We start from the raw sequence: 72089 nt of genomic DNA, 5'->3' as shown, positions 1-72089 counted from the left end.
TAAAAGTAGAATATAAAAATTACATTTAGATTAATTTATTCTTTTTCATTTTGGAGTTAGTTTTTTCTCTTATAAGCATGCATCCAGATTCTATATCTTGATGCATCCGAAAGATGCCTTCTTATGTAAGCAATGTATGACTAAAATTGAATTGCTTATCGTTGATTGATTCGAATGGATAGTATGTTAATATTATTTTAGAAGGAATCAAAATATGAAATACATGTTAAAAATCAGAATTAAAATTCTTTCATGAGTTTTTCGTTAATGCTTAGTTTCTATATGTGTCTACAGTCAGTTCTCATTTTATTAAAGGTAAGTTTGGTTTGATTAAAAATATTTAATCGTTTATAATATCTAAAATACATATATAAGAAAATAAAATAATTCGTTTAAATAAGAAACTGAGTATTTTAGTTTTTCATTTTTATTGTGAATTTAAACATTTGGATTTAAAATTTTGAAAACGTTGATAAGAGATTTTTAGTATGTACCATGGTGACTTAGATAAAATAATTACACATCTACTATTTGCATCTGAGATAATAACTTTAACGATTTAATATAGCACATGTATTTTTAAATTGCTAATTATACAATTAAAGTTATTTTTCACAAGAAATTTGGCAAAGACAATAAGTATAAATTCCTTGCTTAACTTTTATGTTACAATTGCCAAAATATTCAATATATGTTGAGTTTGCTGCTCCCTTCGTTTCAAATTAGATGAGGTACTTTCCTTTTTAGTCTATTCCAAAATAAATGACACATTTCTAAATTTGGAAATAATTTAACTTTAAGCTATTTATTTTACCCATTTTACCCTTAATAAGAAGATTTTATAACCACACAAATGTCATGGCCCCACAAGCTTTTACCCCTTAAACTTTTAAGACCACACATTTCAATAGTATTTTTTTCTCTTTAATTTTGTTTCGACTCAAACTACCTCATCTAAATTAAAATGGAGGGAGTACTTATTAGCACATTACGGTTATATATGAGATGAATATTGCTTATTACATCAGAACTCTGAGATGTGATTAAAAATTCTTTGTGATTGTTTGTTGTTGTCTAGTTGTTTTGGAGTTGTAGGAGGTTTACTTAACTGAGACGTGGGGAATGTCCAACTCTCAATCAATTTTATTTTTATTTCTCGAACATAATTTTTACTTGGTAATAAAATATCTGTAATAAAAAAAATATATACATAATCGTCCTAGAATAATTATAATATTTTCAAAATAATTTTCAATCTTATTAGGGATATATAATAAATACTATTCGATCCATTCCTATTCGAATTAAATTCGCCTATCAAAAAAATTATAGTGTCGACGCGGACAAGAAAACTTTAACAACTAAACTTTTAGTATCTCAAAATCCTAAATATTAACAAAATTATTAAATAACTATTTTTTTAGTTAGAATTAGGCAAACTCTTATTAATTACAAAAAATTTCCTAAACTTAAAAAGAAAAAAGGTAAATTTTAATAATGCAAAATATAAATGCAGTTGAAAGACAAACTTCCCTAGTTTAGGCAAAATTGTATTAACTACAAAAAGAAGTCTCCTAAACCTAATTAGAAGGATAATGGAGAAATTTAGTACTCCAAAGTATAAATGGAATTAGAAAGGCAAACTTTCCTCGCGTGTAGTGAGCGTTTAGGTAAAATTTTATTAACAATAAATGACTGTTCCTAAATTGTAGAAAAATTAATTAAAAACTTATACCTAAATAATAATGAAATACTCAAATTACTATATTGTCCAATGTGAACTACATGTTTTAAAGGGTAAAAACAAGGCTAACACCATTTAGCTAAAGGCCTTCGTGCTTTTAATATAGTATAGATATTTGATTTCTAAAATAAACTCATTATCTCATTTGACGCCTTACTTTATTCCAAATTATTATTATAGTTTATTGGGTTTAAATATATCTCTCGATCACTTTAATTGATATTTGATACGGATATAATGTACACGGTAGCATGTGGGCTTTGATGTGCGAAGGTGATTGATAATGTGGGCACGAGATGCCACACGTGTAAGATTCGAAATTTTGGCTTATGATAAGGTTATGAGGAGTGGTGCCTCGGGGAAATTCTTTTTGTAATTTGTGCATTGGGAACGATTTGGTTAATTGAGTTGTCATCTGTTTTCCTTATTTGAGTTCACTCATATCTCATATGTATTCTAACTATGTTATTGCCTTATTACCTTGTTACTTCTTGTTTCCATTTGTGCTTATATTATTTTTATTGTTAGTTATAAATTAGTGACCCTTCCACTATTAGTCTTACATTGATGTTCTTTCCATTGTTAGCTTTATGTTATATCCTACACGGGTTTCTATGTCTAGTAGATGTCTTGATCTGACCTCATCACTACTCTATCGAAGTTAGGCTTGATACTTACTGGATACGTTGTGGTGTACTCATGTTACGCTTTTGCATATTTTTGTGCAGACCCAGGTATTTTTGATAGCATTGTCTCGGGGAGTTGTGTCTATGCGGCTGGAGACTTCAAGGTATTCTTGCTTGTCATTCGCAGGCCTCGGAGTCACCTTCGGATATTATTATTACTGATGTTTATCTTTTTTTTAATAAAGTATTGTATATAGAAATTCTAGTGTTTGTCATTAGAGCTTATGAATCTGCACTACCGGTTCTGGGGATTGTATAGCATGTGTTCAGTTTTAGTTTCATTATCTCATTCATCCGATTGATTTTGATATAGTTAAGTTATTTATTTCGGTTATATTACTTCATGTGCTAGGCTTACCTAGTCTTAGAGACTAGGTGCCATCACAATTCCTAAGGTGAAATTTTGGGTCATGACAAGTTGGTATCGGAGTTCTAGGTTCATAGGTGCTACGAGTCATAAGGATATTTATTAGACTCTTACTGATTGGTACGGAGACATATGTACTTATCTTCGAGAGGCTACAAAACTATTAGGAAATTCCACTTCTTTCATTCCTTATCGTGTGATATTGATTCAGCTTGAAGCGTATATCTTATATTCCTTTGTATCCACTCATGTATGATATTGCGCACTCGGTATCAGCTATGCGCCGACTGTTCGTGATGCTGCAGATGGTCTACGAGGGGGCCATGGATGCTCAATCATTGTCTCGAGGTGTTGTCGAGACTGAGGATGCGGATATATTGAGAGATCATTCAATTGTTCATGTGGGGGTGGAACGAGTTTTGGCATCTGGTTTATAAGCACAAGCTTGGGAAGATTTAATTGGATGCCTAATCGTCACGATCGTGGTAGGGGCATGAAAGGGTGTTGTTTTGAGGATAGTTGGTAGTTCTAGAGACTGTGTTTTGTATGGGACTTCTATTCAGTGAAAGGCACATTTTTTCATTCAAGGCACTTAAGGAAATGGGCTTGACTGTCACGAGGATGGACATGCACTTAGTAGGTGATCTGAATTGTCTTACGATGGGAGTTATATGAGCTATGAAGGTTGATATTATGGATCATCGGATGTTATGTCCTATGGCTTCGTGCCAAGTGGGGGAGTCTACTATCGATAATTAGATTGCATGGTCATGTGATATATCAGTCTTGGTATGAGGTATATATGTGGTATTAAAGGATTTCCCGAAATTTGTGTATGGTTAAGGAATGAGATTTGCATGGGATAGTGCTGGGACTTGCGGTATTTCTGTATCATTAGTAATTCTACATTTCAGCACCAGAGAGGTTAGAGAAACAACTTTAGATTCACGGAAGGTCTCTTTAGAGTGGGTAACTCGGTTGCAGTATTATGGGGTGTTTCAGAGGAAATACAATGGTTTATGAGCTTTCAGGCTACATGGTTCGTGTTAGTATCTCCTGCAGTGAGTTTTGGTTTGTGGTCATTGCGTACCGGCAAGGAGAAGTGTTAACCTGAAGAAAAGTCGAAGAGGATTCGAAGAAATGGGTCAGCTCGGTGGTGTTGGGTTAGCATAACAATAAAGGTAATTGGTTCTTTTGGGGTGGTAATGCCTTACCAGTGTTTTATGCCAGTACTCTTGGATTTGACGGTCTGCATGACTCGGTTGACTTAGAGAAAATTCAGTTATGATGTCTTGGTTATGTGCGAACGGGTTTCAGAGGGTTCATTCCAACTGGAAACTATGGAAAGGAAGCTCCTATCAAACAATTGGAATATCAACCATCTCAAGTACTTCAACTTCTGAAAAACAAGAAATGCCTTGTAAGTCGTACTCTTTTTTACCTCACTTGAGTTTTGTTCCAATAGAGTTTTCTCAAGGAGGTTCTTAACGAGGCGACGAGGGGGACACTTCGAGTTGGAGTACACGAAAGCAGACATAATTTTATTTCCCGACTGCTCAAGAATCTCCAAGTCGAACAATGAAGGGACTAGATATACTGGGACTAGGACTGGAATGCCAGCCATTACTCGAAACTTGTAACTCTCTCCAAATGTTTCCTAATGGCGAAATGATGTAATCGAAGAAACAATGTCGAAATAATAAAGATGCACATATCTTGAAACTGCTCTCCAAAACGGTACCTTCGATCAACTCGAACAACACCTATTGGCCCATGGCCACAACTTAGTAAGAGGTAAGTTCGACCTACTCGAATAACTCCTATTGGCCACGGCTACAACTTAACAAAAACGATACATTCTATCTACTTGAACAAAACCTATCGGCACGGCCACAATTTAATAAAAGGTAAGTTCGACTAGTTCGAACTCCTATTGGCCCACGGCCACAACATAATAAAAATGATACGTTCGATCAATTCGAATAACACCTACCAGCCCTCGACCACGACTTAATCAAAGGAACGTTCGACAATTTCGAATAACACCTAACATCCCTCGGCCACGACTTAATCAAAGGCATGTGCGACTAGTTCGAACAACACCTATCGGCCCTCCGCTAATACTCGATGAAAGGAAATTCTGACCTAAGTCAACAGTACGTTCGATCAACCCGAACAACACATATTTGCCCCAACCTAAAATTGAATAGAAAATAACAATGAAGAAAACACAAGTACAAAAGCAATGCACAAAGACATAAAAGGAACGAAACCAAAACAAATTGTTGTATTTCATAAGAAAGTTTTACAAAGTCATTCTAAGAAGCTAACAAAATATACAATACATAAGTTGAGCAAAAAAGACAAACATTCAATGGTCGTTGCCACCCTGATCTCTGCCATCCTCTCCTTCCCCTCCTCAACCGTAAGCAGTATCATACCAAGCACTGTTCGCGAGCTGCTCCATACCTCCCTCATTGACTTCCTCGGAATCAAGCTGAAGTATATCAGGATCAAAGTTGCAGGCAAGCCGGGCCTCACAAGATTTGACTCGAGCTTCCTCAATAGCCGTCTCAAAATCGCAGTGCGTCTTTTTCAAATAACGAATCATGTCCAATCAGGCTTCAGTGAGGATCCAATCTTCATACCTCTCTCGGGGAATATCAGGAATTTCAGAGGCATGAGACGTAGAGGGCTGCTCGACCATCCGGGCATTCTCGAACTTAGCAATAGAAACCCGCTCGAGCAGTCGGGCATTCTCGGCCTCGACAATAGAAACTCGCTCGAGCAGCTCGGATTTTCCTTATCCAACTCTCCAATTCTCTCCTCAAGATTGTCCTTTTTATCCTTGGCCACGGATAAAGCATTATCCCACTCAGAACGGAGATTCTTGTTCGCCAACTCTAGAATATCAACCCTCCTTCGAGAATCCATACCGGAGGACTCCGCCAGCTTAAGCAGCAGCTGCTTCTCGGTTACCTCCCCCTTGAGAGCATCCATCTCAAATAGGTACCCGTAAACTGACTTTGCAATTGAACCAATTGACTCTGGAGGTCGCTACATTAGGCCTCCACGCCCTTGCTCAGTTCGAGCTCCTCCTCTTTCCTTTTCAATGCCCTCTTGAGAACGCTGAACCTATCCACGGCCGCTATCAACTCCTCATCTTTCTTCTTCAACTCCTCCCTTAAGCCTGGCATGGCGGCCTCCTCGCGAATCCGCCTCTGGGCATCCCCGAACTTCTCGCAGAATTCATGGTTCTTACCCTTCAGCTTCTGGTAAATCTCTTTCCGTTTCTTCTCTCTCTGCACGCTTTTAATTTCCAGAATGATAGTCTATAAATCAAAGAAAATCAAAATTTAAAACTTAGAAGCAAGTTAAAGCAAAGGAAAAGGAAGGAAAAAAATGAAGGACGACTACACTTACTCTAAGGGAAAGGACGGCAATGCTCTTCGACAGGGTGTCGTCAGTCAGTTCTTTGAGGGTCACACACTCGGCTTCGAAGTAGAGAGGACCGAGAGCATCCACGTCCTCGGTATTTTTTAGCAGATCACGATCCATTGGGATCGCGATGGTCCTTGAACCCCCTCTATCCTCACCTCAATCTGAGTGGTCCACTCATCAATCTCTTGAGATCCTCAGGGTCCATGTCAGAATCAGACTCGCTGCCCTCGTCAACGGTACCCTTTCCTTTGTCCCCTCAAAAGAAAAAGCATCCATATCCATCCTAAAAGAAGAGGCCTCCTCACGAGGCACAGAGCTGTCGCCAAGCACCCCCTCTGTGGCCATCTCTACCTCGGGGCGCGAAGACGCGGCCACGTTAATCTCTTCTAACTGAGGAACCTCAGAGGTCGCCCCAACGTCCTCCTCAACATATATCATCGTATTCTCTCGCACCATGAATTCATCCTCTGATAAGTCAACACCCGCGGGCATGTCTTCTCTGACATCCACGATGTTTCTCTTGTGGGGCCTCAGGTCCGCATCATGTGGAGAGACTTTATCATCCTCAGCAATGAGTGAAATCGAGGGAAGAGCGGGCGCAACAACTGAGTGGGGGAAGAGGCGGAAGGCGTAACGACCTTTCTCCTCCTGAACAAGGGCACACGAGCCTTGTTCCTTCTTGTCGCCCCCCTTACGGATCCTAGAGAAAACACAAAAAGCAAGCACAACGATGTAAACCAATACGAATATGATGACAATCAGAGAAAGGAAATCACTCATCGAAGGAGGGTCGGTTTGAACTTCTAAAAGAAGCTCGGTTAATCACGAATCCCCACCGTGCAGGGGAGAACTTGCCTAACCCAATCGGTGAGATGCGTCACCAACATAAGAGGTTGACCAGTGGCTGCAGAAAAAGAGGAGTTATTCGACGAGCATGAAATGAGCAAATATTTGAAAAGGTAAAAGCAAATGCACGAGTACTTACGAGTGTGGTTCCAAGCCTCAAGAAAGCCTGTAGCATCGGCTATAACGGACTCAGTCTTGACAAATAAATAGTCAAGCCAGAATTGTTGACTACCTTTATCATCCATCTTCACTACCAAATATGTCCCCCCACGATATCGAAGGTTCAGTATCGTTTCTCGATAAAAGCTGGGTGCGAATAGATGCACCAAGTGCCGCACCGTGACCTCGACCCTGGCCAGTTTGGCAAACTTTGAGAGCAACTTGAAGGATTTATAAACATACAGGTGAGATGAGTAGGGCAAACCTCATAGCGACGACAAAACTCCTCCACTAGCGGAAGGAAGGGGAAAGTAGCTGATGGCGAACGGGTAGGTATAAAGAGCACAATACCCAGGACAGTGATTGTAATGACCCAACCGGTCATTTTGACTTTTAAAACCCGGTTTCCCTAAACAAAACTCCATGTATATGCTTTTACTAATTTATAACTTGCGGGGATGGTTGGTTCGGGATTTGGAAGTGTTGGGGTTGAAATCAGAACACTTGGTTCCTTAGTTTGGCTTTAAAGGCCCAAGTTTGACTTCGGTCAACATTTTTGAGAAAACGACCCCCGGAATCGAGATTTGACAGTTCCAATAGGTTCATATGATGATTTTGGACTTGGGAGTATGTTCTAATTAGGTTTTGGACAACCCGGGAGCGTTTCGGCGCTTAATAGTGAAAATCAACTATTTAAAGGCTTAATGTTCTTTAAATTTGGTTTGGAGTAGGTTTTGGAGTAATTGAGGTCCGTTTGGAATTCCGAGCCTTAGAATAGATCTGTATGGTGATTTAAGACTTGCACTTAAGATTTTGTATTCCGAGTAGTATAAGTATATTTCGGCACATTCGAAGTAAGTTTGAAGAATTTGAAATTTCTAAGTTGAATCAATTTGGTTTGAGGTATGATTCTTAGTTTTGATGTTATTTTATACATTTCGAGGATTCGAGCGAGTTCGTTTTATGATTTCTAACTTGTTGGTATGTTCGGGCGGGTTCCCGGGGGACTCAGGTGTTAATCGAACGAGGCTCAGATCAATTTTGGACCTTGGAGCAACAGCTGAAGCTTCCAGCCTCTGCTGCAACCGCACCTGCGCTTGGCCAGTCGTAGGTGTGAGCCCGTAGGTGCGTGAAAAGCACCAAAGAAATGAAAAACCTAGATTTGTATAAAAATGGGATTTTAACCACGAAAATGGTTATAGAATTGGATGGAAATTATATATTTGAGTTCTTGAGATTGTGGATAAGGTTTTCCTCCGAAAATTTTTGGAATCCGGGCACGTGGGCTTGGGGTGAATTTTAGGATTTTATCATTTTGGGTTGGGTAATTAATTTAATAGCCTAATTTTGAATTATTGAGCATGTATTAATTATTTTATATAACATTTGGTTTCGGATTTTTCGGTATCGAATTGGGATTTTTACACGACATCGTGATCGGAAGTGGACTTTGAGACAAGATATGTCTCTTGTCTAACCTTATAAGAAGGAATTTACCCCATATGTGATTTAAATTAATAATTGTCGCTAATTGTGGGGGCTACGTACGCACGAGGTGACGAGAGTCTGTGCGTAGCTACTAATTTTGCTAAAGTCAGGGTAATTTAGGACTCAAATCATGAATTACCTATGATAATTGTATCCTTATTTAATTAAAGCAATAGAATTATGTTGCAAAATTGTTAGAGAAAATGGTAAACGATTGAAATCTCAAAAAATGTATAACTATATATTCTCATTCTGGAGGTTCATAAGAAAATGTCCTCCTTTCTTGTGAAGCGGGCCGAATGTCTCAGCAGTATAGATGCATATATGGATCGCGCCACACGTCCCTCGGCAGTGTACATGACACTCTGGATCGGACCGTACGACCTCGACAGAAATGGTTCCTGATAATAATAATTATACGATACTTTGATATTTTAATTGCAGCTTGTGAAGCTAATTGATAAATTAGAAATTATTGAAATAATTAATTAATTATTTTTGCTTGTTAATAAAATTATTGTTGTTCACCTGAAAATCATGTTTAATTAATTATATTCTATTATGATATTATTGACCCTTAGTGAGTGTCAAAGTCGACCTCTTGTCACTACTTCTTCGAGATTAGGCTTGATACTTAATGGGTACACGTTGTTTGCGTATTCATGCTACGATTGCTGCACTTTTTGTGCAGGACCTGAGACAGGTACTATCGGTGGACCTACTGGAGCATACCCCAGATATCCCAAGACTTAGTGGTGAGCTGCTTCTTGAATCGTTCTGCATCCCTTGAGTCTCCTCTTGTATTTGTATTCTGTCTATTTTATTTTATATAGTATTTAGAATTTTGTATAATCTACTAGATGCTCATACACTTGTGACACCAGGTCTTGGCACACACACTAGTAGAATTATGGATTTAATTATTTTACTAGGGATTTAATTTATCTTATTTTCTCATATCTTCTTAAGTTTTAAATTTTCGAGGAGTTTGATTATTCGGATAATTTTTAAAGAAATGAATATATGTTTAAATCATTAGTTGGCTAGCCTAGTTGGGATGTTGGGCGCCACCACGACCTATAGGTGAGTTTGGGTCGTGACAAAATAGTATCAGAGCACTAGGTTCACGTAGGTCTCACAAGTTATGAGCATGCCTAATAGAGTCTTGCGGATCGGTACAGAGACGTCTATACTTATCTTCGAGTGGATATAGGGTGTTAGGAAAACTACCTTTCTTCATCTCCCATCATGCAAATAATGTAGTACTAAATATCTTTCTCTTATTCTCTCACAGATGGTGAGAACGCGGCTCTAATAAGGTTTCAGACCAGGGAAGAGCTACTCCCCCTGTTGTTAGAGGCCGAGGGAGGGCTCTAGCCCGTGGTAGGGGACAAGGACATCCCAGAGTTGTTTCAATTATATCACCAATGGGTCCAGCAGAAAATCCTATTATTGAGAAATAGGGCGAGGTGCCCGTAGCAGAGCCAGCTCCGGTGTATTTCACGTCTGCACCGGGATTCCAGGAGGTCATGGGCCGTATGCTGCGGTTCATGGACACTATGACTCAGGCTGGTTTATTTCCGGCAGACCCAGCCATATCTCAGGCGGGCGGGGGAGCATATACCCCTACCACACAGGCTCATGGGCAGCAGCTGTTGTATATCAGACCCAGGGTGCACTACCTGTGGGTGGAGTCTAGCCAGTGGCAGCAGCTACACCTGAGCCCAGACCAGCTGCAGAAGCTATTGGACTGATGGACTAGAATACATCCTCCTGTCTTTGGGGGTGAGCGACATGAGGATCCCCAGGACTTCATTGATCGGTGCAGGGACAGACTCCATAACATGAGGATATTAGAGACTCACGGGGGTAGACTTTGCTACTTTTCAGTTGGAGGGCAGAGCCCGTAGATGGTGGAAGTCTTATCTTCTTGGCAGACCAGCACATTCTCCTCCCATGACTTGGGACAGGTTCACCCGTATTTTTCTAGACAGGTTAGAGCGGTTTCAGTTTGAGCAGCTCTAGTAGGGTTAGATGTCATTGACCGATTATGAGGTGAGGTTCTCTGAGTTATCTCGTTATGCACTTATGATACTCCCTACTGAGGCGGAGAGAGTGCGAAGGTTTGTTGCGAGTTTACATACTAGCATTCAGGCCACTATGGCCCGAGAGGTTAAGATGGAGACTTTTTATGAGTTGGTTGTGGAGATAGCCCGAAGGGTTGAAGGTGTGTGTCAGCGCAGCAGAGAGCAGGCTATGAGGGATAAGCGGTTTAGATATTTTGGAGAGTTTAGAGGTACTCCGTTTGGGGGTAGAGGTCAGTTCGTGAGAGGGCAGTCCAAGAGGCCCTCATATCCAGCACCACCGCCTCCTTAGGGTACCCTAGTGCGACCTTATATCAGTGCTATGCCAGAGAGTTCTTATCGCCCACTAGCTATTCAGGGTTCTTCCAGTGGGTATTCAGGTCCCTAGGGTCAGACTTTTAGTCAGCAACCCATCGCACCGAAAGGTTATTACGAGTGCGGGGAAGATTATGATATTACTATCATGTATCATCCGGGCAAGGCAAATATAGTTGCAGATGCCTTGAGTAGAAAGGCGGAGAGTATGGGTAGTTTGGCTTTCATTTCAGTAGAGAAGAGACCATAAGCTTTGGATATTCAGTCCTTGGCTAACAGACTTGTGAGGCTAGATATTTCAGAGCCCATCCGAGTTCTTGCGTGTGTTGTGGCCCAGTCTTCACTATTTAAGCAGATCAAGGCTCGCTAGTATGATAACCCACACTTAATGGTTCTTCGAGAAACGGTACTACGGGGTGGTGCCAAGGAAGTTACTATTGGCGCGGATGGTGTTCTGCAACTCCAAGATCGTCTATGTATTCCTAATGTGGATAGACTGAGGAAAAGGATTCTAGAGGAGGCACGCAGTTCTCGATATTCTATTCATCCAGGTGCTACGAAGATGTATCGTGACTTGAGGCAGCATTATTGGTGGCGGAGGATGAAAAAGGACATAGTCGAATATGTAGCTAGGTGTCTAAATTGCTAGCAAGTTAAATATGACCACCAAAGGCTAGGTGGCCTACTTCAGCAGATGACTATACCGGAGTGGAAATAGGAACGCATTGCTATGGACTTTGTAGTTGGGTTGCCGCGGACCTTGCGGAAGTTTGATGCAGTTTGGGTCATTTTCGACAGGTTGACCAAGTCGGCACACTTTATTCTGGTTGTGACTACGTATACTTCAGAGAGGTTGGCCCAGATTTATATTCAAGAGATAGCTCGGTTACACGGTGTGCCAATTTCCATTATATCAAATAGAGGCCCTCAGTTACTTCACATTTCTAGAGATCAATATAGAGTGAATTTGGGACCCGTGTAGAGCTCACCACAGCATTTCATCCGCATACCGATGGGCAATCGAAGCGGACATTTCAAATTTTGGAGGATATGCTCAGGGCATGTGTGATTGACTTTGGAGGTCAGTGAGATCGTTTCTTTCCTTTGGCCGAGTTTGCTTATAATAACAGTTACCAATCTAGCATTGAGATGGCTCCATTTGAGGCTTTATATGGTCGGCGATTTTGTTCGCCCGTCGGATGGTTTGAGCCCGGTGAGGCTAAGTTACATGGTACTGATTTGGTAAAGGATGCCTTGGAAAAGGTAAAGTTAATTCAGGAGTGACTTCGTACAGCACAGTCCAGGTAGAAAAGTTATGCGGATCAGAAAGCGCGTGATTTATCGTTTATTGTGGGTGAAATAGTTCTCTTGAAGGTTTCGCCGATGAAGGGAATTATGAGATTTGGGAAGAAGGGCAAGTTGAGCCCAAGGTTTATAGGCCAATTTGAGGTGTTGAGACGAGTTGGGGAGGTTTCTTACGAGGTTGCTTTGCCTCCCAGCCTATCAGGTGTTCATCCGATTTTTCATGTATCTATGCTCCGGAAATATCATGCCAACCTATCTCATGTGTTAGACTTTAGCATGGTTCAGCTAGATAAGAGCTTGGGTTATGAAGAGGAGCTAGTTGCCATTGTTGATAAACAGGTTCGCTAGTTGAGGTCCAAGAAGATTACTACAGTAAAAGTCCAGTGAAGGGGTCAACCAGTCGAGGAAGCTACTTGGGAGGCCGAGGAGGACATGCTGAGCAAATATCCACACTTATTCAGTACTCAAGGTAAAATTCTAAACACGTTCGAGGACGAACGTTTGTTTAAGAGGTGGAGAATGTAATGACCCAACCGGTCATTTTGACTTTTAAAACCCCGTTCCCCTAAATAAAACTCCATGTATGTGCTTTTACGAATTTATGACTTGCGGGGATGGTTGGTTCGGGATTTGAAAGTGTTCGGATTGAAATCGGAACACTTGGTTCCTTAGTTTGGCTTTAAAGGCCCAAGTTTGACTTCGGTCAATACTTTTGAGAAAAAGACCCCGGAATCGAGATTTGATAGTTCCAATAGGTTTGTATGATGATTTTGGACTTGGATGTATGTTCGAATCGGGTTTTGGATAACCCGGGAGCGTTTCGACGCTTAATATTGAAAATCAACTATTTGAAGGTTTAATGTTCTTTAAATTTGGTTTGGAGTGGGTTTTGGAATAATTGAGGTCCGTTTAGAATTCTAAGCCTAATAATAGCTCCGTATGGTAATTTAAGAATTGCATGCAAAATTTGGTGTCATTACGAGTAGTATAAGTATATTTCGGCACGTTCGGAGTAAGTTTGCAGAATTTAAAAATTTTAAGTTGAATCAATTTGGTTTGAGGTATGATTCTTAGTTTTGATGTTGTTTTACACGTTCCGAGGATTCGAGCGAGTCCGTTTTATGATTTCAAACTTGTTGGTATGTTTGGGGCGGGGCCCCTGGGGCCTCGTGTGTTAATCGAACGAGGCTCGGATCGATTTTGGACCTTGGAGCAACAGCTGAAGCTTCCAGCTTCTGCTGCAACCGCACTTGCGCTTGGCCAGTCGCAGGTGTGAGCCCGCAGGTGCATGAAAATCACCGCAGAAGTGAACTGGGCACAGATGCACAGGTTCAACCGCAGAAGTGCATCGCAGATGCGATATACAAGCCGCAGAAGCGGATGGGGCCGGCTTAGGGGGAAGCCGCATCTGCGACGCATTTTCCGCAGATGCGCAGCTGCAGAAGCAGCTTGTGAGCCGCAGATGCGAAAGTGCTGCTCAGCAGAATGTATTAAAAATCAGGGCTCAACCATATTTCAGCCCATATTTTCCATTCTTGGGCGATTTTGGAGCTTTTTGAGAGAGGATTTCAACTAGCAATTTGAAGATAAGTTAATTCTACACGCTTTGAGTTAAATACATAGATTATGAGTAGATTATAACCTGTAAATCGTGAAAATCAAGGATTTAAATGAAAAACCTAGATTTGTATAAAAATGTGATTTTACCTACGAAAATAGTTATGGAATTAGATGAAAATTGTATATTTGAGTTCTTGAGATTATGGGTAACGTTTTCATCCAAATATTTTTGGAATTCGGGCACGTGGGCCCGAGATGAATTTTAGAAATTTTACCATTTTAGGTTGGGTAATTAATTTAATAGCCTAGTTTTGAATTATTGAGCATATATTAATTATTTTATATAACATTTGGATAGTTTCGGATTTTTCGGAAACGAATTGGGATTTTAACACGACATCATGATCGGAAGTGGACTTTGAGATGCATCTATGGATCGCATCGCACGTCCCTCGGTAGTGTATACGACACTCTGGATCAGGTCGTATGACCTCGGCAGAAATGGTGCCTAATAATAATAATTATCTGATACTTTGATATTTTAATTGCAGCTTGTGAAGTTAATTGATAAATTGAAAATTATTGAAATTTAATTAATTAATTATTTCTGCTTGTTAATAAAATTATTGTTGTTCACCTGAAAATCATGTTTAATTAATTATATTCTATTATGATATTATTGACCCTTAGTGAGTGTCAAAGTCGACCTCTCGTCACTACTTCTTCGAGATTAGGCTTGATACTTACTAGGTACACGTTGTTTACGTACTCATGCTACAATTGCTGCACATTCTTGTGCAAGGACCTGAGACAGGTACTATCGGAGGACCTACTGGAGCATACCCCATATATCCTGAGACTTAGTAGTGAGCTGCTTCTTGAGTCGTTCTACATCCCTTGAGTCTCCTCTTGTATTTGTATTCTGTCTATTTTATTTCAGATAGTATTTAAAATTTTGTATAATCTACTAGATACTCATACACTTATGATACCAGGTCTTGGCACACACACTAGTAGAATTGTGGATTTAATTATTTTACTTGGGATTTAATTTATCTTATTTTCTCATATCTTCAAGTTTGAGGAGTTTAATTATTCGGATAATTTTTAAAGAAATGAATATATGTTTAAATCATTAGTTGGCTAGCCTAGCTGGGATGTTGGGCGCCATCACGACCTATAGGTGAGTTTGGGTCGTGACAGTGAACATGCACTTCGTCGTTAGCAGCGGGAATTAGCTCTATGTGGCCGGGGATGCTAAACTTGGCTTTGAAATAGCCAAGCGCTTAGACGTCATCGATGATTGAAATTTCTCAGTCATCCACCTCTGGCGGTCGTTGAAGATCAGGTTTAGCATTGGGATTCCGGGGGATGATCTCCTCCACTGAAGGGAGAGCCTCCTCTTTAGCGGCGGAGATGGTGTCTTCCCCATGAACGGGAAATACGACAGCTAACGGAATGGGTTGCTTCTCCTCATTTATATCAAAAGGAATGTTCGACATGGCTATGGGAATTGAGAAAAATTAGGAGAATAAAACTGAAACTATAAAGAACATATATGAAGCAAGGGAAGAAAATTCGATGGAGAGTCCGAAGAAGATAAAGTTTGAATTCTAGTAAAACAAGCCCTATTTATAGAAAAGAGGGCAATGAATCCGAAACGGTTCATCATAATTGTCACTAGAATCGAAACGGCAGAGCCAATCAAGAGCCGCGCGTGAATCGATGTGATGCATCCGGAACAGGGGTCATCATGACGAATGACATCATGATGTCATTCCTTTTCCTTGACAAGATGGTTAAGTTAATTCACCCGAGAAATTTAATATTTGAAATATGCGGTATGCAAAACGCCATGTCGCCCATTTTTTATAACAACCATGACAGTTGTTATCCGCTCATTTAATTCGCCCACGAGGAAGACCTCAATAAGTGGAGGGACTAACTGTATGGGCTAAAACTACCATGATTGTATGTGGACCAGGTCGACATTAAGGAAGTCTTCGAAGGTTGCCACATGTGGTCAACAGGGGATAACTTGGCTTCGAAAGGTCGATGTCATGAGGAAAAAATACGTCGTCGACAAGGTCGATGTAACTCAACAGAGGACGAGGACGAGCATCTCTTTTATTAAAGCAGTAATTGTAGACATGTAATTTTTGACCCTCCCTGAAATTTTATACCATTTAGTGATTATATGTTAGTTTTAGACCTAATATCACTATTTTGATTATTTTAAACTTTTTTGCTTTATTTTATCTTAAATATGAAAACTACAAAAGATATTTCCCTTTAATTTAGCTAATAGGTATTTTGTTTAGTTATTTTTATTTTATCTTTCAAATTAAAAACTACTCAAAAAAAAGGTTGTTTGTTTTAAATAAAAAAATCGAAAGGCAAAAAAAAAAAAGAAAAAAAAAGAAAGAGGTATTTGTCTTTTTGTCTTTATTAGCTTTGACTTTTATTTGTTGTGAAAAAAAGAGAAAAGAAACGTATGTCTACAAAATTTATATATGTGTCCATAGTTCATGCAGATTGTTAGATTTTTCGTGTAGTATTAGACTTTGATTTTATCTTTACCATTTTTCTTTCTTTCTTTTCCTCTTTTTCTTCCTTCCAATAAAATTACTCCACAATTTTCCAATTCTTCCCACCAATTTCCTTCACTTGTCCATGATTAAAAAAAGATTATCTCCAACAAATTTTATGTAATACATCGGCAGTGTTCTTCGTCAACACTATGTAATACATCTTTGAAATACCCTTCATCCAAGTAAACTATCGGCAGTTTCATTAGGTTCCATAGCCGTCTCCGTAGGTCTTCATCCCAGCTTCACTCCAATACCAAAAATAATGGAGTCTCACCACCCTCTACCATAGCTCTGTTCAATCACTCTGAATTACCAGGCTATACCGCTTTTCAAACGAGTCGACCAAATCAGTGGGTTTCGGTTCAAGAGGTTGCCTTTTGCGGTTCCGGATTCTAGTCCCTTGCGGAACAAACACTCGATTTGCTGTGTAATCCGAACGTGTGGTTCTGTCGATTAATTTGATTGTTGCGGCTTCGTGAGGTCTATTTTCTAACTCTACCTAATCTTTGGTTTCGTTGCTCTTGTTGATGCTTGAATGGAATGTATGGTTGATTCTCTGTTTGCATTTTGATTTTAATAAACTTTGCCTTTGTCTTATTTTGTGGGGGTTAGCTTATCTTTTAGTTTATTTATTATTTATCTCATTGAAGAAAGTGATTATTGATATAATTAATTATACAGTAAGCCCATGGAAATAATAATAAATTAAAAGTTGCTTATGGCCGTGCTTAGAACTGTTAGAGCCTTTTCATTGTTTCAGGCACGTCTTTGGGGTTGGTTCGAATTAACAATTACTGCAGGACCGCAAGAATTAAACAAATAGGCAAATTTTAGGATCTCACTCGGGTCGGGAGACATATATTATACCGTTTAAGCTTGCCTTCCTTCGAGGTGAAGGTTGCCCCTTTAGTTGATTAATTCATCCGAGGATGCCCTGTAGAGTTTGTATATATTTTTATGCTCTTTTATACGGAGGAATGCCCCGAAGTGAATATAAACGGAGGCCGAATCTATATCGTGGAGGAAGCATAGTGTAGGATAGATCAGAACTCTTAGTATATTTTCTTTTAGTACTTTATTTTCTTTTCTCTTATTTTTTTTATTAGGTGGGGACGACCTCGAGTCGCTTTTGTGTTTATTTTTCTTTTCTGTGTTTTTACCCCAATTGAATATTTTTAAAAGCCAACTTGATCATGTACGCAACTGTACTAGTTCCGGGACTCGGGGAATGCCTAACCCCTTCTCTCCGAGTCAAATGAACCCCCTATCTAGAATCTCTGGTGCAGTCAGTTTTGGAGTCTTAACATGTTTTTAAGGAAAAATTATTTTTTAAACGGTGACTTGGCACACCTAGATTCATGTCAAGTAGCGACTCTAAGAAAATCCCTTTTAAACAAGTATTTTGTCACTTTCAAATTTGAAAAGCCTTTTGAGCTTCAAAAATTTTTTATATCTTTAAAATGGGTTAGTGAGGTGAAAAAAGGGGTGTGACAGTAACAGCTAGTTCTGTGATGATGGTTCTCTAGAAAATATTTCAGTGAATATTCCCGGTTGTACTATTTAGAGTTTTGTAGCCCGTGTACCCTTATAAATAAAAATATGTATAGTTGTAGAGGGGATTGAACATTCATTGTAGAAAATAATATATAGACATTCTCAGAAAATTCTTCCTTCATCATACACATACAAAGTTCACGTTTTCCTCATATCTTTATCTATCATATCTCCCCCTATCCAAGAGGATTCGAATATTAAAAGGCTCGTCATTATCATTGGGGAATTTCACCTTTGTCGGGTGACTTCTATCCATTTATTTGTTTAAATGTCATTTATTGATATTTATTGCTATCGTCCATATTCTTGAATCATTTATTATATCATTATCATTGTCATTTATTGCTACTCAATAACACATGTGAGATCTTATAGAAAAAATATCTGGTCTATCTTTTGGGTATTAATATTGGCTAAGATTAACCCTACTTCACTATAAATTTGATTGATAAACCTAGATTTAAATTTTGGATCATAAATTAAGGAAACTAAAGGGAATCTTACATAAATGTCTCAAATAAGCCCTAACTTACCAACCTCTAGCCATTAATCATAGACTTACTAAAACTAACCAAGCACATATAAAAATTAAAAATCCAAAAAAAAAATTTCTTTCTCTTCAAAAATCACATGCAAAGATCTCATTCCATAATTTTAAGCGTGATCAACAATATTATATGCAAGACGGGAAGGAAATTCATGGGTGAGGTAGCAAATAAGGTGATGAAATACAAAATAAATATATACAAGATTCCAAAAGTCTAAGCAAAAAAAAGATCTTTTTTCAATGGGTATAGTTGAAATTCATTGAAAACATATAGATGAGTCAATATACAAAATTTGAGAAAGATTGGAGGTGATTTGGATTGATTTGGTATCAAAATTCGTAGTTAAAATCGAGTTCAAAAAATACTTCTATGACGCATGTATCGCGCATGTATCACACACATAGGTATACATGTGATACATATTTGATACAAATATGATACACATGTGATACACAAATAATACAACGTGTGATTCATATATCATTTTTTTCATGTTCATCTTCTACTTCGAATTTCAATTCAAACAACCTCAAAACTCTACCAAATCATCCCAAAACTGAGATTCAAACTCCTTACGATGTAACCAATCTATTCTAACAAAACCTACTCAAAAAAAAAAGCAAACATTTAACCTTTTTTGCTACAAATAGCTAATTGGCTAATATTGATAACATTTGGCTAATATTAGTAATATTTTGTGAATTGGCTAATTTTTGTAATAAGCTACTTATAAATGGACAGGTAGTTTCCCGAAACTAAATAGGCCTAATTATAACGCTGGTCAAAATTACAAAGCTAGAGTAATATGCCAAATTACAAGCATAGCCGTCCAATTACAATGGTATAATCTTTAGTTGATGGCCGAATTATAAATACAGCCGCCAGATTAAAAAAGTAGCCTTCAATTGAAGTACAAAGTCCTTGATGGCTATTTTCGTTTATATTAATGCACCTCAAATTATATCTAAATCTCAGGCAGTGACGAATTTATGGTTTCTAACAAACAAAACAAGGCAAATAAAGCGAGCCAAAATAAATAAAACTGCTCCAAACAGAGCATTTTTCATCCTTGAGCTGAGATGACGCAGGAGAAAACCTCGCAACTTTGTACAACAAAATTTGAGACAGTGAAACAAATACAGCATGGAGTAAATAATGAATTTATCAGCTACTTTCAATCAAATAAATCAAACAGCCATAGCGGCATTAAATGAAAATTTGGAAATTTTGGTTGAACTTTCTGAAGTTAATAATGACCTGATCCTTCCCTTTAATTAGTTGCGTCCCTGGTGCAAGTTGGGTTGGTCAAGTTAGGGAACACGCTATGGAGTCTTCCTCATTGATACATTTATCTATACGTTTTATCTTTTAATGTAAAGAAAGAGGATGATTCATTTGAATCTGATGATTATGAGGACATACGAGATACTCTCTCCGTTTCAAATTAGACGAGGTACTTTTCTTTTTAGTCTGTTCCAAAATAAATGACACATTTTTAAATTTAAAAATAATTTAACTTTAAACTCTTCGTTGAGAAGCTTTTATAATCACATCAATGTCATGGTCCCACAAAACTTTTACCCTTTAAATTTTTAAGACCACAAGTTTTAAAAGCCTTCTTCTTTTTCTTATGTAATGGTAGGTGGACTGACAAAGAAATAGCTATACACCTTTGTGCTTTACGAAATACCCAAAGTCAAATTAATTACACCTTTGTGCTCATCTATTTTTATACTTCATCAGTTGGAATTTATATGAGGTAGTTGATTCGACACGGAATTTAAGAAAAATTTGTGATCTTAAAGGTTTAAGGGATAAAAGTTGTGTGGGTCATGACATTTGTATAGTTATAAAAGTTTTTCATTAAGGGTAAAATGTGTAAAATGAAGAGTTTAAAGTTGAATTATTTTCAAATGTAAAATAATGTGTCATTCTTTTTGGAATGGACTAATAAGAAAAATGTATCATCTAAATTGAAGCAGAAGAAGTAACTTGTACGCGGAGATAAGGCTTGATATGATGTAACCTTTTTATTTTCCCATGTTGAGCATTTTTAAGGGCAGAATATCCTAATAGACACCTGTACTTGTTTCCATTTGACATCCCGGTCCCCTTACTCTATAAAGTTTCAAGTGGACACTTGAACTTGTTCAAACATGATATTCTAAACACCTCCACGGCTGTGTGTGGCTCACTTGCTTGGCGTGGATGACACATCAGTGACCCCGTTAGATTTTTTATGATAAAATAACAATTTACTTTTTTTCACGTTATTTAAAAATTATCTAATTTCTTTTCATGATTTACTCCTTTATCTACTTCATTTTTCCTTCATGAAAAGCACCCTTCTACGGTCACACCATTGGCGGAGAGTTCCGTTACATATTTACTTCAAAATTATAGATAAATAAACAAGACCCATCAAATATCTTTACTCAATTTGAAGAAAATTTGAATATCTATTCAATGAATATTACCAATAAGACCATGATGATACCCTTTTTCAGTCACTATCCCATAGAAGTTCCAATGCAAATTAAACTTGAAAATTACAGCAAAATTAAACGAAATTCATCAAGAATCTTTACCCAATTCAAAGAAAGTTGGATTCTTTATTTACAAAGCATAGTTCTTACAACTTTAAGGAAATTGTGACGTACCATATGAGTGAGAGTAAAGGGGAATAAGGAGAAGAAAGTCAGAATCACATCTGCATGTAACAGAGAACCAATAAATCTTCATAAGTTTCATTTGAAACCCACCGGAAGAATGGAGAGAGAAAGAAAAAGATGAAAAGAAGAATGGAGGGGAAGAAGAAGAGAAATGAGGGATGGGGGAATGGACGACACTAACGAGGGAGGAGGAGGAAGGACACTCTTCAGCCCTTTTTTTTTTCTTCTCTCTTTTTAACTTTAATTTCTGCTTTTTATTTTTATTTTTTCCTTATCTTAAACTTTTAAATCAAAATTACCAGTGCTCACTCTCCTCATTCGCGTACATTACACGCATATTATCCAGTTCAATTTAGTTAATACCACATAAGTTTCAATGGTCGAAAGGGTTTAAAATAATATATTTAATCAAGTTCAGGTGTCCACTTGAAACTTTATAGAGTAAGGCAACCGGGATGTCAAATGGGAACAAGTACGGGCTATATGGGTATTCAACTACCTCTTGTTTAATGTCTACTAACAGCCAGCTGGAGCTTATCAACTCATGGATCATGCACGGTACGTTACACAGGCAAGTCTACAAACCATAGCTTATTCATACATCTGAAACACGTTTTTCTATTTAAAAATATGTACATCTTCAGTTCACTAATTCACACCTATAAATGTACGTCTTAGATTATAACCATCACAGCATAGTAAACACCGAAAAACTCCTAGCAAGTCCCATAGCAATATGACAACTCATAAAAAGAGCAATATGGCAGACCATTTGGAGCCTTGGCGCCAATTGCAAGGCAAAGTGGTGTTTGTCACCGGTGCATCGGCGGGGCTCGGCCGTGAATTCTGCCTTGACCTTGCTAGGGCAGGCTGTAGTGTCGTGGCGGCCGCCCGTCGGGTGGACCGCTTGGAATCCCTTTGTCATGAAATTAATACAATGGCAAGTTCAAATACTCAACTTGTTAGAGCAGTGGTTATTGAACTTGATGTTACTGCTGATGGTCCAACTATTGAAGCATCTGTAAAGAAAGCTTGGGATGCTTTTGGCTACATTGATGCTCTTATTAACAATGCTGGTGTTAGAGGTAACTTATGTAGGTTAGGTTTAATGTGTGTACAAAGTATTGATAGGCTGGACGACTTATACTATAAGTAGGACAAAAACCTTTCACCAGAAATGAAAGAATTCTTTAAAAAGATTTTTTTTATCACTTTAACAAGTAACCCCTTTTTAGCATTTAATTTGAGAAAAAGTGCTATGGTAAGGTCAGTTCCTATAGTCAACTTTATTGGTAAAGTACTAAGGTTGTAAACTTCAGATAAGTAATTCTGCATGATACTCATAAAATACTCATATTTGACACTTGTAGTGGAGCTAGAAATTCATACAATAATAATAATAAAAGAAAAGGTCACATATGAGATTTCAACCTGTAACCTATTTACTTAAAAAAAAAACTGTAACCTAAAACAATCTTTGAACTCCTCGGCCATTAAAATAAAATCTCCCCTTACGCCAAAGTGGATTAAAAAGTTTATACATAATTAAAAAAAAAACTTATTTTTGCACTATTTTCAGAGTATAATTTTCTGGCAAAAGAAATTCAATTGAACCACAAGCTAGCTCCGCCCTGTCCACACTTGAGGAGAAAATGCAATACTTCATCGGTTCATCCCATCTTAAAATAGAGAATTGACGAGTGAACTTTTACTAGGAGAATTATTTGGAGTAATTACTTAAGAGTTTATGGTTTTCTTTTTTGAACTTTTAGATAACCTATTCATCCCAAAGAGAATTATTGAATTTGGTAGGCTGCTTTAGCTCCATAATCTGAATCTACTTTTGTGTTTATAGGTGGAATAAAATCAGCAGTAGATCTTTCTGAGGAAGAGTGGCGCAATACTTTACAAACAAATTTGACAGGATCTTGGCTAGTTTCCAAGTATGTTGGAAGACATATGAAAGCTGCAAAAAGGGGAGGCTCCATTATTAATATTTCATCTATTTCTGGTTTAAATAGAGCTTTAATGCGTGGGGGAATTGCCTATAGCTCCTCCAAGGCTGCCATGGATTCCATGACAAAGGTTATAACCTAATGTTGAAACTTATCTTACCCAAGGAAAAAAGTTCCAAATGATAAAAACTAAGGTGCTTTTGATATGAAGTTATTTTCTGGTGTTTGATTGTTATAAAATGTCTTTCAGGAAAAATAGTTTCCATCGAACGGGAAAAATGACTTCCATCATTTTCCATCGGAAGTTATTCTCCTTGACAATTATCCCAAGTTTTCTACATAAAGAATCATTTATTAAAGTTCGATAATAATATAATCAATTTTGAATACACAATTTTTAATCAAACACTTATTTGCTATATTATTATCGAACTTTAATAAATGATTCTTTATGTAGAAAATATTTTCAACTCTCCAACCAGAAGGCATTTCGTTAAAAAAATATTTTCCATAAAATGATGTTCGTCATACCAAACACACCCCTACTCCTTTAAATTTTATGAAAAGAGAAAGTTGAAATAGTGCTAACTTTGTATGAATTATAACTTTCGTCGCTTCTAATTTATTTCTTAAAAATATCTGTTTTCTTAGACTAACATTTCTTGCTTTCCCATCTTCGGAAATCTCTAAATTGACATTTTGATATATCTGTACGTTTGCAGATAATGGCATTAGAATTGGGAGAACACAACATTAGAGTGAATGCAATAGCTCCAGGGCTTTTCAAATCGGAGATTACTGAGAAACTAGTAGAACAAGATTGGCTAAAGAATGTAGCAACAAGAACTGTTCCACTGAAAACTTTTGGAACCACAGATCCAGCATTAACTTCACTAGTGAGATATTTGGTCCATGACTCTTCCAACTATGTATCTGGCAATATCTTTATTGTTGATGCTGGTTATACTCTACCCGGCCTCCCTATCTTTTCTTCTCTATAAGTTATTATCACTTGAAGAGGAATTGTAGTATATTATTGATAAAATATTTTTCTTTTATTAGGAATGTGGTGTTAATATTTCTCTATAACTTCACTAGGCAAACATTTTTCAATAATACAATATAATATTTTCCTTTTTTATGCTGTAACAACTCTGAAATGGAATGGCAAGGATCTGAACATGAATGGATCCCTGCAATTGCCTTTTAATGTGAAGGAATTCATGAATCTTGTTTTTGAGTAGTTGTCCCAAAATGAAAAGGTTGAGATTATCCAATAATCTCATGGTTAAATCCATGTCTTTACCCATATGAAACCAACACACACCCTTTATGGGTTGTTGTTCATCTTTATACAGTGCTAGAAATTAGAGTACAAGTAATATTCTTACATATATCTACTTAATCTTGTTGGAAGAGTCGAACTCAGACACAATAACTAACAGTCACTAGGCTAATTTCGTCCAGGAAAACCGACCAAAATCGGTCGGAAATGGAGAAAAAGCGACCGATTTCCGACCGCTTTTAATTAGTCGGAAAAATTATGGTCACTAAGGAGTTTCAACCGAAATCGGTCGGAAATTTCCAACCGAAAACGGTCGGTTTATTCAATGCGTTGACTGACAGTCAAACTGCATTTACCGACCGAAAATCAGTCGGTATTAATTAAATTTTTTTTTATTTAATTTTCAAAATACTAACCGAAATCGGTCGGAATTTTAAATATATAATAATTTTATTTAAATATATAATTATTTGTAAATTGTAATAAATTGTTAATTTATTTAAATTCAAAATTTCCGACCAACTTCGGTCGGAAATTTTGAATTTCTGGAAAAAAAAATGAGATTTCCGACACCACCTGCCAATTACAACCAATATCCATCCTATAATGGCAGCATTACATTGCTGCCATTCAACCATAATTAACCAACAACAACAACAACAGTTAACCAACAACAACAATTAACCAACAACGCTAATAACAACCACAACCACAACAACAACGCTAATAACAACAACGCCAACCACAACAACAACTATACAAATGTTCAATAACAAAATACTACCAATTAGAGCCTATAACAACCAAAATTGACAAGTGATTATGCCGAAAAGCTGAAACTTTAATTAAAGAGATATGAGCATATAATTACAGAAGACTGGTATGATACTACCGATCCAAAGATCACAACCATGAGTAATGAACAAAAGAGAATGAACTGTGAATTAACTGCAAGTAATTCATCAACTTAAATTCTTAAAATGGACAATGTGACAAAATGTAATGTTCTATTCAGCTTGATGTTAACCCTTCACAAAAAGCAGAAACAAACTATAACTTTTGACCTTGAATCAGAGGAATTAAGATAGCCCAGGATTTAAACGAATGCATCAGCAACCAGCAAAGAGAGTAGATTTCATATGGTAAACGCCAATAAGGGTGTGCTTCCTCAATAAAAAGATAGTTGTCAACCTCCTTTTCTTTTTTCTTTGGAATTATAGCAAGACTATAACTCCAGCAGAGTACAGGCCCGACATTCTCCTTTGCCACACCAGGCTTTGTGTGTGGCAGAAAGGTTCGAACCCATGATATGGGACTAACTCACAAATAAACTGAAACAAAGCCCTATCGCAGTTACCAGATTAATCTTTGCACAAAATAGAAACTACATACTTATTTTCTGGACTAAGGGTACATGGACAAGAGCTCATAGAAGAATGCATGAGCCACCACAAAGAAAACAAGCAGATAATTCTTATGCCAATAAACAAGCAGATAATTCTTATGTCAACAACAATATAAGCAACATGTTAATAAACTAATTGAATCTAAAGCACAATCTAGCAGTTAATTGAATCAAATAACTAACAGTTACTAACACTAAACGAAACAGAGGATTCTTATCAAAGACGACGACAATATAAATAACATGTTAATCAACTAATTGAATCTAAAACACAATCTGAATAACCTGAACTAATAATAATTCAAACTAATATACTCGAGTCTAAACCGATAAAGCGACTACTCGAAGTTGACAGAATCAGTAGCGAGGGACGAAATAATATGGCTAACTCGAACATATAGACGACTAAACTAAGAATCACCGAGAGAAGACTAACATCACTGATTCACAACTACAAACGACTAACTAATAACGCCAACTCAAACAAACGAGTAACCAAATTGACAAGTGATTATGCCGAAAAGCTGAAACTTTAGTTAATTATCAGGACGAGCTAAACATGAACTAACAGAAACTATACTTGAAGTTTACAAACTTGAATCTATAACTAATTTCAAACCACTAGCAGAAAATATGAGATAACCGATCGAAACAAAGAACTAAAAGAACGGACAACATAATAATTCAAAATCAACAAACGACGACTAAAATCACTAATTAAGAAGAAGAAAAAAAACAGAACTTAAACTAAACAAATAAAAACAATCTCAAAATCAGTCAACAAAGAAAGACTAAAATTGATGAACAAGGGATTTGGATTTTACCTAAACGCTCGGGCTTCAAACCAGTAGTACAACACGACTAGACGGCGAATCGATCTCCACACCTCTTTTTCTCGATGTCAAATGCCAAAAAATACAAACTTTGGCAAAACAAAGTTGATTCCAGCACTGTGGCAAAGAGAAAGAGAGGCCACGAGGTCGTGTTCATGCTAGAAAAGAGGCTCAGTAACGGCAGGAGGTAGCTGGCCGGAATTCGGCGGAATTGTGGTCGGATTTTGGAGGGGTTTTGAAGGTTTTGGGGCATGGAACGGAGAAGAGGAGAGTGAGAGGAGACCGGTGGTGTAAAAATTTTGGAGTTTGGGGTGGTGAGCGGCGCCTAGGGTTTCGGTTAGGCATAGATTTACGGGGATTGAGAGGGATTTAAAGGATTTGGGGTTTGGATTCATGGAAAGGAGGTTGAGAGGAAGAAAGGGTGAAATTTTGGGGTGGTTTGGACGACGGCCGCCGCCTGTGGGCGATTTTCGGTAGCGGAACACGGCGGCCGATGGCTGGTCTGTGGGAGTGGGGAAAGGGAGGAGAAAGAGAAGAGAAGGGGAAATAATAAGGGGGGAAATGAGGGGAAATTTTGGCGCGTTTGGGCCGCTGATTTGGGGCCAAATTTGGTCCAATTCCGTAATTGATTTTTAAATTATTTATATAATTGATTTAATTACAATATTGACCGAAGTCCGTCAGTTTTTGTCAAATTATAATATTTAATATTAAACTTATATATATATTATATTATATTATATTAAAAGCGCAAATGCCCTTAACAAAATGTCGTTCGCCTTTTTTACCCTTTAAAAGTAGAGTTCACACTAGGTAAAATAGTCATTTAATTAATTTTCTATTATGTATGAATATGCATTTAATTATTTTCCTAATAATTAGCACTTTGAGTAATTAATGTTATCATTTAATTATTTTCCTGAAATTTAGTACTTTGAAATCAACTAAAATTTTAATACTTATTAAATCTTTCCTTATTTGAACTAAAATTATTTTTCTTTAATTATATTTGAACTCCTTTCCTTGTGTGTATGGACGTACAACATTAATTTGAGATATGATTGTCACTATAAATTTGTGAATCAATTTTTATTTAAATCAAGGGTTTACCACATAAAAATATTATTTTCCCCTAAGACTCTTAATGTTGTGTATATTTGAAGAGTAGTTAGCGTAAAACATAAATATGATAAAGAAACTTTAAAATGCAAATCTTAGATGCTTTGAAGTGCATTATGCATTTATAATTACCTCCAAGACCATCAAGCAAAGTTAATAACCATTTATATATTATAGAACAATACTATTGAATATTTAGCTTAGGGACTTGGTTTACGGCAGTTTAAAGCAATTTAGTTATAATTTTATTTCTTCGAAAAATAAAAAATTTATTTTTTAAAGCAATTTTAGAGGTTTTATCCTGATGAATGAACCCGTTTCGATATCAATAATTTATTCTCTTATTTTAATATTTGTAAGTTTTCCTCTTATAATTTCATACTTGAATTCACCGTACACAACCATATAAAGTATTATGGTCATACCTCAGAAATTTTGCAAAGTGCAAGCTACATTGATCTCTCCCCAAGTATCAAGGTAGCATATCTACAAGTAGTTTACTTAATAAACTCAATAGTATTTGTTTGGTATTCCTGTTGTTATCAAAAACTTATTTTCTTTGATCCTTCCGTGCTCTTAGATTACGTCTTTCTATTTGTTAACAAGAGATATAATTTTGTAACGTGACTTAATTTTTCTTGAATACTTTTGTCTCTTCTATTTTTGATTGCTTATATTTTTCGTTTGTTTTTTTGATGTGGTTTGGTATTTAGTGGTCGAGTCACATTCAAATGAATAAAAACTTTGGAAAATTAATGCGCAAATAGGGAAAAATATTTCTTTCATATGTATAAGCTTTTGATTTTCATCTACTTTTTCAAGTTTGAAATTTTTGTGAAACACAATTTATAATATAGTATGTATGTAATATTTTAAGAAAATATATACTACAAGAAAATATATATATATATATATATATATATATATATATACTATACTATACTATACTATACTATATTATACTATATATACATCTTATATATAGTTCTAAAAGATGTAGTGCTATATTAATACGTAAGTTGTAGCAACAACAACATATGTATACATATTAATGATATATTAACATATATATATATATATATATATATATATATATATATATATATATATATATATATATATATATATATATATATATGTGTGTGTGTGTGTGTGTGTGTGTGTGTGTGTGTGTGTGTGTGTGTGTGTTTAAATTACTTTTATATGGACATTATATCCTATGTATGTATGCGTCACCTTATTAGTACTTTGCTCGTATACTTCATAAGTGGATCAATTGGATGTGTGTGTGTGTGTGTGTGTGTGTGTGTGTGTGTGTGTGTGTTTAAATTACTTTTATATGGACATTATATCCTATGTATGTATGCGTCACCTTATTAGTACTTTGCTCGTATACTTCATAAGTGGATCAATTGGAAATTCAATTATATTCGATTAAATCTTACTATAACACATTTAAAAATAAAGTGTATAGTTCTATAAGATGTCTTATAGAACACTACATCTTATAAAACTATACATTTTATTTTTAAATATTTTATAGTAAGATTTAATCGAATATAGCTTATATATATAGTATATCAATTAAACAAGTTATATTTTATTTTAAAATAAGTTACCGACCGACTAAAGTAATAAAAACACATACACACATATAAATGTAATTAAAAAACACATACATACACACACACACACACACACACATATATATATATATATAGTATTAAATATTATTTATTTAAAAGCTATTTATATAAAGGTTGACCAAAACCGACCGACTTCGGTTAGTAATATTATTAAATTTATATTTTAATTATTTTAAAATTATTTTTCCGATCGAACTCGGTCGAAAATATTTAATTATAACTTATTCCGGTTGATAAATTAAATATATATAATTTTTGTTATATTAAAAACCAATTGTCTTGGGCGGGAAAGCATAATTTCAAATATTCCGACCGAAATCGGTCGAAAATTTTGAAAAAATTTAATAAAAAATTATTTTTGTAGATTATATACAAGTATGACCAGGCCTTGGTCAAATATTGACCAAGTTTCGACCGAAATTGGTCGGAGTTTTTATTTTTCTGCTGTGGGACCACTATTTCCGGTGTCAGAAATATTTTCTTTGACTTTTGCGACCAATTTACTTAATTTTCGATCGATTTCGGTCGGGTTTTTTCGACCGACTTCGGTCGGTATTCTTTGGACTAATTTTGCCAATTTTCTAGTAGTGAGTGGCTTGTTGGAAGAGTCCAACTCAAATACAATAACGACAGTAGCAGTACATTAACATGCCCCTTTAAACTGACATGATTGAAAAGAAATGTGAAGCTTGTCACGAAGAATTGAAAACTGATGAGATGATAAACTTTTAGAGAGAATGTCTATAAATTATCTGTTAGTAGATATATAGCGAACCAAAATAGAACCAGATGTAACATGTTCCCGAATAAAGTAAAAATTCATCTCCAAATATTTGGTATGATCATGATAAACATGATCAGTAGACAAATATAAAGCACTAATATTATCACATATTACCAAAGGGGGCTCGGAAATAGAATTACCCAAGTCACAAAGCTGATGTTGAATCCATGTTAATTCAACTATGGTATGAGCTAAGGCTCGATGTTCGGCTTCAGTACTAGAGCAAGAGAAGTAGATTGCTTCTTACAACTTCAAGATATAAGATTTGGACCAATAAAATGACAAAACCAGTAGTTGATCAACAGGTGTCCGACACCCGGTCTAATCAGCCTCAAAGTAGGCCGTTAGAGAAAAAGATGAGGAAGAATGTAGATTAAGGCCAAGGGGTTATCGTACCAGCAAGGTAGTGAAGGATCTGTTTAACAATAATAAAATAAATGGTTCGAGGAGCACTCATGAATTGAGATACAATATTTAAGCATATGAGATGTCATGCCTAGTAATAGGAAGATACTACAAGGCACCTACAAGACTGCGATAATACGAAGGATCAGAAAACAAATGACACTCATGTGCAGATAGTCGAGAACTAGCTGTAGGAGATAGAATAGGTTTACAATTAAGTAAAGATGCACAAGAAAGATGATCACGAGCATATTTAGCTTGAGATAACCGGAGACATTTTGAAGTTTTTTGTAATATGAACACCTAAAGTGTAATGAAGAGGACCAAGATCATTCATAGAAAATTAAGATTTAGCTCTGATACCATGATATGAAACCAGCGCACACCCTTTCTTTCCGTCTTCTTTTTTGCCAGGGGTAGATCTCTTAGATTAAGATAGGGTTGGTAGGCCCTTAGTCCATTCCCAATGATCCTCTCCTGGTAAATTGCTTGGGGTTTCGGACCATTGCTATTTTATTTTCTAATTATTTCTTCAATTAAGAAAATGAAAGAGAATAAATAAGATTCTCTTAGTTCATTCAGAAGGATCTCATAATTTAATTATCCATGACTGTTTACGTTTCTAGCATGACCACTTGATGAAATCTGGAGGGAAGTAGGGTAAATGGCTGATATTACAGGAAGGATTCCTCTTTGGATATGATAGTAGCAAGCATGTTGTTGTATGTGAAAGAAAGAAAAATAGACAAAACAAAAAAAATAAAAATAAAAAAGAGATGAACTTATGATGTAAGCGCTTACATCGGCATTCGTATGATGTAAGCGCTTACATCGGCATTCCTATGATGTAAGCGCTTACCTCGACAGAGCATTCAAATGCCTATAAAAGGGGTATGCATTTTTATTTGCAAATCATCCCTCAACTTCTTCTTCCTCTCTTCAATTAATAAAGAGTTATTCTTTGTGTGGTTGTGGAGTAGGCAAAATTGCCGAACCACGTAAATCTTGTCTTGTGCAATTTATTGCTTCTCTTTCAAATATTTTTCCCTTCTATTAGCCTGACATATTTCCCAACAACTGGTATCAGAGCACAGATAGTGTAATTCTAGTAGAAAGAACGGTAGTGGTGCAGGTACTATTCACAAAAATAGTGCGACATTATTGATAATCGTTACTATTCACAGACACTATTCACATAAAATATTTTTGTGAAAAATGGCATCGGACGAAGGCAAGGTTAAGATTGACAAGTTCAATGGCAAAGATTTTGGGTTCTGAAAAATGCAAATAGAGGATTATTTGTACCAGAAAAAATTACACTTACCTCTAACCGAGGTAAAACCAGAGAATATGGCCAAAGCGGATTGGGATCTATTAGATCGCCAAGCTCTTGGTGTGATTCGTTTGACGCTGACACGAAATGTGGCGTTTAACATCATTAACGAGAAGACCACTGCAGGTCTGATGAAGGCGTTATCAAATATGTACGAGAAGCCATCTGCTTCAAATAAAGTCTATTTGATGCATCAATTGTTCAACTTAAAGATGACAGAAGGTGGATCTGTTACGGAACATATCAATGAGTTTAATGTAATATTAACTCAGTTGAGTTATGTTAATATAACATTCGACGACGAAGTCAGGGTGTTGATTCTACTATCATCTCTACAGGAAAGTTGGTCTGCAATAGTAACTGCAGTTAGCAGTTCATCGGGAAGTACCAAACTCAAATTGGATGATATTAGAGACTTGGTTCTAAGTGAAGATATTCGCCGAAAAGAATTAAGTGATTCCCCAGGATCTTCTTTTAATATCGAAAGCAGGGGGAGAAGCATCCAAAAAGGACAAAGTCATAGCAGATCAAAGTCAAGGAGAAGAGGGCAATCCAAAAATCGCAAAGATATCACGTGTTAGAATTGCGATAAGAAGGGTCACTACAGTAGTCAGTGTAGAGAGCCAAAGAAGAAGAAGAACGATCAATACAAGGATGATAATTCAGCAAATGCAATTGCTGAACAAGTCGGTGATGCACTAATTCGTTGTGCAGACAGTCCAATCGAATCTTGGATTCTCGACTCAGGTGCATCCTTTCACTCTACATCATGCAAAGAATTATAGCATAATTATATTACTAGAAAATTTGGGAAAGTTTATCTAGCAGACGGCGAACCTCTGTACATTGTAGGGAAAGTTGAAGTTCATATAAAGACTTCACAAGACATGTTATGGAAATTGCAAAATGTCCAACATGTTCCTGGACTCAAGAAAAATCTGATATCTTTGGGTCAGATTGACAGTGAAGGATATACAACAACATTCAGTAACAAATCGTGGAAGATAACCAAAGGAAATTTGGTTGTGGCGCGAGAATTCAAGAAGGGAACACTGTATGCAACTGCAATACATCGAGATACTATAGCAACAGTTGATCATGGTCGTGATATAACATTGTGGCACCGGAGGCTCGGGCATATGAGTGAGAAGGGAATAAAGTTGTTGACATCCAAAGAAAAGTTGTCAAACCTAAAGCATGTTGAATTAGGTTTGTGTGAAGATTGCATTTACTCGAAACAAAAGAGAGTTAGTTTCTCAAAGGTGGGAAGGACGCCAAAGAAAGAGAAGCTGGAACTAGTGCATACAGATGTATGGGGACCAGCACCTGTAACTTCTCTAGGAGGCTCACGCTATTATGTTTCGTTCATTGATGATTCCACAAGAAAGGTATGGGTTTATTTTCTGAAAAATAAATCTGATGTGTTTGTTACCTTTAAAAGATGGAAAGCTGAAGTTGAAAATCAGACAAGTCTAAAGTTAAAATGTCTGAAGTCTGACAATGGAGGAGAGTATGATAGTTAGGAGTTTAAAGAATTCTGCTCTGCGAATGGGATCAAAATGATAATGACAGTTCCTGGAACACCGGAAACAAAATGGCGTTGCTGAGAGGATGAACAAAACTCTGAATGAACGAGCCAGAAGTATGAGAATACATTCTGGATTGCCAAAGTATTTTTGGGCTGAAGCTGTTAACACGGCAGCTTACCTCATAAACATGGGACCCTCTGTACCGCTGGATTTTGAAATTCCTGAGGAGGTATGGACAGGAAAGGAGGTAACTCTCTCACATCTGAAAATTTTTAGTTGTGTTGCTTATGTGCATGTAAACTATAATAATAGAGATAAGATTGATCCTAAGGCCAAGAAATGTTTCTTTATTGGCTATGGTGATGATAATTTTGGTTATCGATTTTGGGATGATCAGAATAGAAAGATCCTAAGACACAGGAATATCACATTTAATGAAAATGTGATGTATTAAGACAAGCTTGAAGTAGAACCAACTAATACCAGTAGACAGACATCTGAAACAGTTGAGTTTGAAGAAATCTCAGAAAATGAAGTGGCTAGAGAGACTACAAGTGGATCTGAAATTGAAGATGCCGAACCAGAAGCCGAATCTGGATCAGAATCAGAACCAGAACCAGAGATAAAATCAGATGGAGAACCAAATCTGGAGTCAGGACTTGAATCAAATTCGGGATCAGTTAATCCTGAACCTACATTAAGAAGATCTAAAAGAGTCATGAATTCTCCAGATAGGTTAACTCTCTCCTTCTCCAGTATTTACTTCTGACTGATGTTGGAGAACCAGAGCATTTTGTTGAAGCAATGCAGGTGATAAGCTCTGATAAGTGGAAGCTAGCCATTAAAGAAGAGATGAATTCTCTTCAAAAGAATAAAACATGGATACTTACAGAATGTGATGACCTAGAAGGTCATCTTATATTTTAGAACTCGATTCTGTATGCTTAAGCCCTAAAAATCTTATTTTTACCCTCATCGATTTACGTGCGCAGTCCGGGCGTGTTTCCGAAAATTTTTATGTTGAAAATTTATGAAAATAAGAATTTTTGCCTTAAAAGTTGATTTTAGTTGACTTCGGTCAATATCTTTGGTAAACGGGCTCGGATCCGTATTTTGATAGTCCCGGTGGGTCCGTATCGAATTATGGGACCTGGGCGTATGCCCGGAATCGAATTCGGAGGTCTTTAGCTCGAGTTATGAATTTTTGATGAAAATCTAAAAATCTGAAAATTAATTATTTTTAAGAATTGATTGATGTTTGGTATTTTTAGTACCGGGTCCATATTTTGGTTTCGGAACCCGGTACAGATTCATTATAATATTTAAGACTTGTCTGTGAAATTTGATAAGAAACGGAGTTGATTTGATGTGATTCAGACGTCCAGTTGAGAAGATAGGAATTCTAAAGTATTTTTTAAAATTTCATTTGATTTAGTGCTAAATTCGTAGTTCTAGGTGTTATTTTGGCGATTTGATCGTGCGAGCAGGTTCATATGATGCTTTTAGACTTGTGTGCATGTTTGGTTTGGAGCTCCGAGGGCTCAGGTAAGTTTCGGATAGGCCACGGGATGTTTGGACTTTGGAAAATCTAGTTTTTTTCTGCAGTAGGTGTTCTGGCATATCCTTCTTTGCGTTCGCGAAGGTACTCTTGCGAACGCGAAGAAGTAAACTGGTCAGCTGGAATTTTCTTCTTCGTGAACGTAAATGTGCATTAGGGGTTGGTAAGTGAGGTCGGATTCCAAAACCAATTATATATCCAAGCTCGGGGGTGAATGGGTAAATGAATTTTGGTCCGAACCTCGGGTTTTGACCAAGCAGGCCCGGGGTCGATTTTCGACTTTTTGGAGAAAATTTTGGAAAATTTAATTTATGCAATATAATTGATTCCTTTAGCAATATTTGATATTATTGAGTCATTTTTGAATAGATACAAGTGGTTTGGAGGTGAATTCTAGAGGAAAAGCTGTGATTGAGAATTAATTGGTCATTAGAGCAAGGTAAGTATTGTGTCTAACTTTGACTTGAGAAAGTTAGGAACCTCGGACTATTTGTTATATGAAATTCATGTGAACGACGTACATATGAGGTGACGAGTACTTATGCGCCGCCAATTTATCTGTTTTTCCTGTTTCTCCCATTTTTCTTATATTGTCGCTTTCCTATGCCTAATTGTTACATGTTTAGACTAGTGTTGTTAAATTGATCGTTCTTATCATATTTACGGATTCTCTGGTGATAATTGAGTATTTATTTAAAAGTTAAGATTGATATTGTGGAGCCAAGTGTTGAAGTAAGGCTCGTACTTGTTATTCTATCTCCCTGTTGTTATTCATGCATTGCATTATGGTAAGGGAGAGTGTTAATGCACGAAAGGTGATGCCGTACCATATTGTGAGTGTTAATGCACGAAGGGTGATGCCGTGCCATATTGTGAGTGTTAAAGCACGAAGGGTGATGTCGTGCCATATTGTGAGTGTAAAAGCACGAAGGGTGATGCCGTACCATGATATGAGAGTTAATGCGCGAAGGGTGATGCCGTGCCGTTTCTATTGATTTTATGGTGAGATTGAGAGTAAAAGCACGAAGGGTGATGCCGTGTATTTTTCCTTTACTGTATTCGTGCTCTTATTGATATATAGTATATTGATTGTTCCAGTTCTCATTCTGCTGTTGCTATTCATTTTGTATTTCCCCAGCATGTTTTCCCCTCCCGATATTTCCTGTCTAGATCTTCATTACTGTTATTTGTATATGCACTGTTAAATTGTACAGGTTAATTTTTAAGTGCCTTGCCTTAGCCTCGTCAGTACTTCGTCGAGGTTAGGCTCGACACTTACCAGTACATGGGGTCGGTTGTACTGATACTGCACTCTGCACTATCTGTGCAGATTTTGGTACCGGCTCGGGCTGATCGAGATTTTACTATTGGATCGCTATCCAGAGACTCAAGGTAGATCTGTCGGCGTTCACAGACCTTGAAGTCCCCGTCCATCTTTTTTGTTCTACTGCTTCTTTCATTCAGATGGTTGTATTTCTGTCAGACTATTACTTGTAGTAAATCCTAGAATGCTCGTGAATTGTGACTCTAGATCCAGGTGGTAGTAATTAATACAGTTTTTATATTATTCCATATTTATTATATTTCATCTTAGCTAATTATTATTATTTACTGAATGAGAATAAGGATTTGATTTAATGATTCTCTAACGTTGGCTTGCCTAGCAAGGAAAATATTAGGCGCTATCACTGTCCCGACGGTAAAAATTCCGGGTCATAACACAGAATTACCAAAAGGAAAGAAGGCATTGAAAAATAAGTGGGTGTACAGGGTCAAGGAAAAGCATGATGGTAAGAAGAGATACAAAGCACGATTAGTAGTAAAAGGCTTTCAGTAGAAGGAAGGGATTGACTACACCGAGATCTTCTCTCCTGTAGTCAAATTAACTACTATCATGTTGGTGCTAAGTATCATAGCTGCAGAAAATTTATATTTGGAGCAGCTAGATGTTAAAACTGCTTTCTTGCATGGTGACCTTGAAGAAGACATCTACATGAAGTAACCTGAAGGTTTTCAAGTTTCTGGTAAAGAAAACCTTGTGTGTAAGTTGCAGAAGAGTTTGTATGGTTTGAAATAAGCACCCCGACAATGGTACAAGAAATTTGATGGATTCATGCATAATAATGGTTTCGCACGATGTGAGATGGATCATTGTTGTTATATCAAAAATCTTGATAAATCCTATATCAATTTACTGTTGTACGTTGATGATATGCTAATTGCAGGATCTAGCATAAATGAGATCAACAGGGTTAAGCAACAACTGGCGGAGGAGTTTGAAATGAAAGACTTAGGACCAGCTAAGCAAACTTGGGATGAGGATTAGCAGAAATAGGTCTGAAGGAACCTTAAAATTGTCTCAGGAAAAGTACATACAGAAGGTACTAAGCAGGTTCAGTCTTCATGATGCAAAGACCAGAAGCACTCCACTCGGAAGCCATCTTAATCTGTCGAAGGACCAACCACCTAAGACAGATGAAGAAAGGAATTACATGTCTAAAGTTCCATATGCTTCAGCAGTAGGAAGTTTGATGTATGCTATAGTTTGCACTAGACCTGACATAGCCCATACAGTTGGAGTTGTCAGTAGATACATGTCAAATCCAGGAAAGGAGCATTGGGAAGGTGTAAAATGGATATTGCGATATCTCAAAGGCACCTCAGGTATGACACTTTCTTTTAAAATGAGCAATATTATCTTATAGGGTTTTGCTGATGCAAATTTAGGAAGCGATCTAGATAGTGGAAAAAGTACCACAGGCTACGTATTCACCTTGGGTGGTACTGTTGTTAGCTGGATGTCCAGACTTCAGAAATGTGTTGCTCTATCTACCACTGAAGCAGAGTACATGGAAATCTCAAAAGCTGGAAAAAAGATGATTTGGCTTAAGAATTTTCTTAAAGAGCTAAGTAAAGAGCAGGACAATTGTGAGCTTTTCAGCGATAGCCAGAGTGCAATTCATCTTGCCAAGAATCCAGTGTTTCATGCAAAATCGAAGCATATCCAGTTGAGGTATCATCGTATCCGAGAGTTGATAAGTGAAGAAATTCTTTCCCTGCAGAAGATACCAGGATCAAAGAACCCGTCAGACATCTTGACTAAAGTTATCGGTATTGACAAACTGAGGTTGTGCACTGCCTCAGTTAGCCTTCAAGACTGATAGCATGAAGGCGCCACTAGAGAATAGCAATTTTTTTTTTAATTTCTTTCTTGATGTAACATAAGTTTGAGGGGGAGATTGATAGTAGCAAGCCTGTTGTTGTATGTGAAATAAAGAAAAGTAGACAAAATAAAAGAAAAAAAAATAAAAAAGAGATGAACTTATGATGTAAGCGCTTACATCAGCATTCGTATGATGTAAGCGCTTACATCAGCATTCGTATGATGTAAGCGCTTACATCGGCATTCCTATGATGTAAGCGCTTACCTCGGTAGGACATTCAAATGCCTATAAAATGGGTATGCATTTTCATTTACAAATCATCCCTCAACTTTTTCTTCTTCTCTTCAATTAATAAAGAGTTATTCTTTGTGTGACCGTGGAGTAGGCAAAATTGCCGAACCACGTAAATCTTGTCTTGTCTTGTCTTGTGCAATTTATTGCTTTTCTCTTTCAAATATTTTTCTCTTCTATTAGCCTGACACGTTTTCCAACAGGATAATAGGTACTGTAGCAGGTATTCTTGTAATCGGTTTAATAGGTATTTTCTTTTATGGTTCATATTCCGGATTGGTTTCATCCCACGATTCCCGAAATGCCTTTCTGGATATTCCTCAATGTCCCGACTATTCACGGAACGTGAGAAGCAGATGATTAATCATCTGTTTCCGGAATAAATCGAAGGATTTCCCCTTTATGGGTTGTTATTCATCTCTATATAGTGATACAAAGTACAAGTAGTATTCCTACAGATATCTACTTAATCTTGTTGGAAGAGTCCAACTCAAATACAATAACTAATAATAGCTTGTTGGAAGAGTCCAACTCAAATACAATAACAAACCGTAGCAGTACATTTACATTTACTTCATATCGAGTTATGGGATGAATTCATAACCTTTCTTCACACTTTGAGTTAAAGAGCACTCAACTGTCACCCAATGTGCCCTCATGCATGAGTCTTGAAATGGTTGAATAAAAACTCTCGTCAAATACAAGCGTTTTAAATTACTCTATTGAAGATTAGTTCAAAGTTCGCTCTTTCAGCGACCAATACTATGACTTCAATTTTGACGTTACAAGGTTTACAGTCAAAACTCAAGAACTTTGGTCTCCAACACCACGACACTAGATTTGGCGCTTTAGGCCTTAAGTGACTATACATTTTTACACATCAAACTTTTGGCAAATTGATCATAACATTGCTTAAAATGCCCAAATGATAAATCGTTTGAACCATTGGAAATTAAACTACGGCGAATACAACTATCCTTCAGAGGTCATGGCCAAATTCACATCAATATATAAAGGAGGTAAATGTAACGACCCGACAAGTCATTTTGAACTTTAACATTCCGTTCAATGGTTTGAAACATTGATTTATGGTTGGTTTTGATTCGGTTGATATGGAAGAATAATTCTCAATTTGAAAAGTTAGAAGAGTTGACCATACTTGACTTTTGAGTGAACAACCTCAGAATCGCGAATTGAGGATTTCAATAGGTTTGTATGGAGATTTTGGACTTGGGCGTATGTTTGGATTTGGTTTTCGATATTCCTAGAAGATTTTGACTCTATTTATCGAAAGTTGGCAATTTAAAGAATTTTATAGTTTTCACCGGAAGTTGACTTTAGTGTTATCAGACCCCGATTGTGATTTTGAGACCTTGTATAGTCCTAGTGGTCGATAGAAAATTATATGCAAAGTTTGGTTGTAATTCGGAATGTCTTAGTATGATTTGGACGCGTTCGGCAAAGTTGGAATGTTTAAAAGTTAAGAGATGGATTTGATCTTCGATTCTTGGTTTTGTTGTTGTTTTTGATGTTTAAAGACTTGGGACAATTTTGTAGGGAGTATTTAGACTTGTTGGAATGATTGGACGGGGTCCCGGGGAGCCTCGGATGTGTTATGAGGTGGTTTCGGACCACTTGGAGTTGTTTCGTATTGCTGATATCTGGTGCATCGCACCTCTGAATGAAGGTGCGCAGGTGCGAAGTCGCACCTGCGATGGAAGGTTTGCATCTGTGGTGGGCGCGCCTTGGAGGAGTATCTGGTCTGGTGGGGGTCACATTTGCAGTAGTTTTGGTCGCGCTTGCGATTTCGCTTCTGCGCAAATTTGGTCGCATATGCGATGAAAACTCGAGTAAGGTTTTTGCCGCAAAAGTGGTGTCGCACCTGCAGCTAATTTTGCACAAGTGCGAGGATGCGTGACAGGAGGTTACGTTTCGAGTTTTAGCTTATTTTTTCACTATTTTGAGTTTTAGAACTCGGGAAGAGGCGATTTTGGAAGAGATTTTTACTATAATTTTAAGTGTAAGTGATTTTTACTTGATTTTGATAATATATCTCATTTCCCCATTGATTTCTACACTTTAATCATGAAATTTTAAAGAGAAATTTGGGGGTTTTGTTTATAATTTAAGAGAGTATAATTTGGGGATTTCAGTATTGATTTGGACTCGATTTTAAAATCTAGTCACTTATCTAGACTTGTGGGGTTATTGGTAGTCGAGATCTACACCTAGACTCGAATTTTGATCATGTGGGCCCGAGTTGATTTTTGAGGATTTGATTAAAGATTAAAATTTTTTATTTAGAATTAATTCATGTAGCTTTATTTGACTTTATTGAGTTATATTTGACTAGATTCGAATCGTTTGGTGTTGGATTTCAAAGAAAGCACAGTTGTTGATGATTGAAGCTTGCCGGAAGGAGGTAAGTCTTTTATCTAATGGGAAAGAACCGGAAAACCCATAATAGTATCACACAACAACCAAAAGTAAGATAAAGTAGAACGATTCCCACGGAAAGACATGTGTGGTTCATCAAGATGCAAAATAATCAGCTAACAAATGCAACTCAGATTTCGGTGCTATATCAACTCTAGAATCTGAAATACATAAATAAAGGGATAAGTCCTTTGGCTTAGCAAGCAGAACCTTACTCAAAGCCATTGGCAGAAGTTATATTGACTTTTAATGAGACATGCGTGCTATCAAGTAAGTGTACTTAAACTCAAAGTATCATATGCATAAGCTAATAAGATTAGCTCACAGCTCATAACTTAAAACTGGTACTGTTCTCAATTCTCACAACTTTTTAGCTCAAAATGGTTATCTTACTCTTTTACGACTAAGGGAGGCATCTGCTAGTAAAAATTGTACGGGCGCCCTATTTGGTCGTCCCTATTTAACCTATACTCACTTTTTTAAAAAGTTTTAACTTGTACCCACTTTTTAAATAACTTCAGGCCTCTTTCTCCTCCTCCTTCGTTTTTTGAATGCTGAAACTTGAAATATTGTTATGCGTTCTAACCTGATGATTCATATATATCTGCTTGTCCCATTATGTTCAGTTTGGTCTTATTCACAATAATTTAACTTCTTAGATATTTTAGCTTTACAGGCACATTGGTTTTTGGTTCTAATTTATCTGTAGTAACTTGTTTTCATGTCGAAAATATTTTTCATTCTTTAATCTTTGAAATGAACAGCATCAATCGCTGCTAATCATGATCTATTAAATTCATTGTTGTTTAGAACTTCAGCTCTAAGAATAAAGTTCAGCAAATATAAACAAAAACTTCAGCTTCTAGAATGCTGAAGTTCAGCAATTACAAAACAAACTTCAGCTCCTAGAATGCTGAAGTTCAGCAATTACAAAACAAAAATTTCAGCTCCTGGAATGTTGAAGCTCAGCAATTAGTAAACAAAAATTTCAGCCAAAACATGTTGTAGTTTTATTGAACTGAAGTTTGCCATTGCACTATGAATTAAAGTTTGCGTGATTGCATTTGCAAGTCGGGCCAAACTTCAGGCAAAATATTCTGAAGTTCAAAATTCAGACATAAATTTTTGCTACTTCAGGCCCGTATGTCTGAAGTTACGCGAAAAGTGGGTACACTTGTAATTTTTTTTTACAAAACGGGTATAAGTTATAAGATGACCTAAAAACTAGGTATAGATGCAAATATCCCATCTGCTAAGCTCTATTTTTTTTTTTTGGGGGGTTTGGGCCTTAAACAAGTGAAATGAGGTGTTCGAAGGTTAGTACCGTTGGATAGGTAATACCAAAATATGAGGAAAAAATGATACCGTATAACCGCTCTCAAAATAATAGTCGAAATATATATATATATATATATATATATATATATATATATTCTATATCTATATATACAAAATTATACAAATTTTATACACTTTGTGTTCGAAGGTTAGTACCGTTGGATAGGTCATACCAAAATATGAGCGCGGTCTAGTTGAATTTCCCATAATTCAAAGCTTTACTTAATTTGATTAAAAAAACAACTTTCATCCTTTTCACATTTGTTATTGAAGTATCTTAAGTAGTACTGAAGCAATTGTTTACAGCATAAATAGAGCTCCCATGTGAATTCTACAATGCTGATGCATGAAAACAAACTAATATTAGCCTGAGCTTATTTAAATTTCGAGTTTTGAGCTACCATCTCTACAGTGATCAAGTTTATAAGATGCAATAAATGTGTTTTCTTATGTTTCTTTTTTAAATTATAAACTTGTTTGATTTAAAATAAATAATGTTCAACCAAAGAAAAAATCTGTATCTGCAAAAAACAAGAAAGAAAAGTTATACTGCAGACTATTTTCCACTTTTTGAACCAAATGCCACATGGGAGAAAGTAGTAGAACATGGTGGCGGATTATATATGGTAGAAAACAAATGTTGATAACAATTACATGTCGAACAAAGGAGACTTCCTTAATTCGCCCCCCAATATTACGGTTATTATCACTTAGTCCGCGCCAGAAATTATATACGTTAAATAGCCGAAAAAGTATATAAAATTTATATAATTTTTGTATATAAAATATAGAATGTATATATATACAAAAAATATACATTTTTTTTGCTATTATTTTGAAAGCTGGTATACAGTGTCATTCCCCCCCTAATTCAAACATAACTATAATCCAGGGAAAGGGATGCCTTAAAGCACTATTCAACACCATTTACGTCAACACAAAGCATGCATGAATTAAGAGCCACACAAATTGCTTGATAGAACAAAATATGTTATAGCTGCATAAGTCCTCAAGGACTTAATGTATAACCAATTTTTGTATTCCCTTATATTTGAATGATCTGTATACAAAAAGGTCCAACTTCATGAGAAATGCACTTATTCTGTGCAAATTGCCAGTCAGTGCATTTCTATGAAACAAAAGGACGATTAATGTTCAAGAAATGGTGACCAAAAATTGGGGCACAAATGAGGTCCTGCCAGCAGATGAAGAAATTCAGACCAAAGGTGCCAAACCTTGTTCTATAGTTTCAGGAAAATGTCTACTTAAACATTCCCTAACTTGGACGACATTTCAAAATGAATGCCCCAATAGAGGTCCACTAGATGAGATCCACTATATGTTGAGTAACTAGTTGAAATCAGTAACCCAAGTTGTCACTGGTGTTCTGCCACAAGATTGACTGGCAAAGGTGGAAAAAACTTTAAGTTTCATTCAAACCATGTCAGTTGAAAAATGATTCAGCGATGCCCATTTGCCCAATGCCTATTATGGTTACCAGGTCTCACATGGAAATTTTTATGACCAGGACCTTGCTTGCGGAGACCCTGCTTATGGATGTCATTCAACTCCATAATCTGTATTGTCCGCTGCCTCTTGGCTGAAGGACAATAATGAAATACCATCAGATTATTATCAGATCTTGCAGTGCATCAGTCATTTAATTTCTATCTTTATGAGAAACGAAAAAGAAGATTATACATCTATCAGCATTTAAAGTAGCGACAAATTTGAAATAAAACTAACCCTTTTCAGCTTCTTGGTACCGCTCCTGGAGCTTTCTCTTTGTCGCCTCAAGTTTCACACGATCTGCATCCTCATCCGGGCATTTCAATCTCTAGTACAACGAAATTATGCACAGTTAGTAGGAGATCAAAGCTCTACATGAACTACAGGCTGACTTCCTTTCAAATACTCACATTTTGTTGATTAGGCACATGCCTCTGTCGAATTGTGCCTTTGTCAGATTTCTGCAGGAGTTTCATTTCATCATTGTTGAGCTTCCGTTCAAATGTTGGCTTTATCGGTCTTCCAGGCCCAGAATCAAATCCGAAAGGTTTATTTGGTTTGACAACTAATGTTTGTTTCTTTGGTTTCTCAACCTTCCTTTCCTTTGGAGCAGCAGTGACGCTCTCGGCAAACTGCTGCTTCCGGACAGGATTGTCCTTTCTGCCATTTTCATGGCTCTTGTTGAATTCCCCGCTGTTTCGAATATCTGAAAGTAAAATCCTCAATCAGATTAATATACATCTATAACTGTAGAATTCAGAAAAAGAACCGAATGGCAAAAGCTACAGTTAAAATTATAAGGAAAAAAACTCTACTCACTTCCATCGTCATCCATGCCATCAAAGAACTTCATCCATCAGGAATGAGGAAAACAAGTCGGTGTCAATCCTGGAGGCAAGAATAAAAGATTTTGTAGTATAAAAGAGGGAAGATGCTAGGCATACTTGTGAAAACTCCATTGAAGTGGTCTGAGTAGAAATGAAAGCTAAGTCGTCCAAGGGCGGGGAAGGAAGTCCTTCCTCCTCTTCATCAACAACAGACGCTTTCATAGACTCAGGGGTGTTCTCTGTACCAATAGTTTGCAACTCACGTCATTAGACTTCAATAATGACTGCAAACAAAGACTACAGAAAACTAAATTTTGAAGGAGGGCCAGAAATAACAAGAACCTGTAAAGGCTGTTGTAGCATTCACCCACGCCTCTACCATAATCTTCCAGTCCCTGTGTCCATGAAAAATGAATCAACATAAGTACTAAGCTTTTTCTAGTTTAATTCACTGTATAGGAACAATTATTATTTCTAAACAGCAACCTATCAAATCCATACATAACAACAATCAGAACACAGAAGTAGAGACATCAAACAGCAGAAGTAGTGGTTGACTGCTAAGGGGTGAGATTAGTTACAATCTTCTGCTTTGGATAAATAAAGAATTACTCAATATAGAAGTAGTAGTTTGTTAAACACTGCACAGATAAGGTAAGGACTGTCATCACTATCTGTGATATCCAAACTATTATGTAACTTAATAGAAGAAGATACGATGATGAAACGAAAGAACAAGCGACAAAAATGTGCCAAACCTTAAAAAGGAAACACGGCTCGAAGCTATAATCAGCAAAGTGAGCTGTAAGAGCCGCCAGATGACAAAATTCTCATGTTCATTTTTGGGAGAGAATTAATGTTCAAATCTAGGGCAAAATGAGATACTCCATTTAATAACACGAATCTGAAAGTATTTCCCAAAGCAGATTACAGCAACCACGTTCGCGGATTCAATTGGAATTTTCCTTTTCTACAACACAACACATATTGGCAATCATTTTAGGGTTTATTTCGTAGTTCAACAGCAAGAAAGCAAGAGTTCCATACTCGACCAATGTCCTGGCCAGATGCCGAATATTATTTGAGCTGTGCTTTCTGAGAGCATTAACGGACTTCCCAATCTCTGTGGCCTAATATAAAATAAATGCGTTGAGTACGAATTGCTGATCAAAAAATTCTGATGACTAGTCAGATTAAAGTAAGTAGTACTACTGAAACAAATTTCTGATCAAGTGTGTACAGCAGAAAAGATCAAACCTTGAGAGTCTCCACAGACAAAGCCATCAGTTGAAGCCTCCTTAAGCACTCATATATATCTGAATCGGACTGTCAAAAAAGCATCACACAATCAAAACCCTATAATCAAAAAAAGCTAAAACTAGTAGTTTCATCAATCAAGACAGTAAAACTACAAATGTCAGCAACACCAATTTAGTACTATCACAAAATATTCATAGCTACATAAAGCAACAGACCTGTTCAATTTGGGAAAAATATAAATGAAACTAAAAAGCATGAAATTTCCACATTGGTTTACAACAACAACAACAACAACAGACCCAGTGTAATCCCACAAGTAGGGTTTGGGAATTGTAGTATGTACGCAGACCTTACCCCTACCTACAAGAAGGCAGAGAGGCTGTTTCCGCAAGACCCTCGGCTTAGGAAAGATAAAAGGAAGGGCAGCAGCAATCACACCAGCTATAAAACCGAAGCAAAAATACGAAGATACAAAACTAAAACTGAGTATCGTAATCAGAAGGCTTCCACATTGTTTTACAGACCTTCTTATATCAGAATCATCACAAGTTTTATTAGACAAACCACAATCATGCACAATAGCAAAAATTCTTACTTCATTAGGTCTAAAAACACCAGAAAAAAACTTATAACCTAAGTACAAAACAAGAATAGCAAAATAGTACAACTGAAGTGAATAAAAAAATGAACCTCAACGTGAAAGTTATCGATGATCTCTTTGATCCGTAGGACCTCCCCAACAGTTTTAGACTCTTCTTCTATCTCATCAGTCAATGCCTCAGCTTCACCATAGCTATAATTGCTAATCTGATTCACATTCATTCCAATCTGATCATCACCTCTACTACTTTTGTTTTCTTTAACATCACAAGCTCCAAATTCACTAACAAACTCAGTTTTAAACTTCTCATCATCATTAGTAGCATTTGGTACTGCTAATTCAACCTTGTCACAACCAAAACACCTTATTACTTTACATGTGAAAAGCAACTCAGCAATTCTATCTCTTCTCAATTTGAATTCTTTTGGATAATCTACAGCTGCCACCATTACAGCATACTCAATTACATTGAATATATCTGAATTTGCTGTCTGAAAATAATCCCTCCATTTATTAAGTGTCCCACTAATCTTGGTCATAACTGGGATTAAAGAACCCTTGGAAACAAATTCTAATTAAAAACCCAAATAAAAAGATTAAATTTTTATAACATCCAGATAGTAAAAATTCAATCTTTATCTGACTTTTGATTATACCCAGAAACTAAAAATTGAGTGTTTGATAAAAATTCTAATCAGAAACAAAGACTTGTAACAGTAAAACCTCTTATTTCAATCAAAAGATTGACTCAAATAAATTTCAAGTGAACTCTGAGAAAATAAATTTAAGAAAAATATGATAAACCTAAGATATTCTAGGAAAATTATAAGACAAAAACTCCCAACCAAAAATCATTATCTTTTAAAAGAACCAATCAAAAGATTTTATTTCAAGAGGTGGAATCGGTACAGGAATTAGATTCCAAGATATCAGTGGAAAATTCCACAGAAAAGTTATTAGAATTTAAGGAGATTTCAGGGAATTAACATATCTTAAAGTAACAGAAATATTCTCCTCTCTACAACAAGGAGAGAAGGAAGAGTCTTTGGTTTTATTTTTAGCCTTTTTATAATATTGTTTATTTCTTTTTTCCTTTTTAATTCAAAAAATATTCTTTCTTTCTTTCTTTAAGGAGTCAAAGTTTGAAAATGAGAGCAGGTAAACATGACAAAGAGCGGGTTCATTGAATTTTCAAGTAACAACATTAAAACAATACAAATTTATGACTTATATTTGAAAACATTGACTTGTAGATGTTTTTAGTTAGGCATAGAAAAAGATACTAATTACGAAAATATGTGTTTCTTTTTTCAGTGGAATACAATTAATTAAATAATTAAAATATGATTTTAGTTAGGCATAGAAAATTTATTATTATTCAGTGAAATTATAATAATCAATGGCAAGATTATTCTAATACATATAAAAAGGTAACTTCATAAGTAGTCTTAATAAAGGCATTTGTTTAATGTAAATTGTATGTTTGAAAAATTATTATTATTCATCGAAATTACAATAATCAATGGCATGATTATTCTGATATACATAAAAAGGTAACTTCATAAGTAGTCTTATTAAGTTTCAAATGTAAATTTCACTTGCACTTTAGCTTTTCACTCAAATAGACAACTCATTTATGTTAAGTGTAAGCTTGACAATCTCGTTTTTGTCACTGTGTATTAGGGGCCGTACCAATCCGATAATTCGAGTCAAACCGAGAAAAAAAAATCCGACTATGGGTTGGTTTGATTTGGTTTGGTGTTGGAAAAAAAATCCGACCATATTTAGTTTGGTTTGGTATTAACTAAAAAAAGTCAAACCGAAACGAAACCAATCCGACATTATATGTATAGAAGTTTTAAATATATTTAATACATAAAAATATTTATTGTAGTGTAGTTTATAAATATTTCTTAAGTTTTTTCATAGTTTTATCCTTTAACGTATTATTTCAAGTTTGTGCTTATAATTTTTGGATGCTCTAACAAGTTTTATAGTCCATAAATGTTAGTAACTCAAATAAATCCTAAACCAAAATCAAATCAATAATAATGCTAATAAAAGACATTTAATTCAATTGTACTATGAATGAAAATAGTGCTAGATATCTATTTTTTTTTATTTTTTTCATGGTTTAGATAAAATATATTTATAACTTATTTTTCTTTTAGTGGTTAGTCATGTAATTAATAGTACTTATTAGTTGTAATTTTAAATTATATTTATTTTTATTATGACTTATTAATAATATTTATTTTATATGATTTTATAATCTGTATTGTTGAATATTTTAGTACAATGCCATGACTCATCTCATATTTATATTATTTTATTAAAAAATACTTTATATATTTATGTCTTACTAGGATTAAAGAAATATTTGAAGCACAAATTTTACGTTTTGTGCTATGAAGACTTTATGAAACAAAAACTCGAAAAAACCCGAAAACCCAAAAAATTCGAGATTAAAAAATCCGACTTTTATTGGTTTGGTATAGTATTTAGATTTAATAACCCGATACAATTGGTTTGGTTTGGTAATTAGAAAATCCGAATCAACCCGACCCATGTACACCCCTATAAAATTGTATAAAACGTAAATCAGTGTGTATATATATATATATATATATATATATATATATATATATATATATATATATATATATATATATATATATATATATATATATATATATATATAAATTTTTCTTTAGGAGCATGTTCGGAAAATTATTTGGAGGTTCGTAGTGGAATTAGCGTTAAAATGGCAAAAATTAAATTTTTGGGAAGTTTGACCGGGGGGTTGACATTTTGATATCGAGGTCGGAATCCGATTTTGGAAATTGAAATAGGTCTGTAATGTGAAATATGACTTGTGTGCAAAATTTGAGGTCAGTCGGACGTGATTTGATGTGTTTCGGCACAAGATATAGAATTTGAAAGTTCAAAGTTCATAGATTTTGATTTGAGGTGCGATTCGTCGTTTTGATGTTGTTTGATGTGATTTGAGGCCTCGAGTAGGCCCGTGGTATGTTTTAGGACTTGGTGTATTTGGTTGAGGTCTCGGGGGCCTCTGGTGAGTTTCGGACGAGGTTCAGATCAATTTCATTTCATATTGCATTGCTAAAGGCTGCTGGTTCTGGTGTTTCCGTATCTACGGAAGAATGAACGCAGATGCGAGTCCGCAGATGCAGACAATTGGTCGCAGAAGCGAAGGAAGACTAGGCTGGAATTAATCACAGAAGCGGGAAATTGGGGCACATCTGCGGCCCCGCAGAAGCGAAGGTCGTGGGCGCAGAAGCGAGTTTTAGCGCAGGTGCGGCATTGTTCCCGCAAAAGCGGTTGCGCAGGAGCGAGACCAGGCTCCGCAGGTGCGAAAAGCCTGGGCAGAACCCTTTAAGTTCGAGGGTTTGATATTTTCACCCATTTTCGGATTTTGGAGCTCGGTTTGAGCGATTTTGGAGAGAAATTTTTTCACACAACTTGGGGTAAGTGTTCTTGACTCCTTTGTGATTATATTTCATTTTTGGTGTAAGATTATCGAGTCTTCAAGAGAAATCGAAGGAAATTCCTGGAATTTCATAAAATGAATTTTTGAGTTTTGAACATCGATTTGGAGTATGAATTGAATGAAATTAGTATGGTTGAATTTGTAATTGGATGGGTTGTCGGATTTTGTGAGTTTTATTCGATTCAGAGATGTGGGCCCCACAGACAATTTTTGGAGTGTAATTTCAGATTTTGTGGGAAAATATTAGAATATTGATATGGAATTAATTCCTATAATTGTGTTGACTAAATCAAATTTATTGTGGCTCGATTCGAGCCATTCAGGAGTTGTTACGTGCGGAATTGAATTTTTGGAGCATTATTTAGCTTGCTCGACATTGGATTCGGCTTGTTCGAGGTAAGTAACTCTTCTAATCTTGGAGCTGAGGGCATGAGCCCTGAATATACTTATTATGTGAATTGTTTAGAGGTGACGCACATGCTAGGTGACGGGTGTGTGGGCGTGCACCATAGAAATTGTGACATAACGGTTCCGTGGAATTTTGTAGTCAAATAATCTTGGCATTTTTCATGCAGTTTTATGTGTTAAAGAAATTGAGCTGAGAATCATATTAAAAATCATGCCGAGGTTATGTGCCAGTATTATTGTGACCCATAGAGGTCATATTGCTGTGATTATTTGTTTAAATTAAAAATTTATACTCAGTCATATTCATTTCATTGTATATCATATCTCAGTCTCTATTATTATTTATTGATACATCATATCATCATTTTTGGGCTATTTTTATGACATTGTGAGCCCATGAGAGAGACTGGGGAGATTGATGACTAAGGGAGGCCGAGGGCCTGACTTTGAGATATAATAGCGATCGGACTGCACGCCGCAGCATGCCATGTTGAGATATATATATATATATATATATATATATATATATATATATATATATATATATATATATATTATGTGGATCGAGGTTGCCCGCCTGCAGCATGCCTTATAGGCACGTGAATTGTTCGTGCAGCACGTGAGTTGTCCGTGTAGTTTATAGCGCTTGGGCTGAATGAGCCCCTCCGGAGTCTGCACATACCCCCAGTGAGCGCGGTTGATATTATTGAGGGATGGATCTTCCCTGGACATGGATCTTGTCCGAAGTATTATATACCTGGAGATAGATCTTTTCCACGGGCTGGATTGGCCCTACTCAGTACTGGGTGATTGATGATCAGTTGATGTGTATATTTTGGGATGGATCTTTCCTGGGCCGGATTGGCCATATACAGTACCGAGTGATTGGGCATGATGAGTGGAATGTGTGAGAAAGTGAGATTGAGTACTCTAAGAGTGTGAGTACATGAGTTCATCTCTGAGATACATTGCATTGATATGCACACATGACATACATGCATAGAGATGTATTTTTCTCATGTTGTACGATATCACATCATTCATGATTTCTCACACAATGTTGACAGATGAGCATAGTGATGTATTTGTTTCACACTAGTTATCTGGAGAGAAAATGAAACATCTTATTTATTATGGAAAGAATTTTGGGAAAATTATTATTTTCAAACTTATTTATATTTTTGGCAACTCCGGTAAACGATTTGGGTTTTCATTGATGTACTTGAAAGGCAGAACTATTTTCAGAAATCATATTTTTTTGTTGAGCATTTGATTGTTGAGTTATTTCTGGTATTACTTGTTTTATATTGTTATGAACTATTGTTGGTTATTGAAGTTGGGACCTGATCTTGGTACAAGCTCGTCACTACTTTTAACCTAAGGTTAGGTTTGTTACTTATTGAGTACATGGGGTTGGTTGTACTCATACTACACTTCTGCACCTTGCGTGCAGATATTGACCGCTGATGTTGCTGCGTTTGTTGGGAGCTGGATATGAAGGTGTACCTGCGTTCCGGTTGTAGCTCCCTCTTGTTCATAGTAGCCTAGATTCATAAAAGTCTGTTTATGTACTTTTAAAACAGATGATGTACTTATTTCATACCAGTGTTGTAAACTCTATTCTTAGAAGCTCATGATTTGTAATACCAGTTCTTGAAAAATGTATATGATTAAGATTTTTCTTTACTTAAACTACTTTAATAATTGTTAATATAATTAAATAGTTGATAATTGGCTTACCTAGCGGGTTGAGTTAGGTGCCATCACGACTAGTTAGATTTTGGGTTATGACAAGGTGGTATCAGAGCTCTAGGTTCATAGGTTCTACAAGTCATGAGCAAGTATCTAGTAGAGTCTTGCGTATCGGTATGATGACGTCCATACTTATCTTCGAGAGGCTACAAGGCATTTATGATATATACTTCCCATCTTTCTTTCCTTATCGTGCGGAATTTATTCAGCTTGAAACATAACTCTTTGCATTCCTTCCACGCATTCGTATGCATACAGGAGCGCTCGGTATTAGCCATGCATCGCCGGCTTGTGATTTTATGAACGAGGTTCGAGATGTGTATTATGTGTTTTGGTGATGGGCCAGTCTGGAGGACTTGAGGCCATGGTTGAACCGCAGCTTAAGCTCGGTAGCTTCAGTTGTAACTTTTACATTTGGACTTATATGTCTGGTAACATCCCTACGAGTGGAAATTTGTGGCTCGATGAGCAGTGGAATGGCTTTGTGATGAGTATGATGTAACTGCGGGATGTGTTAAGACGATTTGAATGTGACGAGAAGTGTTTCCTTGAAGTGTAAAGGAAGGCCATTGGGTGCTTGATTTTCATTTTGATGTGACATACAATCTCGAGTGTGAATGTTTTGAAAGATCTTTCAAGTTGTTAAATTTTGGGGCAAATTAAATTCTCGTGTTTGGTTAATGAGTTTGGACTCAGATAGACTAAGTTATTGCATAGTAATTGTGACTGCGAAAGGGTATAACAAGATACCAATTTGATGCTAAGCAGGTGGGTTATCCCCTGCGGAGTAATCTATGTAGATGTATTCCTTATAATGTGAGTGGAGAGTTTCTTTTCTGCCAGCGGGGCGTATGTGTTGAGATTTGAATATAAATCTGGTTGAGAAAGTTGACTTGAGTGTCAAGAGGATGAATACGAGCTTAGCGGATGATTGGGGTATTTTTATGGTTGGCGTTGTATGAACTTGAGAAGAATTTTAGTTGAACTGACTGCGATATTATGGCAGTAATAAAGTAGGGGTATTGTGAGTTATAGAATGTCTTAATCTATGGCTTTGGGCTGAGTGGGGGAGCCTGCTATTAACAATTCAATTCATGGTTATATGTTAAATTTTAGTTTTAGTACGAGGCATACTTGTGGATTAGTTATAACTTGCAGAGGTTGAGATCGAGGATGACTCGAGTACTGAAATTCCTAAATACAAGTTATATTGTGCTTTATGAGTGTATGAAAATCATGGGATGGGTGAGTTGTTATTTGTAAATGATGTAATGCGCAAGGAGTATGAATTTGATCAGTGGTGTTAAGGGAGGATTACCTCTTTGAGTGTTGTTGTGCTAATGGGGCACGTGTCTTTCAACCGTCTGGGAGGTGCAATTTTCAGATTTGAGCAAAATGGGTGACTCTCGAGAAGGTGCTAATGGATTCAAAAATATTTAAGTGGCAATTGAGAAAAAAAATTTCGAATTTGTATATCGCTAGAATCAATTACTTACATTGGATGGTATCGGGACGCGCGGTAATTCTGTATGACTATGGATTCTACATTTCAGTATAATAAAGGAAAGACGAATAATTTTAAATTCCCATAAGGTATTTTCAGAGTGAGTGTTACGGTTGTGGAATGTATGGAGGTGCTTAAGAAGAATACAGTAATTTATAGGCCTTAGGGCGGTGTGGTTTTATGTTAGGGGTGTCTTATAGTGCATTGTGGTTAAAGATCGTGGTATTTTAGCAAGGAGAAGTATCAATCTGAAGACAAATTCGGAAGGGACTCGGAGAAAAATAGGACAATTGGGTAGTGGGCTAGACCAGTATGGTAATGGTACGCTCGGTTCTTTTGGGTAATTATGATGTGGTGGAACTCTACAGACGTGTTGGTGGTAATATTCTTGGGTTTGGTGGCCTGCGTGGCTTAGTTATGTGCAAATGGATTCCAAAGTGTTCTTGATAGTTTCTACCATGGTTTGAGCCGGATATTCTCTATCGGTATGGGGAATGTGTTTTATATTGTGATTTTCTCCTAGAAAGAAGCAAGAGAAAGATTTCTAACTAACCGGATATCAAATTTGATGGTGACCCAGAGTTAATAGTGAGATTCTTGCATTTTTCACATGATGGCATGATAGATGTTATGTATTGTGCGGAATTTAGATTTTTATGTACAAGGTAGCAGTTCATTCTTGGAAGGAAGATCACGAATTTAGGACATAATGGTCAATTTCAAATATTTAGTTGAATGTTATAACTGCTCGGTAATCCTTGAGAAGGGTGCGCATTTCAAAAGGGCATTGTGTTTTGACTTACGGATGTTCATTGGTATTGCGGTGCTCACCTGGTTGATAGACTGCTGATATTCAAATTTTTGCTATGTGACACGGAAGAATTATGAAAGTATTCCTCATGGGATGATCGTGAATAAAAGAGGTGTTAGTCATTCTAGTGCTGGAGTTGGGATCGATTACGGTGATTCATGTGTTCGATGAATTTGGAGACTGAGAGTTCTCAGAAGTATATTGTTTCGGGTTGCGGCCTATTTGAGGTGAGTATTTTATTTAAACTCAGTGGAGGCACCAGTTGTATTAATTAGTTGTGATAGCTGTGAGCTATGAGTGTGCATATAGGTGAGGTTTGGGCCCATGTGCGGGCATCGAGGCAAGTAATCGTACTCGGAAGAATGCTTAGGCTATGATATGCCTAGAGTTGACTGTTGAGCATAAAGTTATAATGTTTCTCGTATTCGTACCTTTGTGGAGAACTATCTGGGCTATACTTGAGGTTACAAAGATGTTAATTCCCTGAGTAAACTTGGTAGTTACTATTTTTGTGTTAACTTGACGATTTGAGTTGTGATAGCAGACTTTGCACATGCCTACACTATGGCGTGTTATTTACACCAGTCCAGGAGCACGGGAATGTTATTTCATTATCACATTCATGTGTATTTGTTTAATTGCTCCTGTATGATATACTGGGACTAGAGGTCTATGACCATGCCATGCGGGTGATGTTAATGTGAGCTCTAGGAGAGCTGGTTATCGTTATTAGATTCATGAGTCTTGATTTTACCATGTATGATGAGCTCATAGCATTGCAGTTGTGGTGGAGCTCGTTGAACTTGTAATACGGTTCTCTACTTTGAGACATTTTCCATTTTTGGGTACGCGGATTGCGCCATTGTGGCTGGAGTTATATTGGTATGGCTTGTCTGCAGGATAGTTGTGTTTAATAATATAAGGTCATTGGACCTAGAATGGATACTATCGGGTTTGATTACAACGTGTTGGAAGAATAACTTAGAATTCGGCTTAAATAACTGGCTATGGTACTCGGTTGGTTTTGGAGTAGTTACTGTGATCAGGAATGGTGTTACGAGCATGCGAGTTATGTAATATGGTAGGTGATTATATTCGTGGTTATAGTTATGGCTTGATACAATTTGGTTCATACTTATACAGTGTATAGATGTGAGATTCGGGTCTTGAAAAAGAAATTTTGAATGTTGGAAATTGAATTCCAAGGTTTATGGGCTAAGGTTGAAGTAATGATCTTCAATTACATGGTATTGTCAGGTCTATTTAGAATAGGGTGATGTGGGTTCACCCCCGGGTACGTGCGTAGTAAGATGGAATAGTGAGTTGATGGCATGGAAACAACTCTTAGCACGTTCGAGGACGAATGTATGTTTAAGTGGGGGAGAATGTAATGACCCGGCCGGTCGTTTCGAGTATTACAACCCCGTTTCCCCAATTACTATGAAATTTATGCATTACAGTTAATTTATGACTTATCGGGTTAGTTGGTTCGAGTCCGGAGAGATTTCGGAATGAATTGAGACACTTAGTCTCATAATGGAAAGCTTAAGTGGGAAAAGTCGTCCGAACGTCGATTTATGTGTAAACGACCTCGAATTTGAATTCTGATTATTCCAATTGCTCCGTATGGTGATTTTGGACTTAGGAGTGTGTCCGGAAAGTTATTTGGAGGTCCGTAGTGGAATTAGGCTTGAAATGGCGAAAGATAATTTTTTGGAAAGTTTGACCGAGGGGTTGATATCGGGGTCGAAATCCGATTATGAAAATTGGAATAGGTCCGTAATGTGAAATGTGACTTGTGTAAAAAATGTGAGGTCAGTCGGACGTGATTTGATGTGTTTCGACACAAGATATAGAATTTGAAAGTTTAAAGTTCATAGATTTTGATTTGAGGTGCGATTCGTCGTTTTGATATGATTTGAGGCCTTGAGTAGGCCCGTGGTATGTTTTAGGGCTTGTTGGTGTATTTGGTTGAGGTCCCGGGGGCCTTGGGTGAGTTTCGAACAAGGTTCAAATCAATTTCGTTTCATATTGCATTGTTGAAGGCTGTTGGTTCTGGTGTTTCCGCATCTGCGGAAGAATGAACGCAGATACGGATAGTTGGTCGCAGAAGCGAAGGAAGGCTGGGCTGGAATTGATCGCAGAAGCGGGAAATTGGGGCGCATCTGCAGCCCCGCAGAAGCAAAGGTCGTGGACGTAGAAGCAAGTTTTAGAGCAGGTGCGGCATTGTTCCCGCAGAAGCGGTTGCGCAGGATCGAGCCCAGGCTCCGCAGGTGCGAAATGCCTGGGCATAACCCTTTAAGTTCGAGGGTTCGGCATTTTCACCTATTTTCAGATTTTGGAGCTCGGTTTGGGCTATTGTGGAGAAGAATATTTCCACACAACTTGGGGTAAGTGTTCTTCACTCCCTTGTGATTATATTTCATAAATTAATCTTCATTTTTTGGTGTAAGATTATCGAATCTTCAAGAGAAATCGAAGGAAATTCCTAGAATTTCATAAAATAAATTTTTGAGTTTTGAACATCGATTTGGAGTCGGAATTGAGTGAAATTAGAATGGTTGAACTTGTAATTGTATGGGTTGTCGGATTTTGTGAGTTTCGTCAGATTCCGAGACGTGGGTCCCATGGGCAATTTTTGAAGTGTAATTTCGAATTTTGTGGGAAAACATTAGAATTTTTATATGAAATTAATTCCTATAATTGTGTGCACTGAATCAAATTTATTGTGGCTAGATTCGATCCATTCAGGAGTTGATACGCACAAAATGGAAATTTTGGAGCATTGTTTAGCTTGTTCGATATTAGATTCGGCTTGTTCGAGGTAAGTAACTCTTCTAATCTTGGAGTTGAGGGTATGGACCCTGAATATACGTATTATGTGAATTGTTTAGAGGTGACGCACATGCTAGGTGACGGGCGTGTGGGCGTGCACCATAGAAATTGTGACGTAACGATTCCGTGAAATTTTGTAGTCAAATAATCTTGGAATTTTCCATGAAGTTTTGTGTGTTAAAGAAATTAAGCTGAGAATCATATTAAAAATCATGCTGAGGCTATGTTCCAGTATTATTGAGACCCATAGAGGTCATATTGCTGTGAATTATTTGTTTAAATTGAAACTTTATACTCAGTCATATTCATTTCATTACATATCATATCTCAGTCTCTGTTGTTATTTATTGATACATCATATCATTATTTTTGGGATATTTTCATGACATTGTGAGCCCATGAGAGAGAGACTGGAGAGATTTATGACTAAGGGAGGCCAAGGGCCTGACTGTGAGAATATTTTTAGGATCGGGCTGCACGCCGCAGCAGGCCATGTTCCCGGTGCATTGTTCAACCCAAATAATTTTCCTTTAATTTCTACAACCTTTGTACTAATTGATCTACCTCGACACCACAAAACCTTAATTTCCTTAGCAAAATTTTCCGAGTCACTACACATACGTCAACATCTAGTCAACCTTTTCAACTGAATTTTGAAACCTTGGAACTAGGTGTTCCAAATCATTCAAAAACCTCACCGAACCCGAACCAATTACCCCCGGCAAGTCACATAACAAATGTAAAGCATAAATTGAGCAGTAAATAGGGAAGGTTATAATACTCAAAACGACCGTCCGGGTCGTTACATTCTCCCCCTCTTAAACAAACGTTCGTACTCGAACGGGTTTAGAATAATACCTGGAGTCTCAAATAAGTGTGGGTATTTACTCCGCATCTCCTGCTCAATCTCCCAAGTAGCTTCTCCGACTGGCTAGCCTCTCCACTGCACCTTCACTGATGCTATGTTATTGGACCTCAGCTTTCGAACCTGTCGGTCTAAAATAGCCACCGACTCCACATCATAAGTCAAATTACTGTCTAGCTGCACTGTACTGAAATCCAGAATATGAGACGGATCTCCGACATACTTTCGGAGCATGGATACATGGAACACTGGATGAACACCTGATAGACTAGGTGGCAATACAAGTTCATAAGCCACCTCTCCAATTTTCTTAAGTATCTCAAAAGGCCCAATATACCGAGGGCTCAACTTTCCCTTCCTCCCGAACCTCATAACGCCCTTCATAGGTGAAACCCAGAGCAAGACTCGCTCTCAAATCATGAATGCCACCTCGCGAACCTTTCAATCCGCATAACTCTTCTGTCTGGACTGGGCTGTGCAAAGTCTATCCTGAATCACCTTCACCTTTTCCAAGGCATCCTGAACCAAGTCCGTACCCAATAATCTGGCCTCGCCGGGCTCGAACCAACCCACTGGGGACCGACACCACCTACCGTACAGAGCCTCATATGGTGCCATCTGAATGCTGGACTGATAACTGTTGTTGTAAGCAAACTCTGCAAGTGGCAAGAGTTGGTCCCAAGTACCCCTAAAATCTATCACACATGCACAGAGCATATCCTCTAATATCTGAATAGTGCGCTCGGACTGCCAGTCTGTTTGAGGGTGAAATGCTGTGCTCAACTCAACCCTAGTACCCAATTCATGTTGTATAGTTCTCCAGAACCGTGATGTAAACTGCGTACCTCTGTCTGAAATGATGGATATTGGAATACCATGAAGGCGGACAATCTCTCTGATATAAATCTCAGACAACCTCTCAGAAGAATAAGTGCTCAATACTGGAATAAAATGAGCTGACTTGGTCAGCCGATCCATGACCACCCAAATAGCATCGAACTTTCTCAAAGTCCGTGGAAGTCCAACTACAAAGTCCATGGTGATCCGTTCCCACTTCCACTCTGGGATCTCTAACCTCTGAAGTAATCCACCCGGCCTCTGGTGCTCATATTTGACCTGCTGACAGTTTAGACACTTGGCCACAAACCCAACTATATCCTTCTTCATCCTCCTCTACCAATAGTACTGTCTCAAATCCTGGTACATCTTCGCGGTACCAGGATGAATGGAGTACCGCGAGCTGTGGGCCTCCTTGAGAATCAACTCCCGAAGCCCATCTACATTGGGCACACAGATCTGGCCCTGCATCCTCATCACTCTGTCATCACCAATAGTCACATCTCTGGCATCACCTCGCCGAACCCTATCTTGAAGAACTATAAGGTGAAGATCATCATACTGGCGCTCCCTGATACGGTCATGAAGAGAAGACCTAGCAACTATACAAGCTAATACCCGACTAGGATCTGAAATATCCAATTTCACGAACTGGCTGGCTAAGGCCTGAACATCCAAGGCTAAGGGCCTCTCGGCTGCCGGAAGATATGCCAAACTCCCCAAACTCTCTGCTCGGCGACTTAAGGCGTCGGCCACTACGTTGGCCTTCCCCGGGTGGTATTATATAGTGATATCATAGTCTTTAAGTAGATCCAATCACCTCCGCTGACGCAAATTAAGGTCCTTCTGCCTGAACAAGTGCTGCAAACTCCGGTGATTAGTGTGAATCTCACAAGGAACTCCGTACAAATAATGCCTCCAAATCTTCAAGGCATAAACAATAGCCGCTAGCTCAAGGTTGTGGACATGATAGTTCTTTTCATGCACCTTCAGCTGTCTGGACACGTAGTCAATCACCCTACAGTCCTGCATCAACACCGCGCCTAGGCCAACTCGTGACGCATCACAATAAATTGTATAAGACCCTAAACCTGAAGGCAATACCGATACTGGGGCTGTAGTCAAAGCTTTCTTTAGCTTCTGAAAGCTCTCCTCACACTCCTCTGTCCACCTAAATAGAGCACCCTTCTGGGTCAACCTGGTCATAGGTGCTGCAATAGATGAGAAACCCTCTACGAATCGGCGGTAATACCCCGCCAAACCAAGAAGACTTCGGATCTCTATAGCTGAGGACGGTCTGGGCCAACTCTGCACTGCTTCAATCTTTTTTGGATCTACCTTGATCCCATCACAAGACACTATGTGGCCCAAGAAAGCCACTGAATCAAGCCAAAACTCACACTTTGAAAATTTTGCATATAACTTCTTTTCTCTCAAGGTCTGAAGTGCAGTCCTCAGGTGCTGCTCATGATCCTCCCGACTCTGGGAGTATACCAGAATGTCATCAATAAATACAATGACAAACAAGTCAAGATAAGGCCGGAACACACTGTGCATCAAGTGCATAAAGGCTGCTGGGGCATTGGTCAACCCAAAAGACATAACAAGAAACTCATAGTGACCATATCTGGTCCTGAAAGTAGTCTTCGGGATATCCGGCTCCCGAATCTTCAACTGATGATAACCTGAACGTAAGTCAATCTTGGAAAACACTCTGGCACCCTGTAACTGATCAAATAAGTCATCAATACGAGGCAATGGATACCTGTTCTTCACTGTGACTTTGTTCAATTGGCGATAATCAATACACATCCGTATAGAACCATCCTTCTTCTTCACAAATAAGACATGAGCACCCCAAGGTGACACACTGGGCCGAATGAAGCCTTTATCAAGCAATTCTTGTAACTGCTCTTTCAACTCCTTCAATTTAGGAGGAGCGATACGATATGGAGGAATAAATATGGGTTGAGTGCTCGGTAACAAATCAATGCCAAAATCAATATCTCTATCGGGCGACATGCCCGGAAGATCAGCTGGAAACACATCTGGAAAGTCCCTCACTACTGGAACTGACTCAACTATAGGGGTATCAATACTGACATCTCTCACATAAGCTAGATACGCGTCACACCCTTTCTCAACCATTCGTTGAACTTTAAGAAAAGAAATAACTCTGCTGGGAGTATACTCTAAGGTACCTCACCACTCTAATCGCGGTAAACCTAGCATAGCCAGCATCACAGTTTTAGCGTGACAATCAAGAATAGCATAATAGGGCGACAACCAGTCCATGCCCAAAATAATATCAAAGTCCACCATGCTGAGCAATAATAAATCGGCTATGGTCTCAAAACCACTAAGAGCAATCAAACACGACCGATACACACAGTCCACAACAAGAGAATCTCTCACAGGAGTAGATACATAAATAGGGGAATTCAAAGAATCTTGAGATATTCCTAAATACGGGGCAAAATAAGAGGACATATAAGAATATGTAGAGCCTGGGTCAAATAATACTGACGCATCTCTATGACAGACCGGAACAATACCTATAATGACAGAATCAGAAGCAACTGCCTCTATACGAGCAGGAAGTGCATAATATCTGGCCTGGCCTCCCTCTCTAGGGCGACCTCTACATCCCCGACCTCCATCTTGAGCTGGTTGAGCAGGTGGGGTGGCAGCTGGTGCTATAATCATAGCCTGAGGACCCGGTGGAGCAAGCTGTGGCTGAAACTTCTATGGAGGTGCACCCCTCCTAATCTTGGGGCAATCCTTCACCATGTGGCGAGTGTCGCCACACTCAAAAAAAGCTCTAGGAGGGCGTGGCTGCTGTGACTGACTCGGTCCAGGTTTGCTGGACTGGCCGCTAGGAACACCATGTACAGGAGGCACACTAGATACTGGCGGTGCATAATAAGGCTCATGGGGTCTAGAAGGAGCTGGAACACCGCTGGAGGCTGGTAGAGCTGAATGAACGGGGCGGCTCACATAACCCCTACCATGGCGAGCTGTTGGAGCACGAGCTCCCGAATAATAACCAGCCACTCGAGACCTCTTGGCCTCCCTGTCCTCTCTATCCCGGGCAAACATGCTCTCGAATCTCCTAGCAATACCCACAACCTGCTGATAAGAAATATCCATCTCCAATTCCCTGGCCATACTACTCCGGATGCTGGGATGGAGACCCTCAATAAACCGTCGAACCCTCTCTCGAACTGTGGCAACTAAGGCCGTGCATGTCGGGCCAAATCACTGAAGTGAACTGCATACTCTGACACAGTCATAGCACCCTGGCGCAGCTGTTCAAACTCCGCGTGCCATGAGTCCCTGAGGCTTTGAGGGACACTCTCTCAAAAACATGTCCGAGAACTGAGTCCATGTAAGTGAAGCTACCTCAGCCGGACTACTCAACTCATAAGCACACCACCACTGATAGGCTGCCCTTCTAAGCTGAAATGTGGTAAAAGAAACTCCGCTCATCTCCGCTACGCCCATAGTACGGAGGATACGATGACACTCTTTCAGAAAACCCTGAGCATCATCAGTAGCCAATCCGCTGAAAGTAGGTGGGTGGTACTTCTTGTACCTCTCAAGTCTGAGTTGCTCTGCCTCAGAAGCTGCTGCCCTAACCTCGGGTTGCGCTAGAGCTACCAGCTGCATTGGTACAATCTCTGGAACCTGGTCGATCTAAGCCCCTGCTCTAGAGTACCGGCGACGGGAGTCTGTGTTCCTCCCCCAGCCTGAGATATGGCAGGAGCAATTGGAATCAATCCAGCCTGAGCTAAGGTTCTGAACATGCTCAAAAACTGGGCTAGAGTCTCCTGGAGGGCTGGTGCAGGAACAAGTATCTCAGGTGTCTGCCCTCCAGCTTGAGCTACTGGGAGCTCCTCTATAGCAGCTCGTGCGGGTGCTCTGGCTTCATCGCGTGGACGTCCTCGGCCTCTACCCCGGCCCCGACCCCGGCCTCTCACGGCTCTAGAAGGGGGCGTGGGTGTCTATTCATCAGATCCGCTTGTACGTGTCCTCACCATCTGTGAGAGAATAGAATACAGAAATTTAGAATCTCTGAAGTCAACAAATTTTCGCACGACAAGGAATTAAACTAGTGAAATGTTTTCCTAATAGTTCCATAGCTTCCTGAAGATAAGTACAAATGTCTCTCTAACGATCCGCGAGACTCTACTAAACTGGTTTATGACTCACGACACCTATGAACCTAGAGCTCTGATACCAACTTGTCACAACCCAATTTTCCCTCCGTGTGACGCCGTGACAATACCTAGTCTCTACAACTAGGTAAGCCTAACATTTGCGGAATAATGAAATAAAAATATAAATTTAACCAACTATTCAAAAATACACAACAAATCTCAAAACTCAGAATATCGTGAATCACAAATTACAGAAGGAAAAATATAGTGTCTCTATACATCAGAATCTAACAAAGAAAAATACAGAAGATAATGGACATGAGAAAGAGTAGAAGGGGACTCCGAGGTCTGCGGACGCGGAAGATATATCTTGAAGTCTCCAAAGCTGTCTCGGCTCACTGATAGTATGGCTGATAAGGTACACCTAGATCTGCACACGAAAAACTTGTGTAGAGAGTAGTATGAGAACACCACAATCGGTACTTAGTAAGTGCCAAGCCTAACCTCAGTCGAGTAATGACAAGGTCAGGTCAAGGCCCCACTGACAAATATATAATAAAACAATATAGAGTGTAATATCACAATAAAATAAAAGCTGAAATTTAACAATAATGAAATCATAGAAGGTAACAACTTAGTATACAGAAACACAACAGGGGATCTCCCGAGATACCGTCCCGTAGTCCCAAACGTAAATGTACAGGGGGATCCCCCGGAATACCGTTCCGTAGTCCCAAAGTAAATGTGCAGGGGGATCTCCCGAAATACCGTTCCGTAGTCCCAAAGTAAATGTGCAGAGGGATCTCCCGGAATACCGTTTTGTAGTCCCAAAGTAAATATGCAGGGGGGGATCTCCCGGAATACCATTTCGTAGTCCCAAAGTAAATATGCAGTACAGAGGGATCTCCCGAAATACCGTTCTGTAGTCCCAAAATAAATATGCAACGCGAATGATAGAAATACAACTACATCACGAAATTCTTACAATTTAGACTAAGTATGAGTTAGGGAAGAAGCAGGAAGTTCATTAAGCATGCTGCACATAATTCACATAAACAATTAAAACACGTAGACATGTTGTATTAGACTAAACGTGATAGCTACACATATTGGAATAACTCAATTAAGAACTGAAAATAGATTAGTACTCGTTAAAATGGTATAACTCAAAATAACAGAAAAATATGTTGCTGCTCAGTAAGAAAATCGGGTTTTCCACCACTAGCCCGTGTACGTACTCGTCACCTCACGTACACGGCGCTCACATATCACAATAGTTCCAAATTTTAAGGGAATTTCCCCCACACAAAGTTAGGCAAGCCACTTATCTCGAACCAAGCTCAATCAATCGGTCACAATGCCTTTCCCACGAATATCCGGCTCTGAATGGCCCAAAGCTAGCCAAAAGCAATTACATATCATAAATACAACAATAATAAACTTATCTAATTAACGAAATCAACATTTTTAACGAAAATTCCGAAATTAACTCAAAATCGCATGTGGGGCCCACGTCTCGGAATCTGATAAAAATTATAGAATATGAATGCCCATCTAACCACGAGTCCAACCATATAAATTTTACCAAAATCCGACATCAACTCGAACCTCAAATCTTCAATTAAAATCTATGAAGATTTCTACCATTTTTAACCCAATATTTACCCATTTGAACCTAACAATCTTTCCATGACCTTATTGGTATGTATACATAATACTCTTACACCTAAGAATCATACTACAAATCACCCATCTTTACTCCAAACCCGAAATTGAAGAATTGAGGAAATAAATTCTTACCTCTTTGAAGCCCTAGCAAGATCCTTGTGAAATCTTCAAACCTTGAACAAGAAATTGATGGATAAATGATTAAGTCTTCACTTTCTCTCTCTAAAATGCTCTCACCTCTCTCTAAAATATCAAATGAAATCCTTCAAAATGACCCCCAATAGTGTTTTATAAGAATGGGGTCGGATTTTATTAAATCAGAAAAATGAAGCTCCGTAATAGGTTCTGCGGTCGCATATGCGACCGCATAATAGTTATACGGACTGCATATCGGTCAAATAATCGGTGTCCAAAATTGGCAAATATCTGACTGTGTATGCGGTCACTATGCAGCCCACATACCTGTTCTGCGGTCGCATAGTGACCGCAGAACAGTTATACGGTCACATAGTCGACCGCAGAACAGTTATGCGGTCGCATAGTCGACCGCAGATTTTATCCAAACTGGCCCTCTTTTGCCTCACTTCTGCAGCCATTATGCGGCCCACATCTGGTACTAATTGATCTACCTCGACACCATAAAACCTTAATTTTTTTAGCAAAATTTTCTGGGTCACTACACATACGTCAACATCTGGTCAACCTTTTCAACTGAATTTCGAAACCTTGGAACTAAGTGTTCCAAATCATTCAAAAACCTCACCGGACCTGAACCAATTACCCCCGACAAGTCACATAACAAATATAAAGTATAAATTGAGTAGTAAATGGGGAAACATGATTATAATACTCAAAACGACCGGCCGGGTCATTACAGTGATGCATTTGTTTTACATTGGTTATCTGAAAAGAAAATAAAATATCTTATTTATTATGGAAAGGATTTTTGGAAAATTATTGTTTTCAAACTTATTCATATTTTTGGCAACTCCGGTAAATGATTTGGGTTTTTATTGATGTACTTGAAAGGTAGAACTATTTTCAGAAATCATGTTTTTTTGTTGAGCATTTGATTGTTGAGTTATTTATGGTATTACTTGTTTTATGTTGTTATGAACTATTGTTGGTTATTGAAGTTGGGACCCGACCTTGGTACAAGCTCGTCACTACTTTCAACATAAGGTTAGGTTTGTTACTTATTGAGTACATGAGATCGGTTGTACTCATACTACACTTCTTCACCTTGCGTGCAGATATTGGCCGCTGATGTTGCTGCGTTCGTTGGGAGTTGGATCAGAAGGTGTACCTGCGTTCCGGTTGTAGCTGCCTCTTGTTCATGGTAGCCTAGATTCATAAAACTCTGTTTATGTACTTTTCAAACTGATGATGTATTTACTTTCATACCAGTTTTGTAAACTTTATTCTTAGAAGCTCATGATTTGTACTACCAGTTCTTGGGAAATGTATAAGATTAAGATTTTACTTTATTTAAATTACTTTAATAATTGTTAATGAAATTGAATAGTTGATAATTGGCTTACCTAGCGGGTTGAGTTGGGTGCCATCATGACTAGTTGGATTTTGGGTCGGGACATATATATATATATATATATATATATATATATATCCATCAATATTTATTTACCTATATCCATATCGATCTATTTCTATACCATATTAGAAGCACGAAGGTTCTTAGTGAAATGTCATTTGCCTTTTTTACGTTTTAAAAATAGATTTTACATCGAACACAATTGTAATTTAAGTTACTTTCCTAATATTTAGCATATTTAATCACCTAAAATTTTGTTTAATAAATATTTTCTTATTAAACTAAGTAAGAACTCCTAATCTTTAGCCTTTAGTCGTTACAACATATTAATTAAATAAAAAAACGTGAGCACCATCCAATAGAATACAATTAATTAAATAATATTTACCTAGAATGAAAGACTAGAATTTAAAACTAACCCTTTTCTTTTCATTTCAAACTTGATCTTCATTTTAAAAAAGGTTATATTCTGAAATCCCTCAATGTTTTTTATGTTAAATATTATAAGTAATACTTCATTTAATACTTATTTAATTATTTTTAATATTTAGAAGCTTAAAATTAATTAAAATTTTACTTATTAATTTGTTTTCTTATTTGAACTATGTAGAAAGTTATAATATTTATAGCTTTATTAAATTTTACTTTGTATAAGTTTTACACTTAAATTATATATAAATGATAAAAAAATAGATGAAGGAAAAATAAAAAGATTTAAGAAAGAAGAGGTACGAGTTCTTGATCAATAACATAAATATTTCATCTTTTAAAAATATACAAGACTACTGCACCAATAAATTTTTTCAATATTATATTTTTAACTTTTAAAAGTTTTAAATGCTATTATAATTATGCGGAATGTTGAGCACAAATCAATAATATGCACAAAACTAACAAGATAATTTATGAGATTTTTTAATTTTAATCCATGATACATTTAGCTAAATATGAGTGAGTTCATTAGCTAGCTTTCAATTGTTGATTCACTTACTAGCTTGCTTTATTTTTTTAATGTCTTTATTTTTGTTTATTATTGTACATTAATTTTGTATTTATTTAAAGTTCGTAGATTATTAGTTGCCCGCTTATATGCTGTAAGTTGTATCATTCAAAAGTATTTAGATTTTTCAAGACTTGCCGTGATGAAGTTGAGATTATCATCCCAATATCTTATATCTTTTAAAGGATTGGATAACTCATTCAATGTTACACAAAAACGTAAATTTAAAGTGTGTATTAAGCTATTAAAGTTTGCAAGGAATTTTTAAAGAAGTTATTATAATATATTTATGTAACTAATGTCTTTACATTTTTTTAGAGTTAGCTCTTCATATTCCTGTAAGTGTATTCGTTACGGAAGTTACTTTTTACAATTTCAATGCTCTTTAATGATAGCATCAAAAGAAATTCTAAATTGCTAAAAGTTGGAAAGTGGGTTAAAGCATTTCCCTCTAAAACATCATCACATAACACTATCTCACGAATATTGAAGTTGAGATTATCATCCCAAAGCAAGTATGTGTAATCTGCTCCTTCACATTTTAAATATAATATGATCGCTTGCCTTATATGCACCTTTCCGGCGTCGTAACGATCCGGCCGGTCGTTTTGAGAGTTGTAGTCCCGTTCCCCCATTTACTACTTATTTTATGCTTAATAATTGTTATGTGACTTTTCGAGGTAATTGGTTCAATTCCGGGAATATTTAAGAATGAGTTGAGACACTTAGTCTCAAGGTTTGAAAGCTTAAGTTGAAAAGGGTGACCGGATGTGAATTATGTGTAAATGGCTCCGGAATGGAGTTTTGATTGTTCTGATAGCTTCGTTGGGTGATTTTGGACTTAGGAGTATGTCCGAATTTTGATTTAGAGGTCCGTAGTTGAATTAGGCTTGAAATAACGAAAGTTGGAAATTTAAAGTTTCACTGAGAGTGGACTTTGTGGTTACCGGACTCGGATTGGGGTTCCAGGAGTTGGAGTAGGTCCGTAGTGTTATTTGTGACTTGTGTGCAAAATTTGAGGTCAATTGGACGTGATTTTGATAGGTTTCGGCATCGAATGTAGAAGTTAAAAGTTTAAAAGTTCATTAGACTTGAATCGATGCGCGATCCGTGGTTTTAGCGTTGTTTGATGTGATTTTAAGGCTCGACTAAGTTCGTATCGTGTTTTAGGACTTGTTGGTATATTTAGTTGAGATCCCGGGGGCCTCGGGATGATTTCATACGGTTAACAGATCAAATTTGGAATTTGAAAGATTGCTGAAGCACTAGCTCTGGTGCAATCGCACCTGCGAAATTTTAATTTGCAGGTGCGAGCTCGCAGAAGCGAGCAGGGGAGCGCAGAAGCAGCCTGAGAAGGGGAGTGCAGTGGTCTCAGGTGCGAGGGGATTTCCGCACCTGCGTGGTCGCAAATGTGGCGTGTTTGGGGAAGAAGCGGAGTTGGCCAGCTAGGGGTCTATGCGCAGGTGTGATGGAATTTTCGCACATGCGAGAGCGCAGATGTGAAGGAAGCGTCGCAGAAGCGAAGGAGGGCGTGAGAGGTATGTACGCAGAAGCGGAGGAAATTCTACAAAAGTGAAACTGCAGGTGCGGTTAAGTTATCCGCAGAAGCGAAAAGGCTGGGCAGTGTATTAAAATCGAGGTTCCGTGATTTTCATCATTTTGGACATTTCAAGCTCGGCTTAGGCAATTTTTGAGAGGGATTTTGAAGGTATTCTTGAGGTAAGTCACTTGTGATCATTTTTATTCAATAATTTTGGTTCCCCATTGAATTTTTCACCTAGTGTGTGTGTGTTTTTGAGGTGTAATTTTGGGAGTTAAGGCTAGAGATTTGAAGAGTTTAATTTAGAGATTTGAGTAATGATTTGGTATCGGAATTTGGTAAACTTGGTATTGTAACGACCCGACCGGTCGTTTTGCTTTCTAGAATCCCGTTCCCCTAAATAAGACTTCCCGTATATACTTTTACTGATTTATGACTTGCGGGGATGGTTGGTTCGGGATTTGGAAGAGTTTGGGTTAAAATCGGAACACTTGGTTCCTTAAAGTTGGCTTGAAAGGCCAAGTTTGACTTTGGTCAACATTTTAAGCAAACGACCTCAGAATCGGGATTTGACGGTTCCAATAGGTTTGTATGATGATTGCGGACTTGGGCATATGTTCGGATCGAGTTTTGGATGACCCGACAGCGTTTTGGCACCCAATAGTGAAAGTTGGTTCTTGAAGGTTTTAGAAGTTCTTTAAATTTGGTTTGGAGCGGGTTTTGGTGATATCGAGGTCCAAATAAAATTCCGAGATCGGATAGTTCCGTAGTGTCATTTAAGACTTGCACGCAAAATTTGGTGTCATTCCGAGTAGTATAAGTACGTTTCGGCGCATTGGAAGTAAATTGAAGAACTTGAAATTCTTAAGTTTGATTCAATTAGTTTTAGGGTGTGATTCTTAGTTTTAATGTTGTTTCGGACGTTCCGAAAGTTCGAGCGAGTCCATTTTCTAATTTCAAAGTTGTTGGTATGTTCGAACGGGTCCCCGGGGGCCCCGAGTGTCAATCGGACGAGGTCAAACCAAGTTGGAATTTGGAAGCCTAAGCTGAAGCTCCAGCTGCTGTCATAATCGCACCTGCGCTTGGTCAGCCGCAGGTGCGAGCTCGCAGGTACGAGCCCATGATCGCAGATGCATCCCAGCGTAGGCTGCCCAGTCATCGCAGAAGCAGAAGAAGGACCGCACCTGCGAAAGCCCATGTGCGAAGGAAGGCATTGCAGGAGTGGGCAGTGTCGCAGATGCGCGTCGTTTGTCGCTGATGCGTGGCCGCAAGTGCGATCACCTGGGCACAAAAGCGAGATGAGGCAGCCTGGCTTTGGTCTGCACCTGCGCGAGTTGTCCGCAGAAGCGAAGCCGCAGGTGCGTCAATTTAATCGCAGGTGCGGAAGTCGTTGTTGGGCAGTGTGTTTTAAATCGAACTTTGAGCACTTTTGCGCACTTCTTACTCTTCTTGGGGGCAATTTTGGAGCTAGTTAGAGAGGGAATTTCCATCAACTAGTTGAGGTAAGTAATTTCTATCAAATGTGAGTTCAATACATGGTTTATGGGTAGATTATAATATGTAAATTAGTAAAAATTTTGGGTTTAGATGAAAACCTAGATTTTTGATAAAAATAGGATTTAACCACGAAATTTGTTATGGAATTTAGTAAAAATCATATGTTTATGTTCCTAAGGTTATGGGTAACAACTTTCTTTAAAAATTTCTACAAATCCGAGCATGTGGGCCCGGGGTGATTTTTGAAATCTTGCAATTTAAGTTGGATAATCACTTAAATGGTAGAATTATGAACCTTTGAGCATAGATTGATTAGTTTATGTAATGTTTGACTAGCTTCGAATCGTTTGGCGTCAAATTTGGAGATTTGAGCGCGTTCTTAAATTGGGAAGTATGCTTTGAGACGAGGTAAGTCTCCGGAGTGACGAGAGTCCATACGTAGCTACTATTCCTGTTATGTCCGGGTAGTCTTAGGCTTACACCATGCCTTGTTGATATGATTATTGCTTTATGTATATTGTTTGTCTTGAGAAGGGAGGAATGAAGTGCGCTTATTAAATGTTTCAAAAGGAATTTGGAATTGAGGAAACATAATGGGATCTTAAAGTTTTCATTTGAATGTCGTATTTTGAAAAGAATGGGAGTGTACTATAAATATTTATGAGATTCTTTGTGTAACCGCGTCGCATGTATGATTCACGAGCAGGGTAATTCCTTAAATTTATGTTTGACCGTGTCGCATGTATGATTCACGAGCGGGGAAAATAGATGCATCTATGGTTCGCGCCGTTCGACCCTCGACAGTGCATAATTTAAATATTTTGTTGGATCGGGCCGTACGACCTCGGCATAATTGCGCATGCTAATTATTTGGAAATTTTCCATGGTTTATTCTGTTTAAATGCCTTGAAATGTAAGTTGCTAAATAGTATTACTGAAATTTAAGTTATAATTATGAAAGAAAGACTTATCTCTTCCTGTTGTTGAACTGACAGTATCATTCATGATATCCATGCTTAGTATAATGCTTTAAATTACATTATTATTAGCCCAGTAAGTGTCAAGTCGACCCCTCTTCGCTACTTCTTTGAGGTTAGATGGGATACTTACTGGGTACATATTGTTTATGTACTCATACTATGCTTCTGTACTTAATTGTACAGGATCTGAGGCTGGTGCATCTTGTTACCCGCCCGACGCGCATACCTGATTTTTGACCGAGACTTCACGGTGAGCTGCCTTTCTGAGCCGTTCAACAGCATGTCGGAGTTTCTCTTTTGTTTTATCTGTCTATTCTATTTTAGACAGTAGGATAGTCATCTTTTGTATATTCTACTAGTTGCCCACACACTTGTGACACCAGATCTTGGCACTTATTATTAGACTTTGATTTTTGGGTTGTAATTTGATAGTTATAACTGCTTTTAGATGTTTCTGTTGTTTGCCTTAAAATCCTTTATTTATTAGATGCTTTAAACGTAAGTAAAGCTAAATGTCAAAATTTCTTCATA

At 37.5% G+C, this 72089-nt stretch overlaps 2 protein-coding genes and 1 long non-coding RNA gene across 3 annotated transcripts; 1 reads left to right on the top strand and 2 right to left on the bottom strand.

The window, feature by feature from the left end:
* Positions 1–22037: 22037 nt before the first annotated feature.
* Positions 22038–24456, top strand: LOC107792145 (uncharacterized). Its single transcript, XM_016614338.2, has 3 exons — positions 22038–22445; positions 23216–23445; positions 24038–24456. Exons 1-3 carry the CDS (start codon positions 22097–22099, stop codon positions 24314–24316), a joined length of 858 nt encoding a protein of 285 aa, XP_016469824.1. The 5' UTR covers positions 22038–22096; the 3' UTR covers positions 24317–24456.
* Positions 24457–25900: 1444 nt separating this feature from the next.
* LOC107792144 (uncharacterized) lies at positions 25901–27429 on the bottom strand. Its single transcript, XR_001649457.2, has 2 exons — positions 26830–27429; positions 25901–25944 (listed from the first exon to the last, which is right to left on the bottom strand). It is a non-coding gene; the product is annotated as an uncharacterized LOC107792144 (long non-coding RNA).
* A 15987-nt stretch (positions 27430–43416) lies between these two features.
* LOC107792143 (putative mediator of RNA polymerase II transcription subunit 26b) lies at positions 43417–47676 on the bottom strand. Its single transcript, XM_016614337.2, has 9 exons — positions 46728–47676; positions 46035–46103; positions 45825–45907; positions 45120–45172; positions 44895–45016; positions 44770–44797; positions 44361–44656; positions 44188–44278; positions 43417–44041 (listed from the first exon to the last, which is right to left on the bottom strand). Exons 1-9 carry the CDS (start codon positions 47175–47177, stop codon positions 43902–43904), a joined length of 1332 nt encoding a protein of 443 aa, XP_016469823.1. The 5' UTR covers positions 47178–47676; the 3' UTR covers positions 43417–43901.
* Positions 47677–72089: the final 24413 nt, after the last annotated feature.

This window comes from Nicotiana tabacum, chromosome 15 (genome assembly GCF_000715075.1).
Source record: "Nicotiana tabacum cultivar K326 chromosome 15, ASM71507v2, whole genome shotgun sequence".
NCBI lineage: Eukaryota > Viridiplantae > Streptophyta > Magnoliopsida > Solanales > Solanaceae > Nicotiana > Nicotiana tabacum.
Note: the sequence above shows the minus strand (reverse complement) of the source record. Positions and strands in the feature narration are given on the sequence as shown.

Coding starts and splice junctions, on each gene's coding strand:
- LOC107792143 (XM_016614337.2), bottom strand. CDS start 47,177: ATGACCAAGATTAGTGGGACACTTAATAAATGGAGGGATTATTTTCAG. Junction 45,908..46,034: donor TGTCTGTGGAGACTCTCAAG/GTTTGATCTTTT, acceptor ATTTTATATTAG/GCCACAGAGATTGGGAAGTC. Junction 45,173..45,824: donor CTGGCCAGGACATTGGTCGA/GTATGGAACTCT, acceptor TCATGGACACAG/GGACTGGAAGATTATGGTAG.
- LOC107792145 (XM_016614338.2), top strand. CDS start 22,097: ATGACAACTCATAAAAAGAGCAATATGGCAGACCATTTGGAGCCTTGG. Junction 22,446..23,215: donor TAACAATGCTGGTGTTAGAG/GTAACTTATGTA, acceptor TTGTGTTTATAG/GTGGAATAAAATCAGCAGTA. Junction 23,446..24,037: donor CCATGGATTCCATGACAAAG/GTTATAACCTAA, acceptor GTACGTTTGCAG/ATAATGGCATTAGAATTGGG.